Source organism: Ochotona curzoniae, unplaced genomic scaffold (assembly GCF_017591425.1).
Source record: "Ochotona curzoniae isolate NIBS_2020 unplaced genomic scaffold, NIBS_Ocur_1.0 patch380, whole genome shotgun sequence".
Classification (NCBI taxonomy): domain Eukaryota; kingdom Metazoa; phylum Chordata; class Mammalia; order Lagomorpha; family Ochotonidae; genus Ochotona; species Ochotona curzoniae.
In genome coordinates this window covers 207,283-278,045 of record NW_024466951.1, presented here as the reverse complement: position 1 = coordinate 278,045, position 70,763 = coordinate 207,283, and the positions used below count along the sequence as shown (strand labels likewise).

Below are 70,763 nucleotides of genomic sequence, written 5' to 3'. Positions count from 1 at the left end.
TCCGAGGGCACGGATGCTGGGGGACAGGGAGGCGAGGCAGGAAGGAGACACGGCCGGCTGGGCCGGTGGAGAACTCCCGCTCTGACTCGCCTCTTTCAAAATCCCCGGCCAGCGCGGCCTTCCTGAGGCCGAAGACGGAGTAAGCGACTTGGCTGTACTTACGAGGACACCTCGCCCGTCTTCCTCCTCCTGGGTGGATCTCCTGGCCTGTCCCACTGAGGCTAGGAGTCCAGGGAAGGTTCGAGAAGGCAGCGGCGGCTTTCCCGGGCCTCGACGTGGGCCTTGGCCCTGGGAGTGCGCAGGCGCAGCTCACACATGCGAGAGCGCGTGCCTGCAGCTCACACCTGTGGCTGCGGATAGGGGCGAGATGCGGGCCACGTGTGCCGAGCCCCGAGCGGTGCCGTTCTGCTTTAGCTAATTACAGCACTCCGGGGTGTGCTTGGGACCTAGCTCACAATCAAGAAAAAACCTCGGGGCGCGCCTGACCGCGCGTGGGGAAGCCGGCAGCCCCCCACCACCAACAACGCTCTCTTTAGGGATTGCCCACCCCACAAGGCCGGGTGCGGAGCGGGACGCGCACGTGCGCCTGGGCTGCGCGCCGGAGCGCACAGGTGCCCGGGATCCCGCCCGGGTGCGCACGAGTTCCGCAGGCCCCTGCCTTGTGTGGCGCGGCCGCCGACCACTTCCACCTTCCCCGCCCCCTCGCAGCTTCCCGGACAGCCCGGTAGACAGCATCAGCCTGGCCACCGCCAAAGGAGGCCGCAGAGGAGGGCCCAGGCCCACGGAGGCTGCTTATCTGCCCATCAACTCTTATATAAGGCAGCACCCCTATCTCTGGGGCCATCAACGCTCCCACCCGGCTCCCACGCGCGGGCCCCAACTCCCCGCGGGCCTTGTGCTGGTCATGGGGAACAGGGGACAGCTGACTCATCCCCGCGGGGGGCCCCGGGACTTGGACCAGAACATGGTGGTCCCCGCTCCTTCCCTGCCCCCACCCCCAGCCCGTGGGAAATGTCCCTGGCCTGTTCTATCAATGAAGAGTTGAGGCCCACGCGGGTGGGCAGGACGGGTCACCTGGCCAGGCCCCTGGGTCGGGCTGGACCCGTCCAAGTGAGGCTGGGGATTGGTTCCCACTGGGCAAGGCAGCAGTGAGGGCTGTGTGTCCTTTGCCCTGCGGAGCCTTAGGGAAGCCTGTGCGGGAGGCTTAGCACATGGAGCGGGGTCTGGACAGGGGAGGAAGTGGGTAGGAGAGATCCTAACGTCAGCCATTCTGGGGCAGGGAGGAAAAAGCAGGAAGCAGTGTGCAAGCTGTCCCCTGTGCCTGACTGGCCCTGCCCCAGCCCTCCATCCTTACGCGGGGGGAGGGGGGAGCGTGAAGGGGGTCTCCCAAAGGCAGGAGCTGGTCCCTCAGAGGTTGATGGGTACAGGCAATGGGGGGCGGGGCACCGTTCTGGTGGCCAGAAAGTTATACACTGGCCCCAGGGCTCAGCCAGCCAGCCTGGCAAGGATCCATGCTGCCTGGGGTCAGCTCTGTCATCCAAGCCACCATGCTAACACCAGGTTCCTAAAGGAGACGTGGGAATGCACCTGTCAGAATCCTTCCCACAAGGGTACCGCGTGGGCCGAGAGCTGTGCACTGCCTTGCTCTGCTTGTGTCCAAAGCAGATGTCACTCTGGTGATCTTTGAACCCAGTTCACTGGATAGCTCAACCCTCCCTCCTCCATCGCTTCCTGTCCATGGCTGACCAGCAGTGGCAGCAGTCATGTGCCACCATGCTCATGGCCGAGGAGCAAACCCAGGTGAATGCAGCCACTGCTCAGGGCAGCGCTCCGGCCCTCCTGCTTCTGGGATCCAGCCCAGCCCAATGGTGGAAACTGCATGGGAGACTTCATGATAAGTCCATGCGAAATCAAACTCTTTCCTTTATACCATGCTGGATTTTCCACAGTCAGAAAAAAAAAAAAAGAGTAAAGATGTGGTTTTTAGATATGCCCGACAGCGGAGACCAGGGTGGTGGTGCGTCACAAACAGGCCTATAAAAGCTGCCACTGGAGACCAGGACCACAAGCCACTCAGCTGGGCCATTCACACATCTGCTCCTGACCCCCTTGTGTTGCTCTGGGTCCCATGGCGCTCTGGTGGACTCTGGCCATTGCTGTCACCTGCCTCAGCGGCCTCACATCTCCGGGCCCCGTGCCTTCCACCACGGACCTCAGGGAACTGATTTCGGAGCTGCGTAACATCTCACAGAACCAGGTGAGCAAAGGCTGGCCAGGGTCCTGCCTGCTGGGGTGTGGGGTGGGTTGCCCTCATCAAGAAGTCTTGAGCAAGCTGGGCCTGATCCTGAGTGCTTGTGGATCAGGGAGATGCCTCGTGGGCTAGAGTCAGGCCCAGCCATGGCAAAGCACCAGGTGTCAGCAGTGTGGGAGCTGTGGGGGCCTGGTAGAAGCATCAGGTACCAACTGTCCCCTGGCCCAGCCTGCCCTCTCACCACCAGCCCCTCCTTGGCCTCTGCCAAGGAGCTGGGAGCTGAGAAGGGCCAGCACACACCTGGATCCACAGGCATTTGCCAGTGACCCGACCACTGTCCACATAGCTTGGCTGAGCCCCTTCTATTGTGGGACTGGGTTGAGGAGTAGGCTCTCGTTCTTACTGGCAACAGTTCAGGGTGGGCAGGGCGTGCTGCCAGGATTGCACCGGGCGTTCTGCATGTCATCTCCAGCAGCAGGTACAATGCCCTGCCTTACTGAGATTTAGTGAGACTGAGTGCCAGGTTCAAGCCAGACCTGGCCAGAGTACCCCTGCTGCTACTGGTGCAAGGTCCCCCACCTCCGAGGCCAGGGTGTTTACTGTACCCAACGCTCCCTCCCCCACAAACCTGCCAGCCCATCAGTCCTGCTCAACAGCAGCCTGAGCTGCCCCCACCACAGCTGTGTCACGGTCCTCCCCTCCCTGCCCCTACCAGTGGCTACACAGGGTGGGAGATGTAAGCAGAGCTGCTCTGGGGTGCCCAAGAGGGAGCCTCCCCAAACTCCACCCCCACCAGCACTGGGCTTACCATCACTCTGTCTCCTCAGGCCCCGCTCTGCAATGGGACCATGGTGTGGAGTGTCAACTTCACGACCGGCGTGGTAAGGACCCTTGTACCCCATGGGGTGGGGGCTGCAGCAGACTTCCAGGGCCCTTCTGTGCCCTTGCCACCTGGGCTCCCCACCCCTGCCCACCTCGGGGCCTGACGCCGAGCTCTGTCTTCTCATAGTACTGCGCAGCCCTGGACTCGCTCATCAACATCTCCGGCTGCCATGCCATCCACAAGACTCAGCGGATGCTGAGTGGACTCTGTCCAGACAAGGCCATGGCCAAGGTGAGGCCCTACCCAGCATCTCAGCCTCACTCACTACTGGCTCCTGCCAGCCTTGGTCCACTGTGGCAGCAGGCCAGCGGGGGTAGGTGGGGGGGGTGGTGGTGGAATTTCTCAGGATCAAGGCTCCAGGGCCCTTACCTCCTACCTGGGTCTGTTTCCACATCTGTCACACCTGGGTCATCCCACCCCCTGGGGACTGGTGTGGGCTATAAGAGACAGATCTGGCACTGACTGACACACTGGCTTCTCTGTCCCTCCACTTGCAGTATGTCTCCAGCTTGCAAGCCCGGGACACCAAGGTGGAGCTGGCCACGTTTGTGAATGATCTGCGCAAATACTTACAGTACCTGTACCGCTATCCCACCCTCGACAAGCACCACTGATGTGTGCGGGGCCAGCCCCAGGCACAGCAGCTGCCACTTCATCTGCCTTTTGGCTGTCGGGGTGTCCCTGGGGAAGGGGGTAGGGGAAGGGAGAGGGAGCAGTAAGAATTCCTAGTTTAGACCTCATCTGTGCTGCCTGCCTTCAGCCCAGGCTCTGAGCAAGGGGGACAAGGGGACCACGCCCCTGCTTGGAGCAGTGGCATCCCACAGGGTGCCATCCTTGCCAGGCATGGGCTGGGAGAGGGGCCTGGTTCCCACAGGGCTGGGGGCAGTATAGCACAGGGACTGGTCTCATCCATCTTATTTATTATTGTATGTTATTTAAACGTGTCTGTTGGGTTGGGACTGGGAGGCTGGTGCTGCCAGGGGACTTGGGGCTGCAGTGCTAAAAGCCCCATTCGTATGTACTGTGCACACAACTCTGCTACCTCACTGGTCCTGGGGCCTCTGGGCCTCAGCCAAAGCCAGGGACAGGAGAGAGCCTGGGAGCCGCTCCCGTCTGCCAGCCAGCACCCAAAGAGTAATTTATTCTAGAATTGCCTTGTATTTAAAGTATTTAGCATGCTAGTGCAAAGTGTGTAACATATACTGATGTGCAGCCCGGACATGGAAGGGGGCTGTGGTTGGAGGGGAGGGGTCACTGTTTCAAACTGGAAGCCAGAAATAAAAAGGATGACAAAGATCGGATCTCTCGTCTGTGGTTTGGGGCACTGGGGTCTCCCAACTGGGAGGGGCCCTGTGGGAGGTGGCCTAGCTATGGGAGGGGCAGGGAGGAATGCGACCTGGGCCACACGCCTTCCAGCTCTGGGGACCAAGATGTGGCCTGAGGGGGCCACCACCTGCCCACAGTGAAGAGGAGGAGGAAGAGGCCACATCACCAGCAAGGCTGGCACTGCACACACGTGTTGCCACATCTCCCTCTTACCTGAACAGGTTCAGAGGGGGCAGATGGTTCACCTAAGGACACACACAGTTGGGAAGAAGCAAAGCCAAGACCTGAGCCCCCGAACCACTACAACTCAAAGCCTGCACTCTGGCCCGCTGGACACACTGCTCCCTTCGAGTACCCATCGCCGGCTCCTGGGCCTCTGACACAGAGCGTGTGCAGCTCTGAGCCCTTCAATGGGAGCACTCAGTGTTGGACAGGGTACATGGGTGGGTGGGCGGTGCCTGTGCCTCAGGGTGCAGTGGAGGGCAAGGCCTGGGATCCTGGCAAGACCACTCCTCATCACAGTGCTCACATCTCCTGGGGGGGCCTGGCCAGATGTGGGAACGCTGAACCAGCAGGTCTGGGCACACCATTCCTTCAATCTCTGGTTCCAGAAAGACAAGGTACCTGCAAGGGTCATCAGACAGGTGTCCTCTGGGACACCCCCAGTGATGCCGAGGTGTCCATGCGGACAGCCAGGGCTCACGGCTGTGTCACTCAGGCCACAGCGGAGGACTGGGCAGCTGCCAACTGTGGGCAATGGCTCAGGGACTGCTCACGTCCACCCAGGGGAGAAACCAGGAGGAGCAGGATGGGTGACAGTGGTGCCAGGCCTAGGGCCTGTGAGTCTCCACAGGCTGTACAGGACGGGGACAGGATAGGCCTCTGGGTGCCAGGGTCATCAAAGGATTTGAGAAGTCCCCTCTGCATCTGCTGTGACCACCTGACACTGTACCAGGCAGCCCCCCAGGCTTGCGTCAGCCTGGCAGGACACACATACCAGGTTTAGCATGAGAGGAATTTTTTTTTTTTTAAATGCAGAGTCTGCAGGAGTGAGGCCCACTCTCTGGAGGTGAGCAGGGGCTGCCTGCTGGGGCAGAGGAGTCAGCGTCCATCCTGGCCACAGGACTCAGGACTCTAGGAGTTCAAGGCTAGAAGGATACTTATGGAAGAGCAATGATGCTTTTTAAGAACTTAGTGACGCGCCCACCACTACTGTCATTTGAAAAGCACAGAGACAGGGTGCACATGCTCTCATAGACTAGTTCGCTCCCCAAATACCCACAGTGGAGCTGGCAACTCGATTCCAGGTCTCTCCTGCAATGGAGAGCCGCCGGCTCTGCCTCCCGGGGTCCACGCTGGCAGGCAGGGTACCGAGCCCAGGCACTGGCACTTGGCACACAGGCATCCTCAACTGCTAGGCCAAATGCCAGGCTCTGCATCATCTTTAAACGGAGTTCAGCCTGCCTAACCAATGAGCTGGCCTGCCCATCCAATACCAAGGTGGAGAGCCTCCTCGGGCACCTCCTGGGGCCCGCCTCCGGAGCTGAGGCGAGGGGAGGGTGCCCGTGGGTGGAGCGGGTGGGGGCGCTCCCTTGGGAGCCAGTCCTGCAGCCACCCACAGCCACACCAGCCCACAGGCTGTCCCAGGCCCTACCGCTAGGGGGCGGCCGCTCACCACATCCTCGGCCGCAAGCACGCAAGGCAGCCGCGGTCGCTGCCTGCCGACAAGGTGGCCGACCAAGTCCCCCGAGCAGGGGGCCCTGCGGTCACAGGCGCCGCGTGGGGAGCCAGGCTGCCTCTGCTGGCGACAGGGAGTGAGCAGAGACCGAGCAGAAGGGATGCGTCAGCCGCTGCCCCTGGCAGCGTGGCCTCCCTGGGGCTGAGCCGGGGGTATTTGCCGGGAGTTTTCTCTAACCACACGGCTGCCTTCTTTCCTGCACGAGGCAGGCCCCACGCAGGAGCCGGAGGCAGAGGGCTGGTTAGCAAGGGACTAGAGTGCCCGGTGATGGGAGAGCCGTGCTGGTCGTGGGGCCCCGGGGGTGGCTTTGCTGCAAGAGGGACTGCGGCTTAAGTGAGAAGCGAGAGACGCACGGGTTTCCGGTGCACTTGGCACCACGCGCAGGCGGCTGCAGCTCTGAGAAGGTGTCTGCAGACAGCCCAGGTCACTTGGGGGTTCTCCTAGGCCGGCCCCTGAGCTGCTTGGGAGAAGGCGGAGCTGGGATGGGAGACAGGCCTGTATGTCTTCCCTGTGACGGGCTGGCATTGCTCCAGCTTAGCTCAGTCTCCACAAAGCCAGCCAAGGGTGGCCAGCCACTGAGCTGAGCCCATCCCCTCTGGGCTGAGTCAGTCCCTTGCCGTGCCCTCTAAGGCAGCTGGCACTGCCATCTGGGCAGCCTGGCTGGGTCCAAGAGGTGCCCGCAGCTGGTAGGACCGGGGGCTGTGTCCTGGCCACCTCCCACCCTCCGGTGTTCTCCTGCTCCGATCCAACAGTCACAGGCTCTGCCTGTCTTCATTCATTTCTCGGCTCCACCCAAAGGCAGCAGGCAAATGGTGTGCAACGACTCTCCCAGATCAACTGATTTCTCAGCAAGGGAGGGCCCCGTGACGAAGCCATTCGAAATCCCAGAAGCGATTTTCTACTTACGACCTCACTTTCTGTTGTTCTGCCCCTTCCCTCACAGGCCTTCTCTGTGGAAAGTGACTCTCAGAGAGGCTCGCCAACGCCCCCAGCCCTGTGCTGTGGGGCAGACGCAGCGGCGCGGCCACAGGTGACGCAGGCAACACAATTAAATTTAGCAACTCTCGTCAGCTCTGCTCTCCGAATGGTGACAGCTCTTCCCGAAACCCCGGTGGGGAAGGAGGCCTGGGCCTCAGGGTGCTGGATGCCCCGCTGCCCAGAGGCCCTTTCCCGGCCCAGGGCCTGCCCGGGGGGAGCTGCAGGGACACCAGGCCAGAAAAGGCAACTTGTCACAGATGCACCCCCCGCTTGCCATGGTTTCTACAATGAGCATGCATTCATTCCCACTGCAAGACAAACACATACTTTTGTAAAAAGCGAAAAGAACCCGAGTTAGTGTCTGGCCCATGGTGGGGGCTGATGGTGGGGTTGGTGAAGGAGCCTACAAGTGCGGCACAGGCCCCAGGCAGAAGATGGGGGCCTGCAGAGGCCTGGGCAAGAGGCCTTGCCCCTCACTGCCCTGGCACAGGCCAGCTCTTCTTGGGCCCCTCAGGGTTCACAATGGTGGCGAGGGGGAAGGACTGACTGTACTGGGGTCTTCATGTGGCTTGACTAGGATGGACACTGCGGTCCAGCTCTGAGGCTGAGGAGACACCAATGCCCCGGGCACAAGGGCTGGTGCTCAGGTGCAGCACGTTAAACCTCCCACCTGGATGCCAGTTCAAGACCTGACTGTTCCACTTCCAGTTTGGCTCCCTCCTGACTTGCCTGGGAAAGCAGCGACGGATGGCACAAGTGCCTTACAGGAGACCTGGAAGAAGCTCCAGGTTCCTGGCTCCTGTCAGACCCAGCCCAGCTCCAGCCACTGTGATTATCTTGGGTGATGGTCACATCTACCTGCAGATGGAAGATCCTCTGCCAATTCTGACTTTTGAATAAATGAATTAATCTTTAAAAAAAATAAAAACATACTCCGGGGGCAGGTGGAGGATTCTGGTGCACCCACAATTAGCTCCTGGATCTCCTGGGGAAAGGCTCCTCCCACTGCCACTGTGTCTCCCCTACCCCACATACCCTGCGACCCTGGTTCCCACCTCTTGCCATTCTCTGTGCCCCGAGACAGAGGCAGAAAGTACAGCCTGGGAGAGAAGGGGTGGTGACAAAGGTGCCAGGGTTACACAGCCCTGATTCAGCCCCAGTTGTGTCCCCCACTTCCACTGCTATCACTCAGGCTGAGGGGCAGCCAGCCCTCTGTGAACTGGAGCCATGCTGAGGCACTCAGCAGGTACAGGACGTCTGTGAGTTCTGCCTTTGGGGAGCCAGCCAACCAGACAAAGAAAACAGATACATTTAAAATTGCACCTAAGCTGAACTTGTGCAGTTACTTTTCCTACCATTATTCCCTATGTAATTTAGCCAAACGGCAATTTACACAGGACTGACCTTACACTCAGTGTTACCAGTCATCCAGACATGACTTAAAGTATATGAAAGAGCTGGCTTTGGCTCAGGCAAAAGTATTGATGGTTCAAATACCTGGGAGACTTGGGGTGCGTCCTGGGCTCCTAGCTTCTTCCCAGCCTGGTCCAGCTGCAGGCCTTCCCAGGAGTAAGTCTCCTGGGGCACTCTCCTTGCTTCTCAAAATAAGTTTAAAAATTTTTAATGATGAAGTATAGGGGAGATTGAGCTTATATGCAAGTACTATGCTATTTTATACAAGGGGTCCACAGTTTGGTACCCCACGATCCTCGACACCAAGGGACAAGGAAGGAAACGGGGAGCCAGACACTGTCCACGTGCTGTGGATCCACAGGGAACAAACGCAGGGCGCGTGCAGCACGAAGCAGAACCAACAAGCCTGGATCATGCGGCACCTCAGGGCCCCACGTGCCATGGAGGAGAGGGGCCAGCAAGGGCTGCTGGGCTGCAAGCGGAGATCAGGTGAGAGCAGGGATGGAGGGAGGAGGCTTGCAGAGAGTGGAGCATGCTCTTCCTGGCATTTGTGGGAGCCCATGTGGCTGGAGCCAAGAAGGATGCACAGTGCAGCACAGGCCCTTCTCCCTCCAGAGGTGAGACAAAGGATGCCGTGTGACGGAGGTGCCGGCACGACCCTCTGGCTGCTGTGGGAGGTGAAGGTTGGGGGGCAGAGGAAGACAAGAGGATGAGGCGCGGCAAGGCAGGCATGCATGCTGGGCATGTGTGTGTGTGCACATGCATTCTACATATTCCTATCATGTAATTACAGATATGTCTATTCTTCATATTAGTCACACAAATATACAAGATTGACATATATGTGAACATCACATATAAATACCAAACATATATATGGAAATTGGGTCTTCATATACAATCTTCTGACCTCTTAGTACAAACCATTTCAAACACACAAAAACGGTATCCCCCAGGTACCTCCATCAACAACTAGTGGTTCAGAGCTGATCCTGCTTCATCTCTCTGCCCCTCCCTCAGCTCCTGAGCCCTATGCAAAGGTGGACTTTGGGGCAGTTGCATATGTGTGTGACAGGTGCCCTGGGCTGAGCCCACACCCAGCACTTCCCACCCACTGCAGGTCCCACTTCTTTCTGCTCTGCACAGCACCCATCCCTGGCCCCTTTCTTCCTATGTTCCCTGGCACTGAATGTTCCCCCATGGCTCAGTCATTCTGTATGCTTGGAGCCGGAACTGAGCAGTGGCCACTTCGGTCACCCTCTTTCCTCCCCAGGCCATCTCTGTGAGTGGCCGCCCCCAAGGCAGGCCCGGGGAGCCAGGTGAGACAGCTCAGCCAGCAGTAAGCATGATGGCAATGACAGCAGACAGGTTCTCAAGGGTTTACTGTGAGCCTGCCAGGCACCACACCAGAGGCTGCCTATTTGACCTACACTTCCACAATGAGCTGCACCTCAGGGAGAAAGCTGGACAGGCTGCCTTACCCCGTGTCACCGGGAGAGGACATGGCAGAGCTGGCCCTGGGAACGAGCTGAGGCTGTCGAGTCCAGGGCACATGGTCCTACTCTGGTCACTCGACGGCTGCCCAGGGGCTCTGAAACCCCAGCTCCCCTCTCCAGTCCCACTCAATCCACACAGCTTCCCTGCTCCTAGGACCAGTGCACAATTCTCAGGTTTCCTTGTCCATGCCCCTGCCAGACTCCCCAAGTTCCTGAGTTCCACCATGGTCCCAGTAAATCCCTGGCCTCAAGCCCCAACACACAGTGCCCTGTCCCCACTCTCCAGCCTGTACTCCTCAAAGAAACCTGCCTGGCCCAGTCTCTGCTTAAATGTCTCTTCATGCCGCCCCACCTCCCCCTTGCAGAGGGCATAGGTAGCACTAGGAGGCTACTGGCCATGGGGAGTGAGGATTCTGGGCAGGGCATATGCGGGACACAGCAGGATGGTGGCGACACCTGGGCAGGGAGGCTGGTGCTGTCTCCATGTTCCTTGGGCTGCGGGTCCACAGAAGGGTGCTCTGCTGCAGCCCTCTGGTGGGTGTTGGGGAACAGCTCTGGGCACCCCAGCTTGCAGCTGAAACGCCAGAGGCAGCCACGGAGGCAGGCCTTCTCCCAGGGGTCTGTCCAGGAGTGCCCTGATCGGGCCACCCAGAGCCCGATCGTCCTGTTCTCTCTGTTTAATGAGCACCTGCTTTCCTGCATCAAGTCCTTTCTTGTGGAAATAGCCACAGCAGGGTCTGTTTCCTGCCCACAGATCTGGAGATGGAGGTCTGACAGCTGCTGTGTAGCAACTGGCTGTGACTGACCGGAAGCAAGCAGGCCTGTCCCTCACCAGCCAGCTGATAAAACCTCTGTAGCCCTGCCTCGTCTAGGATGTGCTCGGGAAATTAAGAACCATAGCCATGTGCCCAAGCTAAGATACAGTCAATAACAGTAACAATCGCGATAGTGACAGGGCTGCAGCAGGTGTATCCTAAGTACTGTAAAACGTACTCCTCATAGCTACCTCACGACACAGGTGCATGGACCACCCCTACCTTCCCAAGCCCCCCAGGGTGGAGAGAGCCTGAGCAGCTAGGCCTGGCCTGGAGCCCTCCCCTGGCATCCCCTGCTCCAGTGGTAACCGATCCCTGGGGTGTGACACATACTGAGTGCTTTCCTAGAATCTTCCTCTGTTTCTTCACAAGAATCCTGTCATGATCCCCATTTCACAAATAAATCAAGACTGCAAAGAGTTCCTGACCTGTCCACAGCACAGAGCCGATGAATGACTTTTCTGTTGACGGTGATAGGGCCTAGAAACAGGATGAATGGATGGATGTAGGTTGGGTTCCTGCCCAGGCACTGCCTGGTATTCTGGTCAGCTTGGGGCTCTGCTATGGGACAGTGCAAAGCAGCAACCCCAGAAACTGCCACTGCAGGGCAGAATGACCCATCTCTCTCTGGCCCCCTTCCTCAGTCACTTTCTGACATTTAGAAAACTGTCCTTTTCCCCTTGGCCTGATCAACCTGTTGGAAGGAACAAGATAACCTCTGGTCCCTGCTTTTGAACCAGAGGCCTACACATTCTGTTACTAGTTTCCCAGCTTGACCTGCACAGCCTTAAGCCCACATGACATCTTGGACAAACATCTGTCAAACATACCAGCAGCTGCTACCAGGACACTGCAGACTCTACCTTGTTCCATCTCTCCCCAGCATCTGCCTCCCTCCAGACCTTCCAGTGGGGCACCAAGCTGGTTGGCCACTCCACAGCCCACCCCTGCTCTGCCTGCAGCCTTGGGACCCTCAGCTTGGCCTGATACGAAGCCCACCAAGTCTGTCCGTAGGAAAGAACCAACTTCCCCCACACAGAGCTGGCCGGTGTTTTGACTCTAAAGGGTCCAATGGGCTAAAACTCTGGGAATGTCTTTGGAAATTTCTTTCGCAAGTTCCTGGGAGGCAGAGAGCCTTGATGGCTTCTGCTAGTGTTCTGGGGTGCAGTGAGATGGGGTAACAGAGAGGGTCCAGCCATGCCACTGAACTACTGTGGCACCAGCCTGGAGAACGAGTCCAGCTGGGTGGCCAGTGGTTCATTCAGCTATTCACACATCTATAACCCAGTCCAGGAACACAGCAGATCTCCTTGGCTACGGGACCAGCTGCCCGTCAGGCTAGGAGCTGAGTGTATGGCATACTTGGGGTCTGTGGAAAGACGATCTGCCTGGCCCCTACCCTGGGTGTTTCCTCTTGGGGTTGGTCTTCATTTGCATATCTGCTGTCAAATGACTGTGACCTCACTCGGGCTCTTTCCTGAGTTATGACAGCAAATTACCGAGGCTGAGGGGGCAGTGTGAGCATCCAACGTTGCAGCCTGGGGACCCCTGAGCTGCGGCTGGGGCCCTCCCTGCAGGGCATGGTTCAGCCCCGGCTGTCAGAAGTGCCTGCTGAGTCTGGCAGCCTCGCTACACAGCTCCGGGGGAAGAGGTGGGCTCCCGCCGAGGCTGGATGTACACGGGGGAATACTATGCAGCCTTGAGAAAGAAGGGAGTCTGAGCTGCCACAGTATCGGGGAGCTGGGGTCAGGCTCAGAGAGGCCAACACGTGTGAGGGCACATGTAAGGTCAAGCAGAAAGTCTGTGGGAGACGCACATCAGCGGCTCATTCCGCTTTTCCCACAAACTTTGGGAAATACCCTATCTGTGGGGACTACAAATCCGTCACACCCATGGAAGCAGAGAGCAGGGTGGAGGTTGCAGGGCGTGGGGAGATGCTGGTCCCAAACTCTCCAATGCCAGGGAGAGGAGTTTGGGGGTTGTGTTGAGTGACATGGTGACGGCAGCTGGAACTGGTCCCCCACACTCACAAACCCTGAGGGCGAAGTTCTGACTGTCCTTATCACAAGTCAGACAATATGGTCATGAAAATCAAGGTAACTAAAGCTTGATCTAGCAACTCCACACTGTCTACCACTTTAAAAACATTAACATATAGAAGTACTTATATACTTAGACATATGTACTTAAAGCACCATAAGTAGGTACATATTATTTGTCAAGTAAAAAAATAATAAAAGGGGGGAAAAGCTCTCAGTCCAAACATTTCCAGGTGATTCTGTGGTTGAGTGAAGAGAAGGTTAGAAGCCAAGCACGGGGGAGTGGAAGGAAGGCAGATGGCCCTTCGGCCTGGGTGACTGCTGTGTCTGAGCCCCTTCTCCAGGTGGGAAGGGGACCCTGCACGGGGTGCCCAGGCACCTGAGCCAACACAGGATCCTTAGGGTCACTGTCAAGGTGTGCAAATGCCTCACCAAGTTCAGGGAATGAGACTCACAATCAGGAGTGTTGGGGAGGAACACGGACAACTGACAACACGCACGTTGGTAACACAGCGGTCTTTTTGTTCCTAGCTGGGATGTCAGATCTACAGGTGGTCACACCTTGCCCCGGGCATCCAGCGCACGGCCTCACCTGATGCTACCTGGCTTCTCTCCGGCCTTCCACTTTCAGAAACCGCTGGCTCCAGGGAGGTGAGGAGGGGATCCCCTTCTCCTGAGGAAAGCGCCCTGGGTCAACTTCTCCATGACAGGAGAATTTCCAAGTCGCCACCCATACCTGGAAGAAGCCAGGCTGAAGCGCTGTGCAAGTCAACCTTTCTTGATATTACTCTATCTTTCCCCCAGAAGGACTGCACTAAAGCAAACTCGGACACCTGTGGTCTCTTCCTTCTATGCAAAGCAAAAAGCCAGCAGCAACCCTGAGCTGATAAGATTAATCTAAAGAGCAAATTATGGTGTAATTTCCTATGCTGAAACTTTGTAGTTAGTTTTAGAAAAAAAGGTTTCATTTTCCTATGGTCTCATTTCACAGGAACATTTTACCTACTTCTCTGAGGCACTTTTTCTCCTGGAAGAGAGGTGCTGATTGGCCACCAGCAACTGACAAGCTGGTGTAACGAAAATTTCCAATGTAAACTTATTTTTCCTCAGTTTCAGCAATTTTAACTCTATATATAGAGAAATCTTCATCAGAATGCATCGGTGGTGTCTATTGATAAACTCATTGTCCCTCAGCATCCCGCACACCGAGCTCTATTGATGGGGCTCCCCTGTCACCTGCCTGTCACCCTCCTCTGCCTCCTGGCAGGCACCGGTCACCTCGTCCACAGCTACAGGGGCGACATCATCCTACCAGAGGTCATCAAAACCCTGAACCTCCTCACAGAGAGGAAGGTGAGTATCCGTGCTATCTAGCACAATCTTTACGTACGCCGTGTGTGCCAGGCACGAGCCCTGTCAGGAGGCTGCTGGCCTGCAGCGGGTGGCAGGACCGGGAGCCTGTGGGGGGCTGTGGGCCCCAGGGGGCAGGGGCTGAGATGCGCTCCTCGGGTCCAGTGGGAGGTTAACTCTGTCTCTTTGTTCTCCTGTTCCCGCCGGGGCCAGTCTCCATGCACCAAGCTGACCATTGCTGACGCCCTGGCTGTCCCCAAGGTAAGAAGCGCACTGTGCCTGCTCGGGCAGAGGGGGCTGATGCGGGGGGAGCTGTCCACAGAGTTGGAACAAGAAACTGCTTGAGGGAAAATGGGCAGGCCCAGGCTGTCTGTGAGGTGTTACATGTTTTCAAAGAACAAGAATTATGCTTCTCACTGTTGAGGAGCGTGTTTTGGTGTTTCTGGTTTCACTTGACTTAGAAGGTGTGTGACAAAGCCTGGATTTTGTAATACAGATAGGTCCTGGTCAAGAAAAACAAATACCTGTTGAATGAGGGAAGTTTTTTGGCACATACATTTCTGAAAAACCAGATACTCTCACAGAAAAGCAGAAATTGAGATTACAGGTTAAGGGAGCTTTCATTTTGTCTAAGAGACTTCCTACAGCAACAGAAGAGCTATTGTCCCCTCCTCTCTCACACGCTGGTCACCTCACAGCGCCCTGGGGTCCCGGCCTGGTTGCCCCTAAGCCCTCGGCTTGCCCTGTCCTGCCAAGCTCAGCCCCCTCCAGCCTGTGCCGGGACCATCCTGCCGCACAGAGCCGAGGCATCCCAGCTCTGACTGCGTGGGCATCTACCGGCCTCGCTGCTCAAGCGGCCATGATGGCCCTGCGCCTCGCCCCCACCCCTCCATGTGCAGTGGGAGGAGATAGATTTGACAGCTGATAGCGTATTTTCTCTGACAAACACATGACTGGGGCCATATCAATGGCTTGGTGCACTTCAGTTCCTGTTTTCATGGAAACACACGAGTGAGAATGAAAGTCCCAGTGCTCCTGAGTGCACACTTTCTGCATACGCTGAAGGGCTGACCTGGCCAGGACTCAGCCACGCACCAGTGCTTGTTCCCGGGGACTGTGCTCCAGGGCTTTCCCTGGAACAGCTCGTTTTATCAAAGATCATTCCAGGAGTCTGAATCAGGATGGGATTCCAGAGGACAAAATTCTATCTGTACATGTAAACCAATATAGTATGTTTCTATAATTTCTAAGTCCTTGCAACTAGATGGCTGCTGCTGGAGGCTGAAGGCAGCTGAGCTGGGACCCCACCTCCCTTAGATGCTGCAATGCTGAGCAGCCTCCAGCTCCGCCAGGGAAGGAACTGGTGGAGGAGGAACTGGCTCTGGGGTCAGTGGTGGGGATAGAGAGACCTGCCAGGGAGACAGACTACGGCTTCTGTCCCAGTTCTGCCGTTAACTAGATGCGTGGCCTTCAGCAGCTCTTCCACGATGGTAACTCCAGAGATGAGGGGAAGGCTGGGTGGCACCGTGTCACTGGAAGGCCGCCACCCCAGCACAGGTCAGGCATGGCTGCTGCCATCGCTCAGTCATGCCTCTCTCAGCACATATGCAGACCTCTCCTGCCAGTCCCCACTGCCTTCCTTCACCTGTCCCCACTTCTTTTCTGTTTTGTTTTGTTTTTTTATTTTAATGATTACATGGTTGACCAGGGTGGGAAAGATCGAGATTTAGGGAAGATTGGGTAAACTCATTGCTTCCAAATTTTCTGATCCTTCTGGTTGTCTCTGAGCATCCCTATTTCTTCTGTCTCCCCTGGAGAGCATGCTCCCCCCCTCTTGTTAACCTCATCCTGCCATCATTTTGTTTCCCTCCGACACTCAGCACTGGAAAGGCTGTTATTTTCTAAATAAAACCCCACAGGAGTAGCATGTGGGAGTAAAAGGAGCTTATGCTCCCAAGGGAGAATCTTTTTAAACCCTAGTGTATTAATTTCATTTGGGGAGCATTCTCAGGAGAGCCGTTGCCAAGAACAAGCTTATGGGAATGCTGGGTCTTGGGGCAATCCGTGCCTGAAGGACAGCAAGCTGCTCAGGCACGTTTTTCTTGGGTGGACCCTTAGAGGTGTTTCTTGTTTATCAAAGACAGCCCAAGTCCACCAACTCCACAGAGCTACAGGCTGAACCACAAGCAGCTTTGTTTGGGTTTTTTAAAGGATTTCCCCATGCACAGAACCGGTTGACTAAATCTGGGCAGAGCTGGAGATAACAAATGCAATGCTAATAGGGCAGGTTTGATGACCCTAGATGTGGCTAGTCCAAAACTGCATTGGCAGTCTGAGTCAGCGCCCCCGCATGGTCGTTTCCTGGCATGCCCTCAGGGACAGAGTCCGCGGGCAGGGGCCCCTCCTACCCCTGGTCAGCTGGGAGCAGGTGGGCAGGGAGCCAAGGGCAGCATGAAGAGTCATCCTCTCACAGCAAAGCCAGAGAACCAGGCTTGAAGGCCTTTATGACTTCTTTGGCACCCATCTTCCGTTTGATGTTGGTTTTTTTTTTTTTTGTCTTGTATTTCATGTTCAGTGTCTTTACACAATACTTTAAACAATGTCTATAAAAAGGGTCTTCTCCCATATTATGTGGTCATATTTGGGTGAAAACCAAAAGACAACATAACACCTAGGCTTCCGAGCTCAGGTTTCAGAGAAGTCTCTCTCACTTTCAATGGGAAAATCATCAAAGGGACTCTTCCCGTGGCTTTCTGGGGTCTGTTTTCTCTATGAGGAGGGTGCTTGCTCCCACCCGGGCACACAGGGAGTGTCTGCCTCCCACTGCCAGCCACCCAACACCAGGGCAGGTGTGGCACCTAATGAGGGGGTTCCTGACTGCTGGAGTCTAGAGAAACTGGCACTGCTCTAAATTCCTGCCTACGGTCAGGGACCGGGGTGACACCTAGTCAGCTTTCTGAGTGAGTAACTTCCACTGTGGCATGGTGCCCCACAGGGGAAGAAAGGAGAGGAAAGGGGCAAGGCTTGAGGATTTTGGTGCCCCAGTCTGGGTCCAAATCTTCCTTCAAAAACTTTAAAATGCACCCTAGCAGTTAACTTACAGAAAATGAGATAACCACAGAGATTACCTGCCACATCATCTACAGAAAAAAAAAACCCTGCTATGATAGGGAACTGGCAAGTCATGGTACAAATGCACAACTGGCTTCTGTGCGGCTCTCAATTCTATCTTCTTAAACAGCACTGACCAACGTAATGCTTACAGTACAGCATTTTAAGTGTAAAAATGTTACAAAACAGGGTCAATCCCAATTGGCTCTTGTATATTTTTGGGAGGGGGCGGAGCAGGGAGGGGAAGCACACTATAAACTAACAAACAAAACCTGTGAAGGTATTTGCCAAAATCTTAACAGTCATCATCTCTGGCTGGCAGAAGTTTTGAGTCACTGCTGTTGAACATTTGCCACCTTGAGTGTCAGGAGAAACCGAGGAAGCAGGGCTCAGGTTAAGACCACTCTCCGGGCTTCATGTCTTTGCTCTTCAGTAGAAAATAAGAGGACCAGCACAGGCCGGGTGAGACTGACACAGAAGCCCTCTCCTGGGTTCCACCAAAGAGCCAGTTTCTTTTTCTAAGGCCCACGGTCCCCCAGAAGTGGTCAGTGCCACATCAAAGCTCCAACACTCCGCACGCACACTCCAGGCCACAGGTTCTTTATAGAGGTGCTGTTCCTTATAGAGGCCCAGCTCAACACCACCTTCTTGCAGAAACACCCCCTCGACTGGCCTGGACACAGCCCTGGGGCACCTTGCCCTGACAGCCTTAGCACTTCTCTCTTGTAGTGGGGGCTAAGTCTCAGCTCCACACTTCGCTACAAACTTCTACATGCACTGCTGTCTCCTGTGAGGATGCAAATGGAGAGTGCTGCCCACAACAGCCTTTTCCAGGCCAAAGGTCTGGCATTCATTTAGTCAACGAGCAGTAAGATTCCCAGGGAAAGCTGGATCCTAAAACCTTGCAGGAATGAAAAGTAGAATCTTCCACAGAAAGAAGAGCTCCCACGCCTCTATGCAGACTGCAGAGCCTCAGATGTAAAGCTCACCTTCCCCTGCCCACTTACTTCGTGGGGTATCCCATGGCAAAACCCTCCAAGAGAAAAGAGACTGAGGAGTTGTAGAGAGAAGGTGGCTGCATGAGCAGGGAGGTGGCTGAATGAGCAGGGAGGTGGCTGCGAGAGGTTTCTGGAGAAGCTGCAGGTCAGGGCACACACAGGAGTGCTTGGCTACAGATCCACAGTGAAGCAGCCTCACCCTCTGCACTGGTCCTCCCGGAAAGAAATCAGGAAGTGAAAACACCGCTCCCACATTTAGAACAGAGACAGCATGTGTTTGTCATTTCTTTTCTAGAACACGACTGAGAAGGAAGCATTCTGCAGGGCTGCGACTGCACTCCGGCAGTTGTACCGTCATCAGCGCACGCTCCAGTGTGTCACCCAGCATGGAGAGCAACACGTTCTCAGATACCTGAAGGGACTCGACAGGAACCTCTGCAGCATGGCAAGAATGGTAAGGATGCGGCAGGTAGCTGGGCTCTGCGCACACAGCCTCCCTCCTGACTGCTCCTGTTCAGATGTAGTAACCTTGATGAACCAGCTCACTGACTCATCCAGTAAACATCTGTTGGGGCATTACAAGTGCCAGGTTCTCTTTGAAACACTAGAGATAATAGCCCTTAAAGAAAACAGGCAGGGGTACACAGTTATCCCAGCAGTTAAGATACTCACATCACACATTACGGTGCCTGGTTGGGATTCCCACTTCCAGCGCCAGACTCCAGCTTCCGGGTGATGCACGCCCTAGCGGGCAGCACTGACGGTTCAAGCAGTGGGATCTGGACTGTGCTCCTAGCCTCTGGCTTCAGCCCCGGCCAGGGGCCACTGCAGGCATCTGAAGACTCAGCCAGTGGAGAAAGCTCTCGCAAGGAAACGAATGAATAAAGATAAGTAAGCGGAGTCTATTGCTCTCATGGTGTGTTCAAACACAAACTGCTCAGTAATGAAACATGCTATGAAGAAAAACACAGAAATGACACGGGAGTCAGAGTGGGCAGGACTGGTTTAGTCCATTTTGCTATCCACGCAGGCAACTGAGAGGACACAGGTCACCTGATCAACAGGCACAAGGTTCAACTGTGCAGAGGCCAGGGTAGCATAGAGCTTCCTGTGCTCAGAAGGACAATCAGTGGGTGGATGAGAGGGACTGAGAACATTCAGTCAGAGATCAGATTTATAGAGAGGAGATGCAAAGAGGAAGATTTTCCTTCTGCTGGTTTACTCCCCAAAAGGCCACAATGGCCGGAGTTGATCTGATCTGAGGCCAGGAACCAGGAGCTTCTTGTGGTTTCTTATGTGGGGACAGCATCTTAGGGCATTGGGCCATCCTCTACTGCTTTCCCAGGACGATAGCAGGGAGTGAATGGGAAGAGCTGAGACATGAACTGGCATCCATACAGCATCCCAGTGTTTGCATAGCCAGGATTTAGTCATCGAGCCATTGAGCCAGGCCCTTCAGTGACCACTCTTGTCATGCATGGTATGGTAAGCAAGCTGAGTGCACATACAGTATTTATTATTATTATTGCTATTATTATTATTTTGGTCAGAAAGCTGCCATAAGCCAGTATAAAGGCAGTAGTGGCTTGAACAGGACGGTGACTCTGAAGGTGGCTGAATCTGGGGCATTACTAAAGAACATGGCCAAGGAGCCTTTGCTGGAAAATCAGTTTAGTTATAGGGAATGAAAATTAACAGATGACCTTATAGTTCCTGCCTGGGCCCCTGTGGCAATGGTTGGTCCTGTCACAGACCACAGGAGACCAGGGACATGTCCACAGTTGTGCAGTGTGTGGTGCCCCACAAGGTAAGGGAAAACACTCTTAAGGAGGGAGTGGTAGGAATGGCCAGTGGGTTTGGCATGATGGATAGCACAGATGATACGGATACAAGTGGGAATGGATGGGAGTAATGGGAGAGGCAGAGATGCAAGCCTAATGGAACAGATACAACAGAGGCTGGAGTGGGAAGCGGTGAGTAAAGGACAGTGAATACAGAAAAATCTTTTGATATGTTTAATAGTTACCAAAGAGCAGGTATGGAGAAGTAAGCTCTTTCAAGGTGGGGAGCCTATACAGAATATTGGGGTACCAGGAAGAAGACTCCAAGACACAAGCAAAGTTAATGCAAGAGAGGGAGGAAACCAGGAAAGGACAGCAGACCTTGGAGCTTCGCAGAGGAGCTGGCTTCAGAAAAGAGCAGGGGTATTTCTCCCCTCCTGGGCCTCACACTTACTGAAAATATCAGGGCAACCAACAGGGCCTGTCTGGAAACCTCTCATCTCAGGGTAGGCTCTACTGGTCCCACATTACATAAGAAGAAACTTATTTAAAAAAAAAAAAACAATTAAGTAGTTTGTTTTATGCAACTCAAACTCAAGTGGTGACCTGGAATCCTTTCCACCTGTAGTGCCACACACTGCGGGTCACCAAGGAGCAGGAGGGCAGCATGGCTAAATCTTTCAGCAAGTCAAGCAGCCATGCAGAGGGCCCAGTACGGCCATGGACAGGTCTGAGTGCACTTTCATGTCACTCCCTTGGAGCAGTACCCCACTGTAATACGTCTCCAGAGGTTGTGACATCACCACCAACACACTGCCTGCCCAACAAAAGCTGACACATGGTGGTAGTACAAAAACCACTTCTGGAAGTTGAGTGTGTACTCACAACATGCAGATCCTATTTTGGATCTGGCCTGCTGGCAGTCAGAGTCCCAGCTAACCGGCAAGGATGCCGGGACTGAGCGCTGTTCAGGTGGCAAGTGCCAGAGGCCCTGCCTGGACCAGTCCGTAGGCATGAAAGCAACACAAACGCCACCTGATGCAAGCTAACAAAATGTTTCTTTCACAGAACAACTGCCCTTCCAAGGGAGCCACGCAGACTACACTGGAAGACTTCCTGGACAGGCTAAAGACGACAATGCAAAAGAAATACTCAAAGCATCAAAGCTAACTATTTTAATTTATAAATTTTGATGATTTTATATTTTAATATTTATATATTTATAATTCATCATAAAATAAAGTATATGTATAATCTAACAGCAATGCTATTTAATGATGATTAAGTTTACTTTTCAAAGCCGAGATATGCAACTTTCAGGAAAACTCATTTTACTTAAAGCAGCCAAACTGAAAGACCATTTTTTAAAAAAGATTTATTTTCTTTTATTGGAAAGTCAGATACACAGAGAGAAGGAGACAGAGAGAAAGATCTTCCATCCACTGGTTCACTCCACAAGTGGCCACAATGCCCAGAGCTGAGCCGATCTGAAGCTAGGAGCCTCCTCCAGGTCTTCCACCTGAGTGCAGGGTCTCAAGACTTTGGGCCGTCCTTGACTGCTTTCCCAGGCCACAAACAGGGAGCTGGATGGGAAGTGGAGCAGCCAGAACACAAACTGGCACCCATAAGGGATCCCAGTGCATGCAAGGCAAGGATCTCAGCCGTGAGGTTGCTGTGCCAGGTCCAAGGCCATTCTTTCTTAAGGAGTTCCCTCTATAGTTGGGGAGATACTGCAGAGTAATTAAATACAAGGCCATGAGAGATATAAATGATAAGACAGCCTGCTCAGTGGGTCCGTGAGCTCTACTGTCAGGTGTATCTAAACCAAAAGTATGATGCGATCATTCATCTCCCTTCATTGAGGTTGCAGAAAACACAAGTAATCCTCACACACTACCAGGCTCCCCAGCGAACAATATTTAAACCCATAATAAATCTTTGGATTCTCAAGTCTCAGAACTAACAGACAACATGCAGTAGACAAACGATTGCAACCACCAACCACCTGACAGGACAAAAAGAACTGCTGGAGACAGCTGGCAGACAGAGGCTGGGCACTAACACAGCTTCATAACACTAACACTGACAGAAGAACATGAGATGTAATTATTCATGACACCTTTAAGGTTAACACAACAACTAAAAAGAGCTTACTATAAATAATTTGAGAGGGGGTAGAATTAATAAGGTAAACCTTCACTGTTTCAATATGGAATGAAATACATGCTATCCATTCAACAAATCAAAAATTTGTAAGAGTGGTCAAAGTTGATGGTGTTATAGTTGGGGATGAATATGTGGTAGTTGATCAAACTATTCTGGGTTTGTTTTGTTTTGTTTTGTTTTGTTGGAAAGTCAGATATACAGAGAAGAGGAGAGACAAGAGAAGAAGATTTCCATCCAATGGGCCACTCCCAAAGTACCCACAATGGTCGGAGCTGAGCTGATCTGAAGCCAGGAGCCAGGAGCCTCATCCAGGTCTCCCAAGTGGGTGCAGGGTCCCAAGGCTTTGGGCTACCCTCCACTGCTTTATCAGGCCACAAGCAGGCAACTGGATGGGAAGTGGGACCACTGGAATACAAACCGGCATCCATTTGGGATCCTGGCACATGCAAAGTGAAGACTTTGAGCCACGAGGATATCATGCCAGGCCTGAACTATTTTGCTTTTATATGTGTTGGAAAATTTTCATGGTGAAAAGTGAAAAAAAACCCCAGCAGTGAATGAATCAAGAAATATTTAGAATTAACATGAAAGCATTTAGACAACTTGGAAACAAAACAAAACAAAACAAAACTTTCTGGGAATGCTGTGGATGTTTTTGGATCTCAGGACTTGGGGCACAGAGCACTGTTACAGGGAAAAGCCTCAGGGGACCGAGGATCAGGAGTCCAAGGCAGAAGGGACATTGTAAGCTTTCCTTACATTCCTTCTTCCCGGGTCTCTAAACAACCTGTGAGAACAGACACTGGGTCTTCTAGTTAGTGAGACAGAGTACACGATAACGTGGTTCTAAACATAGAAACGCTTCCTAGTTCTCATGAACTTGCTTTCTTTTTCTAGGTCTTTAGGATGCAGGTTTTCTCCAAGGATGAAAAGCAGGCCTGGGACAGGTGGGACAGAGAACACTGCGGCACAGCCTGTCACCTGGGCAGTGTTCCCAGGGAACCATTTTTTGTGCACCTACCCTGAGGTGCCTGACTCCAGGCTCTCGGTTAGACCATGGTCAGTATCAGGTCCCAGCATGCACTCCTCCAAGCCCCTCACAGGTACAGGAATGGGACATCAGTGACAGGGAGCGAAGTAGGGCTGGAAGCTGTTGGCTTTCCATTATATGCTCCTGTGTGTGCGCGTCCTCATATATGCAGAAATAGTAAAAAAAAAAATAATAATAATAAAGTAAATGAATACAACCTATAAATTGGATGATAACAAATGCTGACAAAAACAAAACCTAGGGGCCCAGTTTATGCCATCCTGGCAGCCCTGTTTCCCATCCAGCTCCCTGCTTGTGGCCTGGGAAAGCAGTCAAGGATGGCCCAAAACCTTGGGACCCTGCACCCACGTAGGAGACCTAGAAGAAGCTTCTGGCTCCTGGTTTCAGCTCAGTTCAGCTCCAGCTGTTGTGGCCATTTAGGGAGTAAGCCAGCAGATGGAGGATCTTTCTTTCTATCTCTCCTGCTCTCTGCAAATCTGACTTTCCAATGAAAATTTTAAAAGGAGAAGGAGCAAGAGGAAGAGGAAAAGGAAGAAGACAATGACAAGAATGAGCTGAAATCCTTACTGTTGTGAATGGAAAATGACGCAGCCACTTTGGAAAACAATTTTATAGTTTCTCAAGTGGTGAAACACAGTGTAAGATCCAACGAGTCTAGGTATGTATCAGAGAACTGAAACATGAACAGAGAAAACTTTGTGTACAGTGACTTTATAACAGCAAAGAAGGGGAAGCAACGCAAACGTCTGTCCACTGAGGGGAGGACCCCCACAGTGAAGACTACTGACCCCAAAAGGAAACAAACTACAACCTGGACGTCCCCAGGCCACGTGTTAGGCCAAAAAGGCCCGATATAGGAAGCCACACAGAGTATAATTCTACCTAAATGAAATATTGAAAACAGAAAAATTTACCAAGGCAAAAATGGGTTACTGGTTGCTAGGGGTTGGAGCACTGGAGCCAGGGCAAGAGTGTGTGAGTGGGTACAGTGTTTCTTTTGATGGTGACAAAATGTCGCATGAGGGCTAGGAACAGACTAACTCCTGAGCTGCCTCCTCCCGAAGGATCCAAGGATGGAAGGATCGGTGTCATGGTCTGTGAGTTGTATCTCAACAAAGCCATTATTGAAAGAAATCAGAGCAGGAAAACACAAAATCAAGTGTCAAATCATCGAAACGTGCCTTTTGAGAACATCTTCTCTGCAAGGACATGGATCTAGTAACAATGATTTAGCACTCTTTTCATCTTCACTTTCACGTCACCAGAATTAATACTAGTACTAAAATTACACAAAAATAGGTAATGCCTTTTTAACCCTCTCAAAATAAGGGAATAAATCAAAAGCTTAAAGTCTCACCCTGACCACAGCCAGTTTCACCCTGCCCACATGAAATACCCATGTGCCAAGGGCATTAAGTATGTAGGAGAGTCATGGGGGCTGCCCAGCCAATCAGAGGAGGTACACCCTGAACATTTTAATTTCCTCTCTTCTTTGATCGAGACTTATTTGCATTCAATGGCTAATGTGAGCTGTAGACTGCTACAGGATGAGTTTGGATTATAGTTTGTGTATGAGGCCCGGGTAACAAAGGAAAACCTGTCAGAAAGATTAAAAAAAAAAAAAAAAGCCACGCCAGCTGGGATTTGTCCACCTTAAGCCAAGGGCCAGTGAAGACAACGGTCAGGAACTGTCTCCAGGTCTCCCGTGCAGGTGCAGGAACCCAACGACTTGAACTATCACTGCTCCCACCCAGGTCTGGGTTAACAGACAGCCGGAATCAGGAACCGGGGGCAGGTATTAAACCCAGGTGCTCCTGTGTGGGTTACAAACACCCTAACTGATAAGCTGTGTCTCCACCCACCCACCCAGCCATAAAGTGGTGGAACAAGTTGAGAGAAAGGATACAAGCAGGCTCTTAGGCGGGTCTGTCAAAAGACAAGATTTAATGCAACTAACATTCAAGCTACTTCAGACCAAAATCTTGGACTCGGGATGGAAACACCAAACCTTTTAGCAGACCGAGAGAGCCCAAGCTGCAGAGCATACACTCACAGTGTGTGAGTGAGGCACAAGTTCAGGAGTAAGGGAATACTCACATCAACAGCACACATACTAGAATTGGAACGATACAGAGATTAGCATGGCCCTGTGTAAGGAATAAGTGGAAGTTACGACGCCTGTCATTTAGATACACTCATTTCAGCAACACAGACACCCACAGCACCTGCTTCCTGGGACACGCCTCCTGTTTGTATGTGGAACGTGTGTCACTGTGACAGTGAAGGCTGACCTGTCCCTCCTGGCTATCAGTCACTTCTGCCTGTTGCCTTTAAATAGACGCTCTTTAACTGGCATCTAACAGAAGGTAATACAAACTTATTTAATAAATGAATAGCAAAAGGCCACTTAGTTGAACTCTGGAGTTATGTCTAATGAAAACATCCTTGGGCCACTATGAGAAATGCTGGCCTCTGATAAAAGCGCAACAGGGGTCCTTGCTGCTACGGTCCACTTGTGCCACTGCCTGCCTCCTATGGAGCAAGGCTCAGCCTGGCCTCATCAAGCAATCCTGGATTGGCACATGCTACCAGTGTCACTGAGCACAGGACAGTACCTTCAGTTTTCTTGGGGCTGACTCCTAGCGTCCATCTTATTAGCTCAGGCTAAGGAGAATACAGACAACCCTCAGCAGGTGCTATGCTTACCCTCTCAGGAACAGGCATTCTGCCCTAAGGCCCAGACACTCACTTCTTAGCTTCCTAGAATCCCTTCTTTCACACTCTATCCTTCCCAACCACTTTTTTCTAGTTCACCTTTCAGTCTCTGCCTGATCCTTCCTGCCATTAGCCAGTGGTCACAACATACCTGGGTACCTGCTAGGCAGCTCAAGAATAGGCAGGTAGGGCCCAGCGCGGTAGCCTAGCAACTAAAGTCCTCGCCTTGCAAACACTGGGATCCCATATGTGCATCAGTTTGTGTCCCAACTGCTCCACTTCCCAGCCAGCTCCCTGCTTGTGGCCTGAGAAAGCAGTAGAGGACGGCCCAAAGCCTTGAGACCCTGCACCGGCATGGGAGACCTGGAAGAAGCTCTTGTCTCCTGGCTTCAGATCAGCTCAACTATGGCCATTGTGGCCACTTGGGGAGTGAACCAGTGGACGATCTTTCTGTCTCTTCTTCCCTCTGTGAATCTTTCCGATAAAAATAAATAAATCTTAAAAAAAAAAAAAAAGAAAAAAAGAGAAGAAAAGGAATAGAAAAGAAAAGGCAGGTAAAGACGCACTGTCTCCCGCAGCCCAGAGCATCCACGGCTCCTGAGAGGGAGAGAAAGAGAAGATGATTTTCCGTCCAGTGCTGAGCCAGTCCAAAGTCAGGAGCCAGGAGCTTCCTCCAGGTCTCCCATGCAGGTGCAGGGTCCCAAGGCTCTGGGCCGTCCTCAACTGCTTTCCCAGGCCACAGGCAGGGAGCTGGAAGGGAAGCGGGGCCTCCGGGATTAGAACCAGTGCCCATATGGGATCCTGGCGTATTCAAGACAAGGACTTTAGCCAGTAGGCTACCTCGCTGGGCCCCAGGACTTATTTTTCTAAGACACTATTTGAGGGTTCCATTGTACATCCTGCTGTGGCTTCCCACTTTCAGAAAATTCTTTCACAACAGGGGCCTGGCCAATCCCTGCCTGCCCCCTGACCCCAATTCACGGATCTCCAAATGCACACCACTATCTTTGCTGTGATGCCTTCCTACTAACCAAATTGCTTCAAAGTCTCAACAGCAGCACTTCCCTGAAAGGCTCGGCTGAGCCCTGGGTCAGGGAGACACATGCAGGGACTGTGCAGGCTGCAAGGGAAGGACCATTCGCCCTCGTCAACACACCCACTGTCACTAACACTGACACCGCCACCTTGCCCTCCTGACAGAGGAGGCGCAGGTCTGCGTTCCCAGGGAGAGCCTAGTCAGAACAATGCAGACATAAACACTGGAGAGGACACAGGCCACAGCAGCACAGCACACCCGAGGCAGTGGGGAGGAGAAATCAAGGCCACCCGACCGCGTGATGACTCTGGTATTTTAAGGAGGAGTTGGGCAATATCCTCTTGCTGAGATTGATATCGACTCTGAGAAATATTTTATTCCGTTGTAAAGTCCCAGTTAGATTCCTCTGTACAACTGGAGAAATAAAAGCCTTTGATTCAAAACTAGAATTTCCCCAGCCCTCTCAAAGGGATGGGGGAGGGGAGCAGGTGTGGCAGAATGTCTGATCTGTCATGTTCTTCAGTCACAGCCATGAACGTGCTCGGGTAAGAAAATCTGATGTTCTGATAACGTTGATAAAGTAACTTGAAGATCGGGCCACAGGAAGCCCAAGATCAATGCTGAGGGGAAACAGGCTCTTTTTGAAGTAGCCTCTTCACAATCATTTTCCCACACATTTGTTCAACTTCCGAAGGAAGACTGAATACCTGATTTGCTTTGCAAATGAAACAGCTTAAGAATAGGAAATTCAGATAATGTTACAACAAACATGTGTTTGGAAGATTCCTCCAGCTGGCATCAAGCTAAGGCTGTGGCTTTAGGTGGTGTGAACATGCCCGTGTAAGGCTCACGCTAACTGTAAGCTTAAGGTACTTGTGTACTATCTTGTTTCAAAAATGGATTCAGTGGTTTGTTAGAAAGGACTAAGACAGAAAATAACAATATAATTATTAGGACCAAAGAAGAAAGGAAGTAGCAAACAGTGACCCTGGGAGAAACAGCCTACAGGTAAGGGGGGCGTCAAATATTATAGTCCTATCAGCCAGCACAAAATCCATATTAGTTTACCTAGTTCTGATTGTCCACAAGTGGGGGGAAGAGTCCACTGGGCTAAGAGCTCTCCTGTGTCCGCGGCAGCATCCTGGCAACCCCGGTGCTAACAGGCTTCCTGATACAGGCAGACACTGGCTCCAAACCTCAGTTGGCAAGAGTTACAGAAGTTATAATTCCATCAGTCTGCTTGCACACACTTGTTGAAGGCATGACTTGAGAACTGGTTTCTATTCTCAAACACCTAATGACAGGGATAACAAAACTTCAGTGCTCTTGGTAGAAAATTTAGATGAATGAGAAGTATATTTAAAAACATCTTCCCCAAGTGTCTGCTTCACAATGACTTCTGCTTAAAAGTCCTACAGTGGTAAGAATGTTTGGGTGTGAAACAACACAAGCCTCTTTAACCACATGAAATGAAGAGGCCAAGCACAAAGAACCTGCTCATCACTTTAAGCTGCAAGTAAAAGCAAGTTCCAAGAAGACCACTACCACAGGCACTTGTTAAAAGAGTTTTATTTCTCATTTAACCATGCTGCATGGATACATACAATATTGATATATACAATTTAAGCAAATACAATTTATACATAAGATAGGACGCAAGTGTGGCTTTTGAAGTCAACGCAACAACTCATTGTTCAATTTGTAATTTTGGTTAGTACACCGCACTGCAGTAATGCTACTGAAATTATCAATGATTTATATTAGACTACAGTGTAAGTTCAAAGGCACTAGGAAGATCTATGTTTTCCTCTAGAATTAAAAAAAAAAAACAATAATTAAAAAGGAAAACAAATGCATATGTTAAGAAATTGGGCAGACACTGGCCTCATCCTTAATTCACAGCCCTGTAGGAAGGAGAGGGACTTTCCTTAAGACAAGTTAAGGGCAAAGATAAAAACAAACTAAAAAAGGCAACAAATGAACAAAAATCCCTGCGCCATAATTGTAATTTTTAAAGCATACTGCAGATAAAGTAGCACCCTCTCTTTCCCAGCACATTCAGACATTTTCTGCTGCAAAATGAAATTCTCCTTTTTCAGAACATGAATAATACAACTTGTCAAGCGGATTCTACTTACGGCGTAAACATGCCAACACAAATCCTTCTCCTCTTGACTAATCTCATATTTACAAGAATCTGGACAAAAATGGGAATAAAATTATACTTTAAAACCCTATTTGCATATATAATTATAAGGTTTATATTAAAGAACACTATAAACTGTAACATTTAACCAAAGCTTCTTTTAATAAATAAATATTACTTTTTAAATTAAGGAGAAAATACTTATTCAGTAATCACTTTAGACATACATTTAAAATATGCATATTTGCTTCACATAATGAGTAAGCTGGTTTATTTATATTCTTTCATGAAATGAATACTGAAGTTACAATTTATTTCATCTGTGGACAAACACACACTCCACGTGACATAAACCCAGCACTCCTGGAGCTGAGCTAAGTGGCCAGCTCCAAGCCAATGCCCACGTCTTCGTGTCAATGTTCAAGGCTGGCTTTCATGGTGAGTTTTATCATCTCTTAAGATAAACATTCAGTGTTCATTTGATATAATCATTGTTCAAGTACAAATGCTTACATGTTAATGCAGCCTGTTTTATGAGTTTCTCAGGATTTTGGCTTTTTACAAATTTTTTCTTATTGTGTCAAGGTAAAACAAAAGTTTAAACTACTATGTGTTAAAACAGTTCAAAAGTTATTCTTTCTCTAACTTACTTGCTAAAGATTAAAAAGCAGCAGCACTCATCTTTTTTTTTCCTATTGATAAAATTAAGATTTCTGTAATTACTAACAGTTACAGGCACACTACCAACACACTTTACATTTATCAAGTTATTCTGCACCACAAAACTCTTAAAAGACACATACATGTTCACCTCAAGTCTTCACAGTAACAAGTTAGTGCTCCACAGAGAAGTTAACTACCCTCAACTGCCCCACACCACAAAGAAGATGCCAGCAGTGAAACCCAACTCCCACGACAGAAAACACTCACCATCCACAGGCCAGCCAGCGCTCCACTTCTCCACAGGAGTTCAAATGCATGGACACTTCCATCATCACTTCATCATCTTCCACTTTCATGCCCTCCCTCAAACTTTATATCACCATCAGTAATTATAATCCAACAATTAACCAAACTGATGAGATTATATTTAAGAAATACTAATTGTGAAGTTTAAAACCTTTGCAACCAATGTATTTCAAAGCTAGTTACATATTATTACTTTTAATGTGTACAGATTTGTATTTATTGTAAAGGCAGAGGGAAGAGTGAGAGAGACATATCTCTTCCCATTCACTGATTAACTTCCCAAATGCCCAAAAGAGCCATGGCGGGGCCAGGCCAAAGCCTAGAGCCAGGAGCTTCACCCAGGTCTCCCATGTAGGTGGCAGCCAGGATTCATAGCAGCACTCCGACACGGTGAAGGCATCTACATTAGTGGTTTAACCCACAGCACCACAATGCCCACGTTTGCTCATGTAATTTTAAAACCCACAAAGTAGTTCAGGAGTACCATAAGTTTAAAAAAACCTAAAAACGCTGTAAGCAGTCAACAAAAGAACAAGTAATTCTATCTATTACAACTTATTTTACTATAACACATGATTTTTATTTTTAGAGGAATATTGTTTCACTGCATTAACCAACAGAAGAAATTAAAAGAAAATGTAATTTTTATAAAGTATAAAGAAAAATAAAACAGTGTTTCAAAGATTAAAAGATACTAATTTTGCTTGGGCACATTTTCTGGAAAATGGGGACCCTTTTCAGTTGGAAGACACAGACTCATTTCCACCAAAATTTGGAACTAGACAAAGCCAACACCCACAGGCCACACTTCAAAGTGAAGCTTTAAAAACACAAGTGGCGAGGACTAACGCTTCTTGTGTTCTACACCTCTCTTAGGTACAATTCACTGTTTCAAGAAAACATAAAATCAGAGAAACCAAGGAAGTATAGTTAAATTCAAAGTGGCAAAAAAAAAAAGTCTAGATGAAACACATTTTCACCTTTTCAAAAAATGTACACTTGCAAATATTGACTGTTGAAACATAAAATTCTCCACAACTCACTAAGACCAATTATACTTAAGATACAATCAGGACTTCCTGAAGCAGCTGGGCAGGTTAGTCTGAGGACAGTCATTTCTCAGCTGTGCAGCCCGGCATTCACATGTAGTATCATGACACAGGGCAATTCAGTCTGCTACTTTCCATGTGCAAATTAGGGCATACTTCCTAACTGCTCTGAAATTCTGGTTATCTACATATACAGTAGTTGAGCAAATTACCAGCAGATTTATATACACCTCTAAACTGCCAGTCTCCACAACACAAAGTGCCCCCAGGCTCCCCACACAATACAACCAAGAGGGGTGTGGCAACGCCAACAATCACAAGGTGTACGGTTTCAGTATGTTACATTAACTTAATATATACACAAACATCATTCACTGAATTATGATTTCCAGTCTTACATCATGATAAACAGCTTTCGCTGTTTGGAATTACACAGATGTCTTCAATGTTTTAATTAAAGATTTTGTCCAGCCATGAGAATATCATTAGTTTTTATTGTGATTTTAACTCTATAATATTTACTGTAGCAAAGAATCAATCACAGTTTCAGGCTTTGAAGAACGCTTTCTGTTTGGAGAAGAGAAAAGCAAAGTATGAAAGCTTGCTTAGAGGATGGAAATAAAACATACTAGGTAGCAGCAAACACAGGGTGGCCAGAGACAGGCTAAGGTCACACATGACTGAGACTTTGCCAGTACAGGAGGACAGTGCCCCACTACACCAGAGCCGTAACGGGCTGCCACATGTGAATCCCTTCAGCACCTCTCGTTTAAGGTACATATCAAAGTTTGTAACCCCTGACCTAAATGCTAAAGATAATGCAAAAGTGTGTATACTTTTAATATGTAACTGACTCCAGGTTCCACTATCCCCTTAAGTGTCAGGTTGTGTCTATGAAGTGATATAATAACTACATTAAGAACATACACTTCTTCCTACATGTAACCCAGAGTCCCACGGAGTCAGAGCAGCTCATTATTTTCTACCATTTCAGGAATTCCAAAGTGCTACAATCATATGGAATATCCTAAACTCCCCTTGATGCAGAAAAGGGAGGGAAGAAAACAAGCTCCAGCCCAGGGTTCCTATAATTTGATTTCTCTGGGTCTACATGATACACAGATACTACCCCAAGGCCAGTGCCTAAAGGAAAAGAAAAGATTGCCAACAAAGTTGGCTCAAGAAATCCATTTTCTGGGGTAATGCTTCTGACAGGAAAGCTACTCAGTGGGTACAATACCTTGAGAGACTAACCAGACAAACTAACTGGCATGTCACTAGAACAATTAAGAAATTCAGGAATTAAATAAGCAGGAAGGTAATCTATACATTTGGAAAGAACAGAGCAAATTAAAAATAAATTATACTACTCAAGAGGATGGAAGCAGTTAGCCAATTTAATTAACCCAAGCCATAATTTTATACGGAATCTCATTTTCATACATTAGCCAAAATATTTATCATGCTAAGTATATTTTAACTTTAAGGATACATCACAGCCCCCGCTGCACGGAGTGTAAGGGCGGTGCTCACCTCCTCCCCGTCTTCGGCCTTGCTTTGCCCTTTGACGTCCGTGGCCTTTCTAATTTCATCAAGGACTGACGCAGGCTCTCCTCAGTATAGGCAAGGTACACATGGGAAAGGTCCACTTCAAAGGGCTAAATCAAAAAAGCAAACAAGCCACTCTTACAGGAAGGAGATACACCAGATTTGGGGGGCAAATTTGGGGAAAATTCCTAGAAATACCACACAGGAAGCAAAATCTAGCAAAAGTCTAAAGGGATCTTCAAATCCCAATTCCTATAAAATGTTCAGCATGCATCAGAATTGGGGCACAATGCATAAAGCCTCCACTTGGGACATGTGCAACCCATACTGGCTTGAGCCCTGCCTTCTTCACACTTCAGGTAGAGCTCCCTGCTGATGTACCTGGGAGGCAGCAGATGATGGTTCAAGCATTGTGCACCATCCTACCCACATGGGAAAACTGGATGCAGCTCGGTGCTCTCAGCTTCGGTCTAGTCTAGTCTCGGCTGTCACACACACTGGGGAGTGAACCAGCAGATGGAAGATTTTCTCCACCCTTCCTGTCTCCTTTCTCTCCTGCCCCATCTCACTCTCTACCACTCTGCCCTTTAAGTAAACAAACAAGTCTTAAGAGTAAAAATGTAAATGCGTGCGACAAGAGGGTGGTGACTAAGAAGCCCTGACACACTATACATTTCCTTAAACGCAGAGAAAAGTGGCTGCTCTTTTCCATAAAGCCACTCACTCTTTTTGGAGACCTAGAACCAGAACCAGTTTTGAGAAAAAAGACAGACTCATTCTACTTTCTAGCCACAGTCCCATGACCGGGAAACGTGGATAAAGAGGACTGCAAAGAATGAATATATGTCCCTCTTCTGATAGAAATGATAAGTCTGCCATCGTGACTTACCCTAAAACAACTATTTCCAGAAGATTAGCTCATTTCTAAGTACAGATTATTAACAGATAAAGAGCATATTAATAATAATTTAAGAACCTATTTCTATGAAGAAGCAACTACTGTATTTTTAAAAAATACATTTTTCAAAAAGTTGTCTTACATCTTTCTCCTTTTTGTCAGGTACTGGAGTTTGCTTCCTCATGTTATTTCCTGTGTAGGCGACACATTTCTCAAAAAAGAAAAGCAGAGGGGAGAACAAGTCATAATTAGTAATCAACACTATGAACTAGGTAAACCAGAGGAGATCCTCTGAGACTACACTAGTAAGACAGGATTTGAATGCTGGAATGAAAAGGGACCCAAAAACCATTCAGTCCACTTAGTCCTTGGCCTATACTACATCTGTGGCATGCTCTGAAGGTGTGGCCAGTTAGAAAAACCTCCCACCCACACTCCTGGGTCTCATCGGTTTCACACCATGGCCATCTCATCTCCACAACACTGTGTCCACCTCGCAGGAAGGACTCCAGCAGAACTTCATGCAAGAAGGAACACTCACCAGCTGCCATTCTCCGATGTCTTCATTCCAATGGACATAATTTTCAATCATTTCCTTTAAAAAGAGTGAAAAATCATCTCAACTAATTTTTTAGTAATGAAACTAAGCATTTAGTAATGTTAAATGACAAAAGTCAAAACTTGGATCAGGCATTTTGCCCAGCAGGCAAGATGCCCATGTTCCACACCGAAGCAAGTGGGTTCACTACCCAATTCTGGCTCATCACTCGAGCTTCCTACTGGTACAGACGCTGGCAGGGGTTGGGGTGTAGGCTCAAGTCATTGGGTTCCCACAACTGAGAGTCCTGGGTGCTCCTGGATACCAGCTTCAGCTCTTGTTCAGACTGAGTAATTACAGGGTAATTACAGGTTAATTACTGGGAAGTGAGTCAGTGTGGATGGGAGTGCCTATTCCTTCTCTGTCTCATAAATAAGTATTTTTAAAAATATTAAGTACCAGGGACCAGCATTGTGGTATAATGATGTTGGGTTGCTGTCTGCAACACTGGTATTCTATATGAGCCTATCTGAATCCCAGCTGCTCTATTTCCAATACAGCTCCCTTCCAACATGCCTACAAAAGCTGCAAAGCACAGTCCAAATGCTGGGCCCCGGCCCCTTGCAGTAAACCCAAAGGAAGCTTGTGGCTCCAGGTTTCAGACTGACCCAGCCCCAGCTATTGCAGTTATTTGGGCAGCAAACCAGTGGATGGAAGATCTCTGTCTCTCCCTCTTCTCTGATTTCTGCCTTTCAAATAAATTTTTTTTTTACTTTATGATTTTTTAAATTATTATTTTATTTGATAACCTTTACATAGTTGATTGGGGCACAAAGGATCAAGGGTTACAGGAAAGTGGGTAAGACCATTGTTTCCACATTCTCTCTCTCTTTTTTTTCCTGTATCTGGGGTAAGAGGGAAGATAAGGAGAGAAGCCACAGTAAGCCTCCCACCCATCCCAGGTCCCCGATGTGGGGCATGTTCCGAGGGCACTGCTCAAGTGGTTTTGATAGTTCAACAGTTCTGAATTGCTGCCAATCTCACCATTCCAAGCACAATGAAATCTCTCCAGAATCCACTGGCTGACATAGTCCACCTCTTTTAAAAACGTTAAGTCTTAGGACAGCATTGTGGCAAAGCAGGCTAAGTTGACACTTGGGATGCCTGCATCCCATATCAGAGTTCCAGCTTGATCCCAGCCACTCCACCCCTAATCTAGCTTCCTTCTAATGCATATGGGAAGTGCTTGGGTCCCTGATGCAACAAAGGAGTCTGTTGGCTGGCCCAGGCTCAGCTGTCACATATTCAGAGGGTGACTCAGCACATGGAAGAGCTCTCCCTCTCTGTCATGGCTTATTTTAAATAAATAAATACATGATTCTTAAAAATGATACATCTCAAAATAGATATTGCATGATACTTTCAAAATGAATCTTTAAATGCACATTTCTTATATGTAGATAATACTAAGTTTTATTAAAAAAAAAAAAAACAGGAACAGGATGAGGAGTGCAGCAAAGTGAAGGAACAGGGTGGGGGAGACCATTTGGTAGAAGCGAAGTCACCCACAAGGCCCCAGCTTTTGTTTTGGGGATAATCAGCTCAAAATAAAACACTCAATACAAGCAAGCCTTCCAAGGACCCAGAAAGAAAGTGACCACAAATCCAGGATCTATTTCATGTACCTGGGGTTCAAAGCAAAAACAAAACAACACAACATAACTCAAAACAAAACAAAACAAAACAAACACCCTTAAAGTCCATTTTCAAACATACTTCTTCAAGTTACAATGAGATTTAAAATCATTTTTTAAAAATTATTTTATTAAAGCATACGAAAATGTACCAGAAAGACTTTTTTTTTTTAAATTAAAAAGATTTTTCATGCTGCCAGCACAGCAACCAGGGCAGAGGGCAGGCCTGCTGAACCAACTGGTGTACGTGAAGGCTGAGTGTATGATGGGCAGGATTGGGCTGGGCTGCAACACCCATTGGTTTGCGTAGGAGATAGGACTAGAGACACAACTGACCCATCAGCTGCAACCACCAGCACGTGCATAAGCTGATTGGGGCGACAGTCTGTATTGGATCCTGTATTGCCAAGCACAAACAAGAATCAGATCTGGGATCACCTCAGATGAAGTTTCTTTGGGGATTCCCCCAACTGAATTGCTGAACTTAGAACCCCAACCATGGAGAGAATTGCAGGTTCCACAGTCTGATCGTGGAGTGCATATGTCAGACACGGGCCTCCTCAGTGGTTTAGACAGAGCAGTGGCCAACATATCCAGGTGCGCACGGAGGACATGGCAGTACATTACAGGCTACAGAGAACACCTGGACCATAACAGAGGATGAAGGACAGAACAAACGCATCAACTACCTCAGCCAAGTGTTGGCAGTGAATATCTGGGCAAATGGAGACTCTAAGGTGGACTATGTCAACCAGTGGATTCTGGAGAGATTTCATCATGCTTGGAGTGGCAAGATTAGCAGTAATTCAGAACTGTTGAACTACTAAAACCTCTTGAGCAGGACCCTCAGAGCATGCCCCACACTGGGGACTCTAGGGTGGTGTTGGGTGGCTGTCCTCCATCCCAGGGTGCAGAAGCATTTGGGACGTTGGATGTGGTTTCTCTCCTTATCTCTCCACTTCCCCCAAATACAGGAAGGAAAAAAAGAGAATGTGGAAATGGTGATCTCACCCACCTTCCTATAGCCTTTGACCCTTATCACCCTAATCAACTATGCAAAAATCATCAAAAATTAAAAATTAAAAAAAAGATTTACAAGTTATACTGCTATTCAGAACATCTGAGATGGATGATAGCTGCTGCACAATCATGTGAATGTATTCACACTGAACTAGACACTTAAAAACAACAGGAACAGGATGAGGACACGGCAAACTTCAATGTGATGTGTATGTTTTTAACACTTATCTGTTTTTATTGGAAAGTCAGATTTACAGAGAGAAGGAGAGACAGAGACAAAGATCTTCCATCTGCTGGTTCACTTCCCAAGTGGTCACAATAGGCAGAACTGAGCCTATGTGAAGCCAGGAGCTTCTTTCGGGTCTTCCATGCAGGTGCATGGTCCCAAGGCATTGGACTGCCCTATACTGCTTTCCCAGGCCACAAGCAGGGTGCTGGATAGGAAGTGAAGCAGCTGGGATAAAAACCAGCACCCATAAGGGATCCTGGCACATTTAAGGTGAGGAATCCACACCAGGCCTGTGATGTAAATTTTACCACATATACAGAAAGCAAAAGAAAGAACCTCCAGAAGCAGGGAGAACTAACACAAGGGATCTATTTATTCTACTTGCATGATAAAGGATGCTCAACTGATGAACAGGACTGACATGAATGATGACATGATGACGTGATGATGAACTGAACGGACATGAATCTCAGTTCTTCCAAACAGCTAGGAAATTCTTCTTTAGATACTTAGATACTCAGAGTCACATATTCAAAACATCAACAACTAAATAAAATGTGATGGGATTCTAGAAAATTTTATGGCCAATTGTGAAATATAAACATTTAGCATCAGTGACCTTAGAAAATTATACTTCCTCCTTTTTAAAATTATTATTTGCAAGGCAGATTTTTCCAGAGAGAGGACAGACAGAGAAAGGTCTTCCATTTGTTGAGTTGGATAGGAAGTGGAGCAGTCAGGACACCAACTGGCACCTGCAGGCAGAGGATTAGCCTATGATGCCACCATGTCGAACCCCCTATTTCCTTGTTTCTTAACTACAGTCAACCACTAAAATCTAGGTCAGAGAATTTCTCACGTACCTGATAATCCTGAGGTATAAAATTATCAATAATAAGCATCTGAAGTCGAAGCTCTCGGCTAAGTTGTCGAATATTCTCCAATAGGCCTTCAATTTCCCTCTGATGTTCTTGCTGGAGATCCGCCATCTACAAGAAAATTTGTGAAAATACATGAACAAACAAGATGCTACGCATAAAACAGTTACACACGACAACTGAGGAAACTGATTCAAGAAGGCTCGTGAGACCTTACTCAGTTCTTTTAACAAAATTATGGTTAGAAAATGGGGTGCTGGGGCAGAGGATCTGGCGGGTCCAGGTTGTGCACCCAGTTATGAGAACCGGTTATCTCCTCAGTGGAAAAGACAGAGTAGTGGATGGCAGGCCCTGACGCACACAGAGGCCGTGGCAGCCCATGGAGACCTGCAGAGGACATCTGGTACCACAGCAGAGCAAGGAGGCAGAACAAATTGGACAACTGCCCCAGCTAAATGATGACAGCAAAAATCTGGGCAAATGGAGACTCTAAGGTCAACTATGTCAGCCAATGGACATTGGGAGGGATTCTTCTTCTATGGATCAGCAAGATCGACAGCATTCAGAACTACAAAAACCACTTTGGTATGTACCACACTGGGACCCTGGGCTGATATTGGATGGCCACTCCCCTTCTCCGGGTATGGGGAGTTTGGGAGACTGGGTATGCCTTCTCCCATTATCTTCCCCCTTCACCCCAGAAAGAGAAAGAAGAAATAGAAGATTCAGAAGTGATAATCACACCCATTTTTTCTGGACCCTGGATTCTCCCCCCAACCCTGATTAACTATGTAACCATCATCTAATTAATTTTTTTTTTTTAAAAAATGAAAGTTGGGCCTGGCAAGGTGGCACAGTGGTTAAGGTCCTCACCTTGCACGCCCGGGATCCCATATGGTCACTGGTTCTAATCCTGGCAGCCCCACTTCCCTTCCAGCTCCCTGCCTGTGGCCCAGGAAAGCAGTCGAGGACGGCCCAAGGCTTTGGGACCCTGCACCCGCATGTGGGAGACCCGGAAGAGGCTCCTGGCTTCGGATCGGCATAGCATCGGCCGTTGCGCTCACTTGGGGAGTGAATCATTGGACGGAAGATCTTCCTCTCTGTCTCTCCTCTCTGTATATCCTCCTTTCCAATAAAAATAAAAATAAATCTTCAAAAAAAAAAAAAAAGGAAAGTTACTTCCAGGACAAATTTAAAAAAAAGAAGAAGAGAAAGAAAAGAAAAAGAAAATGGCACTGGCACTGTGGTGTAGTGAACTGAGCCACGGCCTGCGGTGCCGTCATCCGACACGCGTGCTGCTTTGAGCCCTAGTTACTACACTTGGCCCATCGTCTGTTACTTTTCCCAGGCCATCAGAGTCAGACAGAAAACTGAGCAGCAGACCTTGCACCAGTGTCCAAATAGGATGCTGGCATTTCAGACAGGGGCTCTGCCAGCTATATATACCACAATAAATAAACCTGTAAAAACAACAACTTTTTAAACTTCAGAATTCTATTTGTGGGTAATTCTTACTTCCCTTTCAGAGGCAGAAAAGTGAGAGATACACACAGCAAGTGCAAGAGAGAGAGCATACTCCCTTCCTTGGCTCACTCCCCGACGCTGCAGCGGCAGCACTGGGCTGGGCTGGAATCCAACTCCAGCTTCTCCCCTGAGTGTCAGGAACCCAGTTACCTGAGCTCTGGCTGCTGCCTCCCAGCTCAGCAACAGCAGAACCTGCAGTCAGGCACCTTAATGTGGCATGAAGTTAAACAACTGCCCCACGAGTAATTTGTAAGAGAGACCAACCTCTGACTTTGCAGCCATTAGCATTGTCCACACTTTCTTTAACTTCTTGGTCTTTCCCTGTGCTTCTTCTTGCAAACTGGTATATTTTTCTTCAATATCCAAGCGTTCTTGCTATGACACAAAATGGTAATCTTCAGAATTTTTTGTGAAAACACAATTTAGTTATTTGACAAATGATATTCTTATTATTAACACCAAAGTAATCCACAAATTGGCTTTAAAATTTATTAAGATTACAACTATCTATATTTTAATTGGAAAGTTAAATAACTTAAACAAAATATTAAACTAAGAACAAAAAAGTCACATTACTTCTTTTTCCTCAAGTTCTTTGCGAAGCTGCTCTGCTCTTTTCCTTCTTTCTTCCAATTCCATGTTAGATTCTTCAAGAAGTTTTTCTTGCTCCTCAGCTTTAGCCAACAAATCAACACCACCAACAATGACCTTTTTTTCCAGTGCAGACAATTTTTCCAGCAAAGATTGATGCTCTTGTCTGCTCATTAAAATAAGAATATTTTCAGGACCAGTACTGTGGCATGGGCAGGTAACACTGCTGCGATGCAGGCATCCGAAATGAGAAACCAACTGGTGTTGTGGTTGCCCAGTTCCCAATCCAGCTAGCTTCTAATAGCCTGGAAAAAGCATTGATGATGCAACTGCTAGGGTCTCTGACACCCACATGGGAGACCAGGATGAGACTTTTGGATCCTGGCTTCAGCCTGGCCCAGTGCTAGCCACTGTGGTCATCTGGAGAGATAACAAACAGGTGAAGATCTTTCTCTCTCTTTTAAAAAATAAATAAATAGGGGGTTGGCATGGAGGCACAGTAGGCTAATCTTGCACTGGCAACAACAGCATCCCATATGAATGCTGGTTCATGTCCTGGCTGCTCCACTTCCAATCCAGTTCCCTGTTTATGGCCTCATAAAGAAGTGGAAGATGGCTCAAGTCCTTGGGCTCCTATACTCACAATGGAAAACCAAAAAAATTCCTGGCTCCCAGCTTCAGAGCTCTGGCTGTTACAGTCATTGCGGAGTGAATAAGTCAATGGAGGATCTCGTGCTCTGTCTCTCCCTCTATCTCTTTGTAACTCTTTCAAATAAAATAAATATGTAGGTCTTTTTAAAAAGAATGTTTTATATAAAAATCATATACTGTTTTTGGGATATCATCAGTTCCCAAAATTTAACAAGATTTTGAACTACAATCTCAAAACAAATACAATTATGTAACATCTTTACAAAATTATACCACTGGGTAGTGTTAATTCATGATATGATCCAATTTTACAGATTTCTTTTACTTCCACACAGATTTGAAATCATGAAAACAGAGCTAACATTGAAATACATCACATATTAGGCCAGCACTGGGGTGTAGTGTACTGTGCCGCTGGCATCCCAGATCGGAGCCATTTTGTCTCTTGGCTACTCAACTTCTGGTCCAGGAAAAGCAGCAGAGAATGGTCCAAGTGCTTGGGACTCTACACCCACATGGGAGACCTGGAACAAGCTCAGGGCACTTGGCTTCAACCTACTGCCATTTTGGTGGTGAACCAACAAATGGAAGATTACTCTCTTTGCCTCTCCCCCACCCTCTCGGTAACTCTGCTTTTCAAATAAATCAATGAATTTGTTAAAAAAAAAAAAAAAGGAAGAAAATATACTACATACAATGTGATCTTCTATATTAAACAATACTGGAGATAAAAATAAATTTTTCAATTGCTATTCAATTTTACGGCTATACATCCTATGAAAACCATTAAAAATTTAGCTCACAAACACATCTCAATTTACTAAATACTCACTGGGCTTTAAGAAGATCTTTCTCCCGTTTCTCTAATTCAGCTCTAGCTTTGTTTCTTTCTTCTTCTTCCATATCAAGCTTTGTTTCAAGTGCTTTTCTCTCCTCATCGATTTTTGCTTGCATTTCAACCATCTTATCTGGGGAAACTTTCTTTTTACCTATTTGAGTCATTCAATTGCAATAATCACTAACATGAGTCACTATTCCAGACTCAGAAACTGTCTTCACTTGATACTCAGGTATACAAAACCAAGCATTAACATTCTAAAGACATCAAACCAATAAAACCTTTCATTTCTACTTATTATGCTTATAGAACAACTTTTAAACTCATTGTTACATCCAAGCTCTTATTCAACTGTGCAATGATAATTAAGAAAAAAAGTACGTGAAAGACAAGCAAAACAGATGAGTAGAAAAAAAAGAAAAACATAAGGCAAATATTTGTGCTCCTCAACATTTTTAAAAAGCCAACAGGTTCTTCATTTACTTTTTCTTGATAACTAAGCACAAAATCAGGTGGCTTCTCAAAATTATCTTTCCTAAAACTAAATAAAACATGTTAAATGTTACATATAAATACAAAATAAATCTATTCATATAAAGAATTCATTTTTATTTTTTAGATTTTCCTAAAATTTTTATTAATTAAAAAAGTTTTGTTTCAAATTATGCAAGAAAGAATAAATTACATATTAATGATGTAACATTTACCTAGCATTGTCCGGATAATTTACAGCTAGTAAGCTATCATCCCACATCCTAATACTGTAAGTGAACAACTAGAACAGCCTGTGATGATTATGCCAGAGCCCATGCCTTTCCTAAGTCAGATCAAATATGCCAAATATCAAAATAAAGTTAAAAATACTGCTAAATTTTAAAAATCTGGATTACAGCTTCCAATGGATTACTTTGGCTATAATGTGTTCTTCATATACCTAATAGGTGGTTGATAAAAGTTTTTGATAAATTTCAAAATCTTTAAACTCAAGAAAAATGAAAATTGGTTAATAAACTAGATATGAAACTGAATCAAAGAGTATTCATTTCTGGTGATACAATTTCTTAGAAACATATATTCCTCCAGAAAACTAAACTTTTCACAGAATTGGTCTGAGGCTTTCCTGAAAGCTGTTTTATTCCTGACTTCCTTCCTTCCCAAGGACCACAGAGGAACATAAACCAGGAGAGTGCATACACTGTCAATGTCTCCACCCAGAACCCAATTCTTCTCGCTCGTAACGAAAAAGAATTAAAAAATAATTATGATGGAGATACACAACTGAATAGCTTCTTCCAAGAATCACAAGAAAGAGAATGACCCAAAGGTTTTAACTCTAGGACAAAAATGTATTTTAAAAACTTCAAGAGTTTAAGCTACATTATCCTTCATCTCTACAGTACTGTAAATCCAAAGCAAATCTAAGCCACAAAACAAATTAAATAAAAGAGAAAATAAAAGCACTGATCCAAATTCATGCTCTGGTATGGTGTGATTCATTGCATCCCGAAAGTCACTACAGACATGGTTCTGCTGCTCTGTTCGGCAAGGCGACTTGTATCAAATCATCTGATACAATTAGAAGTCTATTTCACTTCTATTCCCAGTGAATTCCTAGGAAGGTTTTCCCATTAATATTACCATTTCTTGGAAATTTATGGAGAAGAAATTTAAGGGAGGAAAGTATGTGGCCATATGTGAAGAGAAAATTCATGAAATTTACAAACTACTTCCTTTTTGTCTCACAATTATAAATATGTAAAGAAAATATTTTTAAATGTATATATGATGACATAGATATTAATGGTATAGAGGAAATTACCTGATCAACTATAAAAACAAGAATTTTAGGTTTCTAATTGTTTTGTTATGAGTCAAAAAGTTTCAAACACCATTAGGAGACAATAAAAGAAAAAGATTTTTGTACACAGAAATACAAAAGCATATGCTTATGGATGAATTAAGACTAGGTAATTTAGTAATTCAAAGCCATTCAGGTAACTTTTTTTTTTAAAGATCTATTTATTTTTATTGGAAAGGTAGATTTACAGAAAGATCTTCCCTAAATGGCTGCAATGGACAGAGCTGAGATGACCCGAAGCCAGAAGTTTTTCCCACCTTCCATGTAGGCACAGAGTCCCAAGGCTTTTGGCCATCCTCCACTGTTCTCCCAGGTCACAGCAGGGAATGGGAAGGGAAGTGGAGCATCTGGGACATGAACTGACATCCACACTGGATGATGACATAGGCAAGGTGAAGATCTAGCCACTGAGCTAGGGCCCTCAGATAAAAAATTTTTAATCTTGTTATTCTTTTTTTTTTAAATCAATTTTATGCTTTTTTTTGTTAACCTCATTTTAATTTTATTATGATTATTAAGTTTCATAATGATCATGTAAATGCATCTAGGGTTAGTTACAAAAGGCTAATCTTTAACTAACACATTACTGCAGCCAGAATCAGTTTGAATAATATAATCAAATAATATAATATATAATCAAATATATGTATAATATATATATATAATCAAATAATATTTTATGTGAATATGCACCAACTCTTCTAACCAGGTACTTAAAATTGTAGCGTCAGTAAAAGTCACTTTATAAACATTTTCTAAATATTAAAAAACGAAAAAGCTCCAGGCTCCTGGCTTCAGACCAGCTTAGCTCCGGCCACTGTGGCTATTTGGGGATTGAACCAACAGATGGAAGATTTCTCTGTAAAGCTGTCTTTTCAATAAAAATAAACAGATTTTTAAAAAGCAAAAAAGGAACCCACAGGTGCAGGCAATCAGGAATTTGACTCTCGGCTTTAAGGAAAAAATGTTTAAGTATGAAATCATTCACTTTTGTATCGTCAAAATCTAGCTTGAATTTGTACAAATTTATGAAAAGAGGAGGTTCTTAAAACATCAGCAATAACTAGGGTCTGTTGCAATGGCTTGATTGGCTAATCCTCCCCTTGCAAAGGCTGAGATCCCATATGGGTACAGGTTCGCGTCCTGCTTGCTCCATTTTCCATCCAGTGGAGGATGGCTCAAGACCTCAGGAGCCCGCATCTGTGTGGGAGACCCAGAATAAGCTCCAGGCTCCTGGCTTTGGATCAGCTCAGCTCTGGCCATGTTAGCCATCTGGTGGTGAATCAGCAGGTGGAAGATCTTTCTCTCTGTCTTCTTATTTCTATAAATCTGCCTTTCCAATAAAAATAAACAACTCTTCAAAAAAAAAAAAAGCTAAAATTGAAAAAAAGTAACTGCAAGATGCATACTTACCTTGCAAAAACAAAAGTATTAAATTTAAAAACAATAATGTATTTGGATGACAAAGTTCTTTCTAGAATAATTGTACCATGTGGAGTGCAAAGCAATCACACCAACCTGCTTGATCTTGCAATAAGTAGTAGTAAGCAAATCGCAGACAGGAAGCGAATGCATAGAGACGAGGAGGAAAAAAGGAAACATTATTTCTTTTGTAAAACAAAGAAAACTGCATAATAGCATTCATTTATAGTATAAGCATATAAACAAATCAAAACATCAAAACTGAAACACAGCTCAAGTAAAAAGAAAGCATATGCAACATGAGACGTGATTTAAGCAAAAATAAGATTTAATCTAACATCACAAATCTGTATCAAAAGTTCACACTGATTTTCAAACTCCTGCAAATGTAATAGTCAGCACCATGTGGTTATGCTAAAGGCATACATGGAATTGGGAACCTGCCCCTGGAAAATTATCTAAAAGGACAAAACAGAAAATTAAGCCAATCAAAAAATAGCAACTTAAAAATAACAAAATTCACACTGTCCACTTCCATATTTTACCAATTCAATGCTTCTTCTAGTATAAAAATTCACATTACAGGTGTTCCTCAGTTTAAGAAAATCCAACACAAAAAATCTGAACTAAAGACAGATTACAGTGATGTGTACTGTTTGGTTTAAAAAATACAAGAAAGAATTTATAAATATGGCAGATCTTCCCACACAGATTGAATTCTTCCATTTAATTAATAAACAACTTTTTTTCAGAAAAAAAATCTGCTATACAAAATGAAGTCCACCTGTACAGTAGTAAGCTTACATTTAACCTATCACTATATTCTTAAGCAGAACTGTAGTAACGATTCCATCTGGTGACACAGCAACAGACACCTGAGAAAAGGCCATTCCAGGGCTGGGAGAGGGGGCGTGCACACAGTCACACACAGCAACCACAGGCTGGACAGTCACCTCGCCGCTCCCCAACACGTGGCAGCAAAACAGTCAAGGTGAGGTATGCAAATTGCAGTGAAAAATTAAATGAAGTACAACTCATACCATACTTTCATTTAACTTCTCTTAAAGACTTAAGGTAAAATTTTTAAAAAGTAAATTACATGCCTCCTACTGATATTTTTCCTATTTCACATGTTACAATACAAAATTATACCTGTATAAAGCAATTTCATATATTTTAAAAAGTGACCTTTGAAATTGTCTTGGTAACTTGCTTAAAATTTGTCAAGAGAAAAATATTTCTAAAAATCTAGGAATTCTTCCTTTACAAAGCTAAACAATAAATAATTATTTTTATTAGTTTTAGAAAAGGTAAGTACACAGATAATGCTTTAAAAGACAGTAAGCTGCAAGCTGCTATAAAAAACTTCACCTCCCTTCTTTTTCTGGAAACAAAATATACATATATGTGTATGATTAATACTTTTCAATTTAAGGTTTAAAAAAGAAATAAGAAATAAGTCTAAATAGATCCACCATAAACTAACTGTGGTTCTAAGTATCAAATCATATCTTTAAACATTTCTTTAAATAGAGTAATTTAGAAACAGGAATAATGCTCCTGTGAAGTAAAATACTACTCAATTTCTCTTCAATGGCTTCAATCATCACATTTTTATTTAAGAGACTTTAGTCTTAAGCCACTGCTAGTAGAAGACTAGTTATAAAATGTTAACTATGTGACATGCTATAATGGATATTGGTACACTTCCAAATCCAACCTGTACTGTTCCAGGTTGAGGATTTGTTATTGCACATGCTTTATCCTGCACAGCAGTAGAAATATATCAAAACATTAAAAAACAGTAATAAGAATGATTCTCTGTACAGCTTACTAGCTCTCTTTACATTATCTCGATTGCAAAAGCATGAATCTCTCTTCCATTGTCTTGGGCATCAGCTACAGCGCATGTCTTGACAATCACAGTCAATGGGAAGCAATGAAGGAGGGAGGGGATCACCACATGCTTTGTTTTACAGAGAAGTCCAACATGTTTTCTTCGAATAATGACAGGGAGCGGTTGCAGCATTTCTCAAATGAGGCCATGGGTTATGGAAAAGCCAAAGCTCTGTTAGAGGATTTAAGAGCTGCCACTCACTGGGCAAGAACTTATCCAGAGGTTTCTCTATGACAGAACATGTGGAGTCTGAACTACTGCTGCTGCTACTGCCTGGAAGACAAAGAAATGAGCCCAACTGGAACCAAACCAAGAGGAAACAAGAATATGAACAAACACACAAAGAAAAAAATTCAGTTCCAGAGAAAGAATTTTAAAGGACATCGAGTTTTGCATTCAAAATGAAAAACTTTCTTTTCCCTAAAACCAGTCTTCATAGTCTAGCCTTTAGTCTCTACTTCACAAACCTTACAGGGGAAAATTGTACTAATCTGAACACCTACTACAGGCAGGCAAACTCTGGTACTCACCGAGAACATAACAATTCTAAGGATGTAAATGACCAGAATAAAAGCCAAATAAGCCACTTAGTACCGTTTAAGTCTATTTAGACTATTTAAGTTGGAAAATTAAAGGAATGGAGCTTTATACAACACAGGAATGATAAATTATCCTTCATTACAAGCAGGCTGGTCCATTCCAAATATGCTGTCTCCCACCAAAACATCAAACTATCCAATATAATTACTTGAGTTGAAGGTTTGACAGTAAAACTTTGAATCACTGAAAAAATTTAATTTTCTAAGCCCAAAAGAAATATGTATTATTAAATATTTTAGTGTGTTATACAATGGTCATTCTTTATATTTAAAAGTTTGATTTTGCTACAAATAATCTACTCTGAAAAAGCAGGTATAAACAAAAATTCATTTCTCTAAACCAAAGGCTAACACCTTATACAAAAGGACAGATAACAACTTGCAGACTCTGCAGGTCACGTGACTGCATGTGAAAGCAGACACGGACCACATGTAAACAAATGAGCATGGGTGTTTTTGTAAATTTTATTTACAAAAACAGGTGGTTAGCTGTATTTGGCCAACTCTCCTAAATCATGCTTCTCCTGTCTTTTGAAAATGGAATCATACTTTTTAAAGCAGTTTTGGATGTATTCTCAGATAAGCAAATATGCATCAACTTGAAAACAATGATCCATATTAATGGAAGAGAGTTCTGAAAAAAGGAAGCATCCAGAGTAAAGAGGCCTGCAAGTTAGGCCACTATAATACGTCTAACTCATCCACTCGGTGTCCGCATTCCTATCACAACTCAATCTTCATCAACTTGCAACAAATGCCCCACAGAAAGATGAGAAGGAAGGTAGATTTAGAAAAAAGAATTTAAAAGTTGAATCATCAATTTTAAAATCCACTGAATTCCTAATACAGATTAAAGTTCCTAAATAAAATTTATACTTTGCATAACATTTCTAGAGCTTTATATTTTAAATTCTGAAAAGCAATAAAACAGAACAAATGATATGTTTTGTCAGTTACAAACAGATCAGTGTATGAGAAAACAAATGCAGCTATTCACGTGTCTTCTGTTCTAAATGCTATCATAACCAAAAATGGCGAAATAAAACGCGTGCACTCCCCTGCCCCAGGCATAGGAAGCCAGCATTAGAAAGAAGACTTACCCCTTCTTTTTTTCCTTTTCTCTCCATCTTCTCCAATCTCACCTTCTTCATCATCATCCTCTCCTGACCCACTGACATCCGAGCCCGATATTTCTTCCCCTGGGAGACAAATTTAATACACTTCTTTTTACTCTGTTTTAAGTCATTTAATGCCAGTGGACTGCAGAATTAAAACAGTTAAAATGACAAATTTTATATAATATGCATTTTGCCACACACAAAAGTAAAAAATAGCCAAAAAAGGTATGTACTCCACATTAACAACACTAAAAATTAAACCTTAAAAAACATTGGCTATAAATACCACCTAGTGGTCAGACTTAAAACACCAAGTTTTATTATCTAAGTTCACTTCACCCACAACAGAGACCTGGAGAAGCTCCTGGGGCCTGGTGCAATAGCATAGTGGTTAAAGTCCTTGCCTTGAACACGCTAGGATCCTCTATGGGCACCGGTTCTAAACCTGGCAACCCTGTTTCCCGTCCAGCTCCCTGCTTGTGGCCTGGGAATGCAGTCGAGGACAGCCCAAAGTTTTGGGACCCTGCACCCGCGTGTGGGAGACCTGGAAGAGGCTCCTGGCTTCGGAATGGCTCAGCTCCAGCCACTGGGGCCACTTGGGGAGTGAATCATCGGACAGAAGAGCTTCCTCTCTGTCTCTCCTCCTCTCTGTATATCTGCCTTTTCAATAAAAATAAATCAACCTTAAAAAAAACAAAACAAAAAAAAAAAAACCAGCCGCAGCAGCAGCTCCCGGCTCCTGGCTCCAGATGGGTTCAGCACCTTTCATTGTGGTCACCTGCGGAGTGAACCAGTGGATGGAAGATCTTTCTCTCTGTATCTTCTTTTCTCTATGAATCTGCCTTTCCAATAAAAATAAATAAATCTTAAAAAAAACTCCAGTCCTTTTCATCTCTGTGACTTAATTCTCTAACATTCTTCCCCTCATCATTTTGTTTCTCTTGACGACTCCCTGAACACATGCAGGATTAACCCTGGCACTCAGCATTAACACTGACTGTGAGAGACTTTTCCCAGATTTTGGACAACTCACTCACTCTGAATGAGCATGTAAAAGGTAACTCTGCTATGCAAAAGAGAGCTTCAAGGACCAGGTGTGATGGCTCAACTGGTTAATCCTCCCTTTGCAAGTGCTGGGATCCTATATAGGTGTCAGTTCATGTCCCGGCTGCTCTACTTCCCATCCAGTTCCCTGCTTGTGGCCTAGGAGAGCAGTGAGTGATGGCCCAACAAGGCCTTGGAACCCTGCACCCACGTGGGAGACCTGCAAGAAGTTTCTGCCTCCTGGAGTTGGGTCCGTTTAGTTCCAGTCGTCATGCCCATTTGGGGAGTGAATAAGCTGATGGAAGACCTTTTTCTCTGTCTCTCCTCCCAATAAATCTGCTTTTCCAATAAAAATAAATAAATCTTTCAAAATAAAAAATTATAGACTGCTATAATTTTGATGACTTTTGTGACCATTTTAAAATTTACTTTATATCCGTGAAATTGTACATTTTCTCATCTGATCACTGTTTATGGCCCTTGCCTATTTTCCTGCTGAACTATGGTCTTTCTGCGCTGTACTTGCTAAATTCTTTAGTTGAGCATTCAACCTCAACTATAACATACATTAAAAATGCTACCTCAAAAATAACTGAAAATTTTTAAACAGAAAAAAATTCAAAATAAAATCTCATGTTCAAATTTATATATGAAAGCATACTTTCAAAGCCTTTCAATGGATTGTCTTCTCACAGCAAATCTGGTCTACTCACGGCTGCCTGGTATCTTTCTCTTAGCCAACACTGAGTTTGCTCTCTGTTCATATACAAGTGTCAATTAACACATACCCTATGGGAAGCTTGCTTTTACACAGAGATAAATAAAAATTCATTATTTTACAAGTAGTCATACAAAAGACTATAAATGCCACACTAATAAAATGTATCAGTTTAAGCAAAATTAATTTTTCTAAAAACCACATACACAAGTATTATATAACTTCATGAAAGTTTAGTATGAAAAATATGCCAAGTACCAACTTAATTTCCAGAAATTCCTTTAAATATCATGTTAATAGTACAAAAGGCATTTCATAATTTAATGGTTAACAATAGATTTTTAGATAATGTTAATAGTATTTTAAGAAAAGTTACCTTCTTCAAGCTTTTTCTTTAATTCTTCTATTTCTTTCTGAAACTGACGAAGCAAAGCATCCTTTGGATCTTCATTAATTCTAGCTTTATTTTTGATATTTTTAGCACGGTTGGCATAACGTAAGGTACTAATAGTTTCATCATAATTATAATCTGCTGGCCCAATATTTGCACACTGTCAAGTTAGATACAAGTCATTTTACACACGGCATAGATAAAATTAATAATATTATTACAAGTATATAAAAACACAACTTTTAAAGACAAATGCACTCCATCCAACATTAAAAACAAGAGTATCAACCACATGTATTTACAAATGACACTGCATTTATATATATGTACTTTATATGTATTATTTATAATATGTATAATTTATATATTTATAATACATTGTAGCTAATCAATATATGTATAACAAATGTGTATTGCATATGCATTATTATATGTGTATTAATATATATTAATAAACTACACAAAGTATAACTGCAAACCAAAATTTAAAAAAACTAATAATGTTGTACAATTAGTTATCAGCACACATTAGCACCTTACATTTGCCAAATGCTAACTCTCACTAGTTTTGACTTACCATCATGGTTTTTGAATTTCCTCCTAAAGAGTCTTGAAGAAGCCGAGTCAATTTAGAATTGCGATAAGGCACATGTGTGCTTTTTCCATCGACCAAAGCAGAAATTACATTTCCAAGAGTAGAAAGAGAAAGATTGATTTTTGTAGCTTCCTTGAGGCGCTGCCCAGTAGCTCCAGTTTTTGCTTGTCTTTCTGAACCCTAGAAATAGATATAAGCTAAAATTTAAAAATACAAAAATCCTTACAAAGTTTTTGTAATTTGTAGTAAATAATCTAATATGCTGTATGGTTTTCAATTTTTTAAACACACAGACCAGCAATTTTTCTTTTAGGGATTTATTTATTTTTATTTGAAAGAACTACAGAGAGACGGGGGCGGAGGGAGAGAGATGGAGGGAGGGAGTAAACACCTTCCATCCACTGATTCACTCCCTACATGGCTGCAACGGCCAGGGCTGCTCCAAAGTCAGGAGCCAGGAGTCTCCTCCAGGTCTCCCCTACAGGTGCAGGGGCCCAAACACTTGGCACAGCTTTTCCTAGGCAATCAGCAAGGAACTGGATTAGAAGTGGAGCAGCTGAAACACTAACTAGCACCCATACAGAATGCCAGCACTGTAGGTAGAGGGTTACCTTGCCATGCCACAACACTGACCCTGGAATTCACTTTTAGGTAATTTTAAGGAGGGGCCCAAATTGTGCCATAATATGTAAAGCCACCATCTGTGATGCTGGTACCCCATAAGGACGTTAGCTCAAGTTCTTCTCCAGCTCCTGCTAATGTACCTACAAAAGCGGCAGAGGGTAGTACCTGCTAGGGCCCCTGCACCCACATGGCATCAAGGAAAAAGCTCTCAACTCCTGGCTTTGATCTGGCCTTGGTCTAGCCATTGCAGCCATTTGGACAGTGAATCAGAAAAGGGAAGATCTTACTGAGTTACTCTTGGTAACTCTGGCTTTAAGAAAATGAATAATAAAGGAAAGGAAGAAGTACATGAATGGATCAAATAAGACTGTCGCAGTTGAGTTACAGGTGTGGAGATTATCACACCCTTCTATATACTTCCATATACATTTAAGTAAACCATAATACATATGTTAAACACACACAAGAGTAACAACCTGAAAATGACATATAATCCACATTTTCTACTTTAGTATCTATTCACGTGTAATATCAATGGATCCTCAACTTACAGCAAGATCTACCAGATGGAGCTTCCCCATCCTGACATGCATGTTACCATCAACACCTTTCTCACTGCATTCTATAGTAATCGTAAAGATGGCATGGGAACGGGAACTATGTTCATTCATATTAGTTGCTCCAACAGAACCTGCAATAAAGAAAGGAAACTCATAAAAAGTGAAACACATGATGTCTTTAAAAATAATCATCCAGAACAACTTAAAAGACTTATTTCCATCAATGTCCAAAACAAACAAACAAAAAAGAAAGAAAGCAAGCATGGGTAAAACACAAAACACAGGTATGTATTCAGCCATTTTATGAAACCTTTTCAAATAATTTCTGGTGATAACCAAAGATTTTGTATTGTTTCTCATACAAAGGACATAACCTTAGCAAAAAAATCTAAATCTATCCCAAGTATTATTACTATTAAACAGAAAGAACTCACATGTTAAACAACCAGGAACGCCATGATTAATTCAGCTGTCATAAGAGAAGCATGACTTCAGCTTCTAAACCACAAAAAACCACACAAACATGCACTAACACACGCTCCCTACATATTTGATTTGAACTAATTTCTTTACACATACACATAAATGATACAGTACATATTGCTAAGTAATTCATTTTAAACTTAATGATCAATACTGAATATCTTTACAGACTTAAATTAAGTTTCATTATACACAATATTTTATTTTATAACATAAATGATATTCTATTATCTTTATTTTTATTTATTTATACTATATTACTTATACCTGAGAAATATTTTTCTAGATTATGCATCTAAAATAAGAACTACTGAGTCAAAAGGAATTAATTAATTGATTGATTGATTGATTAATTTTTATTGGAAAGGCAGATCAGATTTATGGAGAGAAGGAGATACTGTGAGAAAAGATCTTCCATCCACTGGTTCACCCTCCAAATGGTCGCAATGGCTGGAGCTAAGCCAATCCAAAGCCAGGAGCCAGGAGTTTCTTCCAGGTCTCTCACACAGGTATAAGGTCCCAAGGACTTAGGGCATCCTCTACTGCTTTCCCAGATGATAATCAGGGAGCAGGATGGGAAGTGGAGCAGCCAGGACATGAACCAGAGCCCACATGGGATCCTGGTGTTTGCAAGGGGGAGCATTTAGCCTCTGAGCCCAACCGGACCCAGTAGGAATTTAATTCTTTTTTTTAAATGATTTACTTATTTGAAAGGCACAGTGACAGAGAAGAAAGAAGAATCAAACAAAAAAGAGAGACCAGCCCTGCAGTCTCTGTGCAATTAATATTACTAAAGCTTCTTATTCTTGAGATTAAAACTTTGAAGCAATTACCAAAAAGAATGTATATTTTGATTTTGTTTTGCTTCTCTTGTCAACAAAGCAGAGCTAGTAGTGACTTCTCAGAGTAGCCTGCTGGCCTGCCTTCAGGTACCTGTTCTGCTAGGTGGTAATTATACTGTCCTGAACAGGTTACTTAAACTAAAGCCTCAGGCCTTTCCTAACCTAAACTGAGGGTTACAAGCAAGCAAGCACTTAGACAAGCACTTTCCACTTACCAAGTGCTCAATAAGTGTTATCAATATTACTAAATTCTGCAAAAGCTAACGAAAATACACAGAAAACAAGACATGATTTCACAAATGTTTTGCAGACACCAAAATAATCTTTCAATTTCATTTTCCATGAATGTTTTGAAGTTGCCTCCTATTAAAATAATAAGAGCCAGACATAGGGACGTTTCAAAGATTAGCACTATTGAAAAGGAAAATTTTGGTCTGTAGGAAAAATAACCTGTGCTACCTTTCATTCATATATGTTCTCTACATAACAAATGATCAAAACAAGAAGGTTCTGAAGAAACCTAAAATTGTAGTCTCTATGAGGAAAGTGCCAGACTAGTTTTGCTTCTTACTCAGCCTACTGATTATACAGATGTTGAATCACAATCATGCATTATACTTACGATTTTTGTGGCCTAGAGTCATAATCCTATCCATATCATCAGCATTGTTCACAACATAAGCTGACAAATCCTTGATGTAAACTCCCACATCAGGTCTTTCTTTAACCTAAAACAAAACAAAACAAAACAAAGACTTTTTCACTGACGTCAATACTTCTTTAAACGATTTATCATTATTTGGCAGATTGATTTCACAGAGGGAGAAGGAAGGTGGTCTTCCATCTGCTGGTTCACTTCCCAAATAGCCACAACGGCCAAAGTTGAACTGACTCAAAGCTGGCAACCAGGAGCCTCTTCCAGGTCTCCCACACAAGTGCAGGGTCCCAAGGCTTTGGGCCGTCCTCTGCTGCTTTCCCAGGCCACAGCAGGGAGCTGGATGGGAAGAGGAGCAAGCAAGATACAAATCGGCACACATAGGGTTTGCCAGCACCACATGGTAGAAGGTTAGCCAGTTGCACTACCACACCAGCCCCAATACTTCAAACAATTACTTATTGAGCATCTAATTAATAATGTGTAGGAAAACACAAATAGTGAAAAAACCACACATGAGTTTCCAAAGTTTTTTTTTGCAGAATCAGCGTTGTGGCAGCAATTCCTACCCTGCCTGTTCTCCTTCCAATACAGCTAATTGCTGATGGCCTGGGATGCATTATGGAAGATGGATAAATGTACGGACTCATGCCGCCCATGAGACATGACTGAAGTTCCTGGCACCCAGCTTTGCAGTTACAGCCACCTTGGGCGTGAACCAGCAGATGAAGAGCTCTCTCTGCCTCTATCTGTAACTCTGACTTTCAAATAAATACTTAAAAAAAAAAAAGTTTTTGGGCCCGGCGGCAAGGCCTAGCGGCTAAAGTCCTCGCCTTGAACACGCCGAGATCCCATATGGCTGCCAGTTCTAATCCCAGCAGCTCCACTTCCCATTCAGCTCCCTGCTTGTGGCCTGGGAAAGCAGTCGAGGATGGCCCAAAGCCTTGGGACCCTGCACCCATGTGGGAAACCCAGAAAAAGCTCTAGGCTCTGGCCTTTGAATAAGCTCAACTCTGGCGATTACAGCCACTTGGGGAATAAACCAGCAGATGGAAGATTTTCTCTCTGCATCTCGTTCTTTCTGCATATCTGCCTTTCCAATAAAAATAAATCTTTAAAAAAGTTATATATAGTGAAACCATATTGCTATGAAAGTTTTTAGCAGCTACAGTCACACTTCCTGCTCATCTTCATTACACACTAAAAGTATTCTTCAAAGTGACATCAATCTGCAAACTACTGAACTCCAAGGTCTTTTATGAAGTTTTTTCCACCCACAATATGATATCAACTCAAAATTCAATTATGAAGTATAGATAACTGATCACTCAAGTGAAAGATAAAAACAAAATCACTCAACCTATGAAAGTCTCAGAAAATGGGTGGTAAGCTTTCATTAAAAAAAAAAAAACAAACAGTAATTTACTTTTTATGTCAAGTATAGTTTATAATACTAAATGATAGATCTGAATAAATCTGTGGGGGTGTTTACAGTTCACTAGAGGACTCTATGAGTATTTACAGAAACAGACTAGGGATTCTAAATATCCTGCAATGGGTGTGTCTTACCCAATGAGGCTGTCCTACGTAACTATGAATGTCCTATCAGATATTCACAGGGATGAAAAAACTGTAATTATCTGAGTCTAGACTAAAATAATTATATGACATCATTTTACAAATAAAGACAATGGGATTTTCCACTTAACAGTAATTACAATAATAAAATACAGGAACAGAGGAAAACAAGAAAGAATACTATTCAATTTGGTGCAAAATTCTTCTAAAAACTAGTTTATTAAAACAATTTTGGAAATTTAAACAAATTTTTAAAAAATTTTTTAAATTTGAAAAATCTTGAAAACATTTTTTTTTTCACTGTTCAAAAATAAAAACAAACTGGGAACAGCTCTTAGAGACTCAAGGCCATAATCAGTAGCTGGGGCCAACATCTGGCTCCTGACTCTGAGTCCAACTTGTCTCGGTGCTCTAGACCCTGGAAGGCAATGTTGACAGACCTCCCCTCCCATCTACTGATTAACTCTTCAAATGGCTATCACACTGGGGACTGAGACTGGGCCAGGCTGAAGTCAGAAAACCAGAACTCAACTTGTATCTGAGGCATAAAGAATCACCATGGCTGCAACAGCTACAAATGAGGGTTCAGGCACGTTGTACAGGTGGTCTAAACTCCTCAACAGGTGTTACCATCAGTGACAGAAGTTTGTACTTATTTGTCTATTTATTTCCTTATTTTAAAAACTGTTTTGACAGGTAGAGAAAGAGAGATCTCCCACCTGCTGGTTCATTTCCAACAGCCATGTCTAGGGCCCCCAAAGCCCCACAACAGCTAGGGCTAAGCCAGGCTGAAGCCAAGTTTCCAACGTGGGTAGCAGGGATACAATTACTTGAGCCATGCACCTGCTGCCTCTCATGGCACACATGAGCAGGAAGCTGGAACTGACAATGGAACTGAGACAGAAACCCAAGCAGTCTGGCATGGCGTGCGGACGTTCCAAGTGGCACTTAACTGCTACACCAGAAACTCATCCCTGTGTCTTATTTTTTAAATATTTTTATTTTCCTTTATTATAGTAGGACAACATGCTGACTTTTAAGAATTGAGTGCTTAAGCAGATTTTATCACATAAAATTTTATTTTAGGACACTCAGAAAGGCATTATAAAATACATATAAAAAAGTACACTGAGTCTATCAGGGTTGAGAGTCATTGAAAAGAATATCCTGAGAATAAATTTAATCTGTAATTTCTGCACTCAAAAAGGAAAATTAACAAAGTATTCATTAAAGCCAGATGACAACTGCATCAAACTTGTACATTTGCTATGTATATGTCATCACTATCAAAATAAGGCTTTACTATGGCCCTAGAACAACAATCCCAAACAATGATAACACAAAGCTCCAAAAACTCAGCTTATCCAGTTAACTTAAAAACACCTAGCATTTATTATTTACCTCATCCATGGATTGTGCATCAGAATCAATTTAAACCCCAGAGTATGTTAATGCTAACAATAATCCCATGAAACAGGTACTATCACCATTTCCATTTATATATGATGAAAGTAAAGCTCACAGAGCTTAAGTAATTTGCTCCCCATCATCGCCTAGAATCAAGATGAAAGAGCAGGGCCCCAGAAATCATGCTCTTAATCCATGTTGCTATTTGCTTGCAACATGACCTTGAGCAAGTCATGACCTTGAGCAAGTCATGGAATCCTTCTAAGTTTCAATTTCCATATCAGCAAAATTGAAATTCGGTGAAGATTAAATGAAATAAAAGTGTGTTATTTTAATTTCATCAAATGCCCGTCTCTCGATCAAAGTTAATAATAGTGGATGTTGCTGCTCTAAATTCTATTCCACTGTCATCCAACATAAATTGCTCTCCTCTATTTTGTTGACAGTGAAATCCCTAATCCTAATTCTAACATTATTATTGTAAAGACTAATCTTTTATTGGTTGTCTCATATCTTAAAATATCAAAGTATCTGGAAAAATCTATCAAATCTGTCACTCATTTCTCACCTAACTCAACAATCTTATTTCACTAATTTATAGCCAGATACACATATATATGAAATAACACACAAATAAGGCCATTTAAAATATTAAAACCAGGAGCTGGTATGGAGGCACATAAAGCTAATCCTCTGTTCTGTGGTGCTGCCATCCCAAATGAATGCCAGTCAATGTCCCCGCCATTCCACTTCCAGTGGATGGAAGACCTTCTCTCTCTTTCCCCCTATGTAAAATGTGCCTTTCACATAAAAATCAATGCATCTGGTTTTATTGCAGCATCCAGCATACTCTTCTTAAAAAAAGATGTGTATTCATTTTTATTGGAAAGGCAGATATGCACAAAGGAGACACAGACAGAAAAATTTTCCATCTGCTGGTTCACTCTCCAAACAGCTGCAATGGCTACAGCTGAGCCAATCTGAAGCCAGGAGCCAGTAGCTTCTTCTGGGTCTCCCACATGCAGGTACAGGGTCCCAAGGCTTTGGGCCGTCCTAGACTGCTTTCCCAGGGCACAAGCAGGGAGCTGGATGAAAAGCGAAGCAGCTGGAACAGGAACCAGCATCCATATGGGATCTTGGCATGTACAAGGCAAGGGTTTAGCCACTGAGCCATCATACTGGGACCCCAAAACAAATATTTTAAAAAACACATTAAAGCTACCTTTAACAGAAACGGGCCTTAATTCAGTAAGTATCCCATTGCTTTGGAAATACTCACTTTCAATTATCTTACCTCTAACCTCTGTGTCTGATCTTTGCCCAAAAGGTCACGAACTTCTTCATTATATATTTCTAAATATGAAACTCTAACCAAAAATCTGCAAATAAAACAAAATTTCTTAAACTTAAATGCAATAAAATAAGAACAGTATGAAAACATGTTTGTAACACTTGAACATAAATGCCCTTCCTATGTTTACATTCTCAATTATTAGAAAATAAAAGGATCCACTTTTACCTTGTGTCACCCTCTGCCTTTGCAATATGACCGAATATGTGTGCAAATGAATTGGGAATGATTCCTCTAAGCTCAGGAACAGCGCGAACACCTTCCATGGTGAAAGTTTTACCTGTTCCAGTTTGACCGTATGCAAAAATCGTACCTGAAAATAATAAACAGTGACTTGTTAGTCTCACGCTACAAAAATCATTCTTAAAATGAACTCCTCTGACTCAATGACAGAATTTGCTTAAAAAAGAAACAATTCTAATTTTAGACAAATTCCTTTAGGTAATAGTTCCCAATTTAGTCCATGAAACTTGCATTATCCTGATACCAAAACTGAACAGACATTTTAAAATATTTTAGCAATATAGATATAATAAGTACAATTATAAAGACAATTCTATTCACAACATCAAAAACTTCAGAGGAATGAAAACATCAAAGGAAGGACAAGACCTGTGTACTGAAAGCTTCAAAATACTGATGAAAGAAACTACTCAAGACCTAAGCGTACGGAGCGACAGCTAATGTTCATCTCAGCACAGGGCAAATTAACACGATCTCCCCTCAACTCTCTGCAGGCTTTTTTGGTTTTTGTTGTTGTTGTTGTTTCATTTTGTTTTTGTTGAAACTGATAGATTCTAAAACCCAAAGGACCTAGCAGTGAAGACAAAGTTGGAGCACTTACACGATCTAATTTCAAAATATAATAAAGCTGTACTCAAACTAATAAGTAAGAGAATAGAAAAGAAATAAAACATTCTAGAAATAAGCTCATTCGTAGTCAGGTGATTTTTTTGACAAAAGTGCCAAAAAAGGGGCCAGCACCCGCAGCATTGGCCACATATGGACACCAGTTCCAGTTCAACTGCTCCACTTCAATTAGTTCCCTGCTAATGTGTCTGGGAAAGCAGTGGAAGGCTGCCCAAGCACATGTGCCCCCGCACTCACATGGGAGACCTGGAAGTCCCGGGCTTCTGGTCTTAGATTGGCCCAATTCTGGTCACTACGGCCACCTGAGGAATGAACCAGCAAACGGAAGATCTCTCCCTCTCCCTCTCTCTCTCTCTCTGTAACTGTGCCTTTCAAATAAATAAATAAAGCTTTAAAAAAATGCCAAATTAATTAAACAGGAAAAGAAGAGTCTTCTCAATAGACAATAATGGAACAACTAGACTTCCACAGGCAAGAAATGAAAACAAAGGTAGGCAAGAATAACAAGAACCAAGACTCTTATTTTACATCATATATAGAAAACACATAAATAATCACAGAGCTAAACATATATCTAAAATCACAAAACCTCTAGGGGAAGACATCAAAAAAATCTAAAGGCCAACTCTGTATTAAACACACCAGTATGCCAGCAAAGCTGCCTATTTGGTTCTTTTTTTTGTTGTTGTTAAAGATGTGGGTAGGAGGCAGGGTCCCCATTATGGACACATACCAGGTCAGGGACACCACACTGCCATCGTTACTACCATTAGCGTTTGTGGGAGGGGTGTGCACTGCTAGGGGCTGGAGGACTGGGGATGGGTTGGAACGGGGGCCACTGAGTGCTCAGTTGACATGTACAAAATGATTTCTGAGAGCTTCCAGGACCTGGCCACTGCACCTGTAGGTAACTGAGAGCTGAAATGGGGTAGATCAGAAAGGGGAATCCAGAGGGCCTCCCTGGGTCAAGCCAAAGCATCTATCCAAGTGCACAAGAGCCAACACTGGGGCAAGAGCAGCTGAGGGGGCAAGCTAGGGCACGCACAAGCCAGACTGGGCTAGGCTGCAGCATTTGTGTGCACATTTGAGAGGGCAGGCCTGGAGGGAGTCCTCAGGGGTCTTCTGACCAGGCTTCAACAACCTCAGTACCAGTAAGGGTCCAGTCTTGGAGAGTGGGTAGGGCTAGGGTGGTTTGCAACACCTGCTGGTGCACAGAAGTGTTAAGTCTGGGGACCAACTCAGTAGAGGCTCTTCGGCATCAGCCCCCTGGGCCCACTCTCCCCAATCCCCAAACTCAGGAACATAACATGACATCTGGTCTGGCCAGACATTGTGGGACTGGGCTGACAGCATACCAAAATGCACCACAGACCACAGCTAGGCAGTCTGATCCAACAGAGTTCTGCCTCACCAAAGATGGAAACAGCAGCAGGTTGAACCACACTACAGGCCAATTTTATTTTTTCACCACCAAACATCTAAGGCTATGGACACAGCAAACAGACACAGACAGCTGGCAAGTGTGGGCAAGTGGAAGCTCCCACCTGGAACAACAAAGCCAACACTATCTCAGAACAGTCCTACTCAAGTAACACCGTCAGGACATTCTTCCCCACTCGGGGGGCCAGGAGCGAAAGCAAAACCAGGGGACCATCTCTGTCCTCTGGCGCTGAGATCTGGCAGCAAGGAGCAGTGCAGACATCCCCCACCCTCTCACAGCAGGGAGGCCAGGGTCATTTCCCTCACCCTGCTCACCCCCACCCCACCCTTCCTATCTGCCCCAGAGACCTGCATGGTCTGCAATCCCCTCACCCAGGTAACAGACATTTTAAAAATTTAAATTTAAAAAAAAAATCGGAAAATGAAAAAAACCACAGCATGGAGAAAATATGTACTGTGTGAAAACTGCATACCCGACCGAGCATGTCAGTGGTCAATGCATATATAACGAGAACAGGGGCTTGCGGAAGCTCACAGAATACTGCCGTAGAATGTGAAACAAGAATCCGCAAGTCACACTAGTGAGGGCAAAGGCAGTGCAGCCATCACGCGGGAAAACAGGCTCTTCAAATGACAAGCACATTACATCTCTTTTTCTCTTCCGGGTATCTTTCCAAATGAAACTTTAAAATGTATCTACACAAACAGGTACAAATCCGTGTTCATAGCAACATAATGTGTGACAGCTAAAACACTGAAAACAACACAAATTTCCAGAAAATAATGAATAAACAAAATGTTATTACATGAGGCATACAATTTTCATCCAGCTTTTACACAGTTCACCCAATTCACAAAAATGGGGGGGTGCATATTAATGTATGCAAAAGATAGATGACTTTAAAACATGCTAAGAAGGGCTTGGTGCAGCAGCCTAGCACCTTGCATGTGCCAGGATCCCATATGTGTGCCAGTTCTAATCCCGGTGACCCCACTCCCCATCCAGCTCCATGCCTGTGACCTGGGAGAGCAGCAGAGGATTGCCCAAAGCCTTGGGATTCTGAACCCATGTGGGAGACCCAGAAGAGGCTCCTGACTTCGGATCAACTCAGTTCTGGCCACTGCAGCCATTTGGAGAGTGAACCAGCAGATGGAAAATTTTTAAATAAATAAATAATAAAGGGCCCAGAGCTGTGGTGTAGTGAGTAAAGCTGCAGCCTATCGTACCAGCACTCCATAGACACCAGAGTTAAGAGTCCCATGGCACTATTTCCAATTCAGCTCTCTGCTCCTGTGCCTGGGAAATCAGCAGGTGACCCATGTGGTTGGGACCCCAGAAAAAGCCCCTGGCTTCAAATCAGCTCATTCACAGCCCTTGCCGCCATTGGAGGAGTGAACCAGATGATGGAAGATATCTCTGTCGTTCCCTCTCCCTATAACTCTACTTTTCAAATAAACAAATATTTTTAAAGGGTAATAAAATCATATACTGTGATTAATATGAAATTGCCAGAAAAACTGTCATGACAGAAAGTGAACCCCCTGGTTACCTAGGACATAGCTGCAAATGAGCAAAAAGGAAATTTGTGGATGTAGGAAGTGTTCAGAAAAAGAACTTTGCAATTAGAGCAACAAAAAGCACTCACCATTGTAGCCTTCAAGGACAGAATCGATAATAGGTCTTGCAGTTAAGTTATACACATCAAGCTGTTTGCTTTCTGGTCCAAAGACGGTATCAAAAGTAAAGGTCTTGGGAGGCTCGTTGGAAGAGTCGGTCTTGTGCACGGTGATGGTCCCCCGCATCTCGTCCACGCTGACGGCCTGCCGGTAGCACATGGACTTCTCCCTCTCGTTGAGGGGCCGACACCGAACGACCACCTTCACGTTGTCGCAGCTTTCTGGCTTCTCGGACTTATTGACCTGGTGGAAGCAATTTCACAAATAAAGAAAAGGAGCACTTATTTTTACCTTCAAGACACAACTTAAAATCTGCAAAAGGCGATCTCGTTCTCTCGGTGCTTTGCATGTGTTAAGGACTTCATAAGTATCTATAAATACAATTCAACATCTCCTATAGAAAGACTGTTAAACAACAAAGAAAAATGGTTTGTTCTTAAAAGATTTGTTTATTTTTATTGGAAAGGCAAATATACAGAGAGAGGAGAGACAGAAAGGAAGATTTTCCATCCAAGGATTCACTCCCCAGGTGACCGTAACGGCTGGAGCTGAGCCGATCCGAAGCCAGGAGCCAGGAGCTTCTTCCAGGTCTCCCACGCCAGTCCAGGATCCCAAAGCTTTGGACCCATATGAAATCCCGGTGCATGGAAGGTGAGGACTTTAGCCACTAACCTATTGTGCCGGGCCGGGATACAGTTTATTTTATGGCACAAAAGGAAAGAGAAAACCCTCACTTGAATCTGTACTAAATGCTGTCCAAGAAGAAAAGGATAGTGACGCGGGACGGGCAGCAGAGCAGAGCTTTTATCTGTTTTGTGGTGTAGCAGGTTATACTCCATGCTGAGGCTGGCAGCCCACAATGGCATGCTGGTCTGAGACCTGGCATTCTGTTTCTGGGTCAGACTTATGCCAGTGTGTATCCAAGTGAAGGCCCAAGGGCGGAGGTCCCTGCTGCTACGGGGGCGAGCAGATGGAGAAATTTTTGGTTTCTGACTCTGGCCTGGTCCAGGCCTGGCTGTTGGGTCCATTTGCAAGCAAAAAGCAGATGATGAAAGATCTAGTTCTCTCTCTCTTTGACTCTGTCTTCATAATAAAATAAATCTTTAAAAAAAACAAAAACAAAATGCAGAACAGAGCCCAGTGCAGTAGCCTAGTGGCTTAAGTTCTTGCCTTCTATGCACTGGGATCCCATATGGGTACCTGTTCATGTCCTAGAGTCCCTGCTTGCCATCCAGCTCCCCGCTTGTGGCCTAGGAAGGCAGTCCAGGACGACCCAAAGCCTTGGGACCCTGCATCCGCGTGGGAGACACAGAAGAAGCTCCTGGCTCGTGCTTTCAGGATCAGATCAGCCGTGGCCATGTAGCCACTTGGGGAGTAAATCAGCAGATGGAAGATCTTTCTTTCTCTCTGTAAATCTAACTTTCCAATAAAATTTTTAAAAATACATATTTAAAGACAAAAAATTAACATTAACAAATTAAGACTTGCTGCACAAAGTCTCTGACACTGAGTCTCCTGCCAACCAGAAAACACAGGGAGCGTGAACTTGAGGACCTGAATCAACAGCGTAGTGGGTTCTGGGCTCCCATGACACGCCTAGTGTTATCTCTTACAACGCATTGGCAAACTGCTTCCAAACATCACACAGCCATACATCATTTACTCATCTTCTCACACAAGAAAAAGTAAAAGAGAAAAATGTCCTGGTGTGACCTAATCTTAGGAACACTGATACAAGTTTCGATTTCTGAAATTTCAGATGATTTATGAATTTGTATTAAAACACAATCTCATTATTAAAGGAAAGCTGTTTAATGAGCTAACTGAACAGAATACTTTAAATTTCCACTTCAGGCACTCTATCGCTGGTTTTGACATGGTCAGTGACCAAGTGACAACACATCCTGACACAGTCACGCCCCCTCCGTTGGTCCCCTCGTGCCTCTAGCCCAGCCGCCTCCCTGACCGCACGCTGACATCTAATGAGGTCACCCTCCAGTCTCTTCTCCACAAGGCAGTCAAGGCCAACGCTGATTTAGGCACGCCCGTTTCCCACCTAATATTCTCCACAAGTTGCCCTTAGATGGCTGGGAACACACTGGCTCCTCCCCACATCTCCCTGCAGCCTTCTCGCCCACCGCCCACTGGGCTTTCTGGCATCTTCGCCCCTGCTCCTGCTCACCGCTGCCCAGTCCTTTGGCCGGAATCACTCCTCCCCTAGCTAACCACCACTTCTCAAAGCCCCCTTCCGGGAGGATCCTCTTCACCCCATAAAGCACCCTACGGCTCTGGGAGCACCTCCTTCTCTTGGTGTGTATCATTTTATTTTTCATAGTTGCTAACATTCAGAAATGTCCCAAAACCAACCATTCCAGCAGTCTCACCGAATCAAAGTGCCCTCTTCCCATAATGTGCCTGGTATTCAGCTGCTTCTAAAACAAACCTGGCTGCTTTGGCTCCGCTTTTCTAAGTATAGCATCTAGCATTGTGTTTAGTGCCCACTATTTCTGGAACGAATTTAATAACTCGAAAGCAACGGACAGAGCATTCGATGTTGAATGTCAAGCGCTGCCCTTCAAGTCCCAGATAACAACCCCAAGAGACAAGTTTAATTATGCGGGAAATAAGGGCCCTGACACATCAAATAATGGTCTGCGGCCTCACCACGGCGGAAGAACCCGCGTGCCTCTGGTGTTGGGACTTAACAACGCCCCCTTTTTGAAGGCACTAAGATCCTACAGCGCCAAGCGCACACAAAGACACCTGCAGGCTACATCCCGCCCCGCGAGCGACACGGGAACGCCAGCTCCCGGCCTCCGCTCTGCCGCCTCCCGCAGGCCCACGGACCTCGGCGGCCGCCCCCAAGATGCCCTAGCCAGCGGGCAGCGCCCGGGTGCCAGAGCGCATCCTGCCGCCACGAGCGCAGGCCCCCGGGATGAGCGGGGGATGCGGGCGACACGGGCCTCGCCCCCAGGACCCTCCCGGGACGGACTGGCCCCCCGCGAGCCTCGGGCCCACCCGCCAGCTCCCGTAACCGCCCGGCTCCGCCCCACCCGGGCCGCCCGCCGGCTCCGCGCCTCCATGGCAACGGCCGCGCCCCCGGGCCAGGCCTCACGGAGGAGGAATCTCCCGCGGCCGAGCGACCCTCCTCACCGGCATCGTGACGCCCTCCCGTGCCCGGCGGACGTCCCCGCCCGGGGTGCGGCCCAACGACACGGCTCGACACGACCCTGCGTGGGCGAGAGACGCTGTCCAGAGACGCCCGGACACCTCCTGGACGCTCCCGAGAATGCGGCTCCTCGGGCGAGAGCACGCAGTGCGCAGGCGCGCTCCGAGCGCGCCCCGCCCCAGCTCCGCTTTCGGGGTCCTGGCATCCTAAAGTGCGCCTGCGCGGAGGCCGCCCGGGCTCATCTCCTAGGACGCCAGATGGAGACGGCGCCTGCGCAGTGCTGCCGGGCCGCGGCGCTGGGCGTCGCGCGGGCGGTGAGGCGGCCACACCTGGCAGGCGCGAGCCTGAGGAGGAGGCGCGCTCGGGTTCGTCAAGGCCAATTTTGTGACACCTGGAGTATCCCGAACGTCAACAACCATTGTACTTTGCGTCCCAGCTGGAAAACTGAGGCCTGAGCTGCGCTCTTACCCTTAGGTGGCCCATCTCCCAGCGTCTCTAACCGCCCGGTGCACGCAGAATTTCAGCAAACCTTTGTGAAAGGGCCAGTGATCCTTCGCGCCCAAAGCCCTCTCTTGGAGGTGCGAAAGGCACTTCCAGCTTAACTGCCGCACAAAACGGAAACTTTTACTCTGCATCCCTACCTCTTTTTGGGGGCCTGTCCCCCCCAAAAGCGCCCCAGCACACACGTCTTTCCTCCCCCCCCCCCCATGACTGGAAACTGAACTCCGACAGCTGCACGGATCAGAGCCACGGTCTCTCCCTCTGTTCCCCGACATCCGATGTTCAGTGGGGCCCAAGGGAGCCGCCCTCTCGCCATCTGTGCCAGGCCTTCCTAAGGCAGCTGAGCACCGAACTGGCTTCCTTGCTGGCATGAGGATGCGCTGCCAGGATGCAGTCACTCCCCAGCATTCCTGACTTCTGCCTCTGGGATATCAGGCAGCCACGGGTGGGAAAATTTTCCAAAAACAACCACGTCTATACTGAACATACTCAGCCTTCTTGTTGTTCATTGTCTTAACGTACAATGCTGCTGTCATTTACGTAACTGGCTGATGTGTGTTGTATTTAAACAGGAGGCTGTTTCCTGCCCAGGGCTTAGGTATCTCTGGCGGTCCCCCTGGGATTCACAGGAACTAGAGATAAGGTGTGAAAATATGAATCATTTTTTAAAAAAATTTGTTTAATGTATTTCAAGGGCAGATTTAAGAGAGGAAATGGGAGCAAGGCAGACATTTCTCCACCAGCTGGTTCACGCCCCACACGGCAGGACTGGGCCAGGATGACGCCAGGAGCCAGTAACTCCACCTGGGTCTCCCACGTGTTTGTTGGGGCCTTATCCCTCCACAAGCTCCTTGTGCTTTTTTCTAGCCGTTATCCACCCACCCCTAAGGGCCACGGCAATGAACGTGATAAACTAGCTCTGTTTTTAACAGAGTCAGTCGTACAGTATGAACTCTTCATTAAAAAAATATATATATTATCTGAAAGATGGGTCCCGTGCTGTAACCTAGTAACTAAAGTATTTGCCTTGCACGTGCCAGGATACCATATTGAACGCCAAAATTCTAATCCCAGCAACCCTGCCTCTCATCCAGCTCCCTGCTTGTGGCCTGGGAAAGCAGTCGAGGAGAGGACGGCCCAAGGCCTTGGGACCCTGCACCCACGTGGGAGTCCTGGAAGAGGCTCCAGGCTCCTGGCTTCGGATGGGCTCAGTTCTGGCCGTTGGGGCCGCTTTGGGGGGACAGCTTCCAGAGTCCCAGAAGAAGCTACAGGTGTAGCAGCTGAACCCGCCTATACCGGAGGCAGCCTCAGCTGCGCGCCCAAGTTCTGGGTTATAAAAAACCGAGTTACAACATGGTGCCCCACACAAGGGATCCTGCTTGTCTCATGGCCTCGGACGAGCGAAAGCTTTCACCCTCCAGAGTAAGCCATGGGAGGACCTCAGTCAGAAGTCCGGACCAGGAGGCCCTTTGCTGTCTGCTCCCACAACGTCCACGGTCCGCCTCTGTGCCGGCTTCGTGGAATAGACACCTGGAGTCACGCCCGTCAGGGGCAGCCTCATTCTCCCTGACCCCGTCGGGGCGAGGACCCCAGCGCCCCGCGGCGCGCGCTCAGCAACCTGTGGCCACGTTCGGGCCCTTACTGCCCCTGCCAGAGTTGCTTCAGTGGGACCTATGGCTGCGGCCCAACGACGCAAAAATCGTGAGGGAGCCCCAGTTGCTTATCCGCCTGCAGCTGACCCAGGACCGCGAGGCTCGCCAGTGGCGAGGTGACCAACCCCAGGTACCAGCACACTCACAGGGAAAACAGACGGGGTGGTGTGCACCTGGTTCAAGTGCTAGACGCCCAGGAGATTGGCCCCTTGGTCAGGTGTGGCGCCTCACAGGCGCTTTCCTCATTTCTCTTGTCTGACCGGTTTCCTTCTCAGGGAGAGGGCAGGTTGCAGTGGGGTGAGCCTCAAGGCCTGGCACTGAGGCACCTGGTCCCATGGATCACGATGAAGCAAATGGCCTCTTGTATGCGCTCCAGTGCCTACAGGAAGGCTGCTTCTGCCACGGCCACCCTCCCTGCCCTCTGCCCTTTCCTCTTTGCTGTAGCCCGAGGTCTGCGCCGCCTTCCAGGGCATTGTACAGGAGCTCCTGCAGCTCCCCAACATTTTCGACTTCAATTTAGCCACGTTCAACCTGGCCTTGACCATCTTCAGCCGCCTCGTGGCTTCAGGAAAGGTAGGGCAGCCTGGGAGGGATGGTGAGAGGCCCAAGACACTCCCATTGCTGCCTGATAGGTGGACGCCCCTGCAGCAGCCTGTGCCTGCAGACAATGGCTCCTGGGGGGCCTTGCTTCTGGTTGGAAGCAGAAGCAAGGGGTGGACACTGGGCAAATGGGAGGCCCTCACTTGGTGTGTTGAGGCGGGGTGTATGTGCCTGCACTTTTCGGGTCCAGATTCTCCCCAGATGCGCTTACTGTGTACTGCAGGTGAAGGAGAAGTTACTCCACATTGCAGCTGTTGCTTCCCTGAGACTGGCTGTGAAAGTTGAGGAGGAGGACGAGGTGTGTGTGCTGGGAGGTATGCTGGCTGCCAGTCTCCACAAAAGGCCTGGGCCCTTGAAATGGAGGAGCAGTGGGGAGAAGTCCCTAACTTCCTGGGACCTCTCTTGCCCATTCCTTAGGCTTGCTGGACCCTGGGGACCCTCCTTTTTCCTCCACCGTCCCCCCAAGACAGAGGAACACAGCTGAAGCCTCCTGGCCAACAAAGCTAGAGCCTGACCCCTGGCGGATTGGCCTTGTCCTGAAGGCCGCTCCACCCATGTGGGCCCATGGCCACTCCCTAGAAACCAGGTTTAAGAAAGCTGCTGGAGACCTAGAGTGACCATGGCCATGAACATGGTCCGGGGATTCTAGAATGCTTTGCTAAAAGGGGCAGGAAGGCTGGGCACATGAGGGCAAGAGGGTAGAGAAAAGTGGCCACCAGTTCTCCAGGCTGGGGTGGACTTGCCTCGGGGCCTCAGGCCAGTTCTCAGGCCACACCTCCCCTGCCCTGAGCTCTGAGCCCTCCCACTCTAGTCCTCAGGAACACTCCCAGGCTGCAAGGCCTCTCTCAGCTCATCTCTGGCTCTGAGGAGCAATACAAAAAAAAGTTGCCTGTGTACTTCCCATTCCAAACTCTCAATACAAATGTCTTCAGCCCCTGTGGATTAGAACGGCTCTGTGCCTCCCCATCCCCCTGGAGAAAGTTGCTTTCATGCGACTGAAAACCATGCCAGTGACCCTCGAACCATTTCTAGGAATTAACAACAATACTTCCTTTCGCTAGAATGGTGACATCCAGTCTTCATTGCATTTGTCCCTTGCATGTTTGCTCAAACACTAGCCTTAATATTCTTCCACTCCGACCCCCAGAGCAGGGGCAGGAGCATCATTAATTTCCCGTGAACCACCTTAAATTAAGGCAGAAGGGAATGATCGTAGTGGCAGTATTAATGGGTCTGTCTGGTGCTTGTATGGCAAGTAACCAGGGAGGGATCAGGAGCAGGGATGGCCAGAGCCCAACCGAGGCTGCTGGAGTGCTTGACTGGACGGGGAGGTAATGTAGGTACAGCCACCAGGGCACCCTCACGTGAGTGCCTGCCGGCATGCAACTGCGGATGGAGACCTGTTCACAGAGGGTCTCCGTGTGATGGTCACACATGTCATCACAATTTCCTTAGAGCTGTCCCAACACAGCTGGGGTCTGGTCTGGCCTTTGAGAAGCACTTGGGCAGGCCCAAGGAGGTCATGGAGCCTGGTCCCCAGGGAGAAGAAAACAGAAGCTGCTATGACATGGTATAGGGCCTTGGCCTCTTTATTTTCTTTCTCTCTTTTTTCTTTTACAGTTAGTTCCACAGGTGAAAGACTTCATAGAGCACTACGGCCCTGCCTACAGCCCAAATGAGCTGCTGAGGATGGAGCTGACCATTCTGGACAAACTGCATTGGGACCTGTATCTTGCGACGCCACTGGACTTTTTGACTATAGTAAGCATGAGGGGTTTGCAGAATCTGCCTTTGGAACAGCTGTTCACACACTGGACGGCCAAGCACGTCCACGCACACGTTGTTGTACATGCGCCACACAGGGGGTGACCCACAAGGCTCATGACATACAGAAGGGGGAGACGTATCTCAAGTTCAACACCAGTCCATCAGACTCGCACTTGGAAAGGATACTGGGTTAACTTTACAAAAAAGTGTTTACAACGGCATGAC

At 46.3% G+C, this 70,763-nt stretch overlaps 4 protein-coding genes across 7 annotated transcripts in view; 2 read left to right on the top strand and 2 right to left on the bottom strand.

Moving 5' to 3' along the window:
• Nucleotides 1–2,119: 2,119 nt before the first annotated feature.
• LOC121167518 (interleukin-13-like) lies at nt 2,120–3,976 on the top strand. The gene is made up of 4 exons (XM_040996974.1): nt 2,120–2,257; nt 3,079–3,132; nt 3,261–3,365; nt 3,632–3,976. The coding sequence occupies exons 1-4, from the start codon at nt 2,129–2,131 to the stop codon at nt 3,746–3,748; spliced, it is 405 nt and encodes a 134-aa protein (XP_040852908.1). The 5' UTR covers nt 2,120–2,128; the 3' UTR covers nt 3,749–3,976.
• A 10,011-nt stretch (nt 3,977–13,987) lies between these two features.
• LOC121167509 (interleukin-4-like) lies at nt 13,988–21,382 on the top strand. Of its 2 annotated transcripts, XM_040996953.1 has the most exons (4): nt 13,988–14,292; nt 14,503–14,550; nt 18,694–18,852; nt 21,248–21,382. In XM_040996953.1, exons 1-4 carry the CDS (start codon nt 14,158–14,160, stop codon nt 21,347–21,349), a joined length of 444 nt encoding a protein of 147 aa, XP_040852887.1. In that variant the 5' UTR covers nt 13,988–14,157; the 3' UTR covers nt 21,350–21,382. The 2 variants fall into 2 exon arrangements, with proteins under 2 accessions (XP_040852887.1, XP_040852888.1); XM_040996954.1 differs by lacking the exon at nt 14,503–14,550.
• Nucleotides 21,383–30,579: 9,197 nt separating this feature from the next.
• Nucleotides 30,580–66,148, bottom strand: LOC121167507 (kinesin-like protein KIF3A). The gene is made up of 19 exons (XM_040996950.1): nt 66,003–66,148; nt 62,819–63,092; nt 59,031–59,175; nt 58,806–58,890; nt 54,494–54,599; nt 52,538–52,677; nt 51,345–51,542; nt 50,753–50,927; nt 48,597–48,695; nt 47,099–47,170; nt 45,097–45,105; nt 41,715–41,871; nt 40,217–40,397; nt 39,905–40,015; nt 38,102–38,227; nt 34,299–34,352; nt 33,900–33,968; nt 32,845–32,969; nt 30,580–31,878 (listed from the first exon to the last, which is right to left on the bottom strand). Exons 1-19 carry the CDS (start codon nt 66,006–66,008, stop codon nt 31,830–31,832), a joined length of 2,181 nt encoding a protein of 726 aa, XP_040852884.1. The 5' UTR covers nt 66,009–66,148; the 3' UTR covers nt 30,580–31,829.
• Nucleotides 66,149–70,389: 4,241 nt separating this feature from the next.
• LOC121167510 (septin-8) overlaps nt 70,390–70,763 on the bottom strand; it is a 22,453-nt gene continuing 22,079 nt past the window's right edge. For all 3 annotated transcript variants that reach the window (XM_040996955.1, XM_040996959.1, XM_040996956.1), the window contains one exon: nt 70,390–70,763. This exon is cut by the window's right edge and continues 969 nt beyond it. The gene's annotated coding sequence lies outside the window, so the exon portion shown is untranslated.

Excerpts from the sequence above, each read along its gene's own strand:
- LOC121167518 (XM_040996974.1), top strand. The coding sequence starts at position 2,129 with ATGGCGCTCTGGTGGACTCTGGCCATTGCTGTCACCTGCCTCAGCGGC. Across the intron at positions 2,258-3,078 it reads GTAACATCTCACAGAACCAG|GCCCCGCTCTGCAATGGGAC; the intron begins GTGAGCAAAGGC and ends CTGTCTCCTCAG. Across the intron at positions 3,133-3,260 it reads TCAACTTCACGACCGGCGTG|TACTGCGCAGCCCTGGACTC; the intron begins GTAAGGACCCTT and ends GTCTTCTCATAG.
- LOC121167509 (XM_040996953.1), top strand. The coding sequence starts at position 14,158 with ATGGGGCTCCCCTGTCACCTGCCTGTCACCCTCCTCTGCCTCCTGGCA. Across the intron at positions 14,293-14,502 it reads ACCTCCTCACAGAGAGGAAG|TCTCCATGCACCAAGCTGAC; the intron begins GTGAGTATCCGT and ends CGCCGGGGCCAG. Across the intron at positions 14,551-18,693 it reads ACGCCCTGGCTGTCCCCAAG|AACACGACTGAGAAGGAAGC; the intron begins GTAAGAAGCGCA and ends TTTCTTTTCTAG.
- LOC121167507 (XM_040996950.1), bottom strand. Across the intron at positions 58,891-59,030 it reads AAGGCAGAGGGTGACACAAG|ATTTTTGGTTAGAGTTTCAT; the intron begins GTAAAAGTGGAT and ends TTTTATTTGCAG. Across the intron at positions 52,678-54,493 it reads GACTCTAGGCCACAAAAATC|GTTCTGTTGGAGCAACTAAT; the intron begins GTAAGTATAATG and ends TCTTTATTGCAG.